General features: G+C 49.7%; 1 protein-coding gene across 1 annotated transcript; it reads right to left on the reverse strand.

Annotated features, from left to right (window-relative positions):
- Positions 1 to 1,878: 1,878 nt before the first annotated feature.
- On the reverse strand, positions 1,879 to 29,468 carry LOC140430519 (tubulin beta-3 chain). Its single transcript, XM_072518038.1, has 4 exons — positions 29,293 to 29,468; positions 24,720 to 24,828; positions 23,445 to 23,555; positions 1,879 to 3,247 (listed from the first exon to the last, which is right to left on the reverse strand). The coding sequence occupies exons 1-4, from the start codon at positions 29,347 to 29,349 to the stop codon at positions 2,172 to 2,174; spliced, it is 1,353 nt and encodes a 450-aa protein (XP_072374139.1). The 5' UTR covers positions 29,350 to 29,468; the 3' UTR covers positions 1,879 to 2,171.
- Between the last annotated feature and the right edge of the window lie 42,621 nt (positions 29,469 to 72,089).

The following is a 72,089-nucleotide window of genomic DNA, read 5'->3' on the forward strand; positions in this document are numbered from 1 at the left end:
AAAAGAATTACTAAGGGCAAGACTTACTGAACAGCCCACCGCATGTTTTTCAGTGGTGGAGCCGGTCCACCAGCTGGATCTTCTGGTCTCGCCGTTGTCAACGGGATTTCCCGTTGGGGAGGGGGGGAGCGATTTACCGGCCTCGACGCGCCCAATTTGGTGCGGTGGTTTCCCGTTGACTGCACCCCTTGTCCGAGGGAAACCCATGTGCCATCAGTGGGACCAGAATATCCCGCCGGCATGAACAGCCAGTTCATTCCACCATAAGTGTGTGTGAAACCGGTGTGGCTCTCACCCTAAAGGCCGGTGAGAAACATCCCGTCAAACTCACTCAAAATGAGAAATATTTTGGTTAAATTGCACCATGTATCCTACTATGTTTATAGATTCTGAAGTTTAAAATATATTTATTTTCTTATTGTTTTGCATGGAGTTGATTTTGCATTACTTTCCTCCTGTGCATTTTTCAACAAAGAGGAAAATGTACATGCATTTATATAGTGCCTTTCATGACTTCAGGATGTCCTAGTGACGAATGTGATATAAGATAGTTAGTTTAAATATATTAGTTACAGTAAGGTAGATGTAGGCCGGTCTAATTCTAGCGAGTTCACAGACAAAGGATTTCAGAAAGCATGGCAAGGAAGGGGGGAGGGGTGTCTAGTTGAGGAGAAAAGGATGCTGGGTAACAAGAGGCCAGGGTTAAGGAATGAGAAGTGAGCCAATTAGGATGTATGGCCAGGTCAGGAGGGGTATAGGATGACCTATGGGAATCGTTTATGTGAAACTTGATGCCATTTGAATGTATTTGTAGAGATTCCTGTGTCTCCAATAGCACTCGATTCTGAAGACCCAGGAGGCAGCTTGTGTTCTGGGTTTTTGTGAAGCGAGTCAGACTTGCAAGTTGGGTAAAAATAAATAATACTATGCCTACAAATCCATCGAACTTTATTGAGGCCAGACTGACAGGTAAAGAATTCAACATTTGTCATTTGGTGCCGAAATCCGGGATTGAACCTTTGTCACGAGTTTTTTGCAGCCAATCAAGTACATTTGAAGTGTATTCTTTGTTGTAAGTTGGAAACACAATAGCTAATTTGTAGAGAGCAAGGTCCCACTGCCAAATGAAATAATGAACAGATAATCTGTTTTTCATGATGTTAGTTGAGGGATTAGTGTTGGCCAGAACATCAAGTTTTTTCAAATAATGCCATGGGATAGTTTACACATAACTCAAGAGGTCAGATGGGACACTAGTTTAATGTCACATCCCAAGGATACTGTCTCTGACAGTACAGCACTTGTTCAGTATTGCACTGAAGTGTCAGTCTGCACTATTTGCTCAAGTCCCTGGCCTGGAGCTTGAACCCACATGGTTCTGACCCAGCGAGATTGGGTCAGATGTTTTTATTTGAAGGGAGGTTACAATGATGGGGGGGGGGGTCTTGAGAAAGAACGGTTTACAAGGTCAGTTACATAATGCAAACCGTACAAACGGTCAATTACAAAGCAAAGACTGTAGACAATTATGGCCATGAGATGAAGATTACAGTTGGACAGAGGATGAAGCAACAACTGAAGAAAGAATGTGGAATAAGTAGAAAATGTGGGAAATAAAGCTTCAAACTTCAAAGTATTGAAACCTTACGGTAATGTTAATGTGGAGCCTACGCAGTAAGCTCCAGGGAGGCTTGAGTTGGCCCTAATAATGTTCTTGTATGTGCAGATATCATTCTTTAGCAGAATACTGATTAAGATATAAACAGTGATGCAGCAGAGATTTTCAGCCAGTCTTTAAACACATGTTTTTTTAAAATCCAGAATAATTTGGAAAATTCTTTAAATCACAAGTTTCCATAAAATGTCAACATCAGAATGTTTCACAGCAATAATTTATTAAATATTCAAAAAATAAATTGGCAGAACAGTAAAAAATAAAATATCAGGAATTCATGTTATTAGAATAAAACTGGGAGTTTTCAATATCTAGAACTTATAAAGAATTGGTTGCTGACCAGTACTGAGTGTAGAGGATAACTGGGTAAGGCTACCAGAAGCAAGAAATCTAGGACTGAGCTAACTCGTAGTAAAGACAAGTAAAAGCATGGGAAGAGAAGATCGAAGACAAACTGTTTTCAAATCATCTCAGTGGGTGATGAGTGATTCAGCTTTCATTTTGGACCCTGTGCTTCAGATTCTTCCTCATCATCCTCATACATCTCTCCTTCTTCTTCTGCTGTGGCATCTTGGTACTGTTGGTATTCAGACACCAGATCATTCATGTTACTCTCTGCTTCAGTAAACTCCATCTCGTCCATACCCTCACCAGTGTACCAGTGCAAGAATGCCTTCCTGCGGAACATAGCTGTGAACTGCTCAGAGATACGTTTGAAAAGCTCCTGGATAGCAGTACTGTTTCCAATGAACGTGGAGGACATCTTAAGTCCACGGGGTGGGATATCACAAACAGCCACTTTAACATTGTTGGGGATCCATTCTACAAAGTAACTGCTGTTCTTGCTCTGGATAGCTAGCATTTGCTCATCTACTTCCTTCATGGACATCTTGCCTCTGAAGACAGTGGCTACTGTCAGGTACCTACCATGACGAGGATCACAAGCAGCCATCATATTTTTGGCATCAAACATCTGTTGGGTAAGTTCTGGGACAGTCAATGCCCTGTACTGTTGGCTTCCTCGGGCTGTGAGTGGAGCAAATCCTGGCATAAAGAAGTGAAGGCGTGGGAAAGGTACCATATTCACTGCAAGCTTCCTCAGATCGGCATTAAGCTGCCCAGGAAACCTCAGCGAAGTGGTGACCCCACTCATGGTAGCAGATACCAAGTGGTTAAGGTCTCCATAGGTGGGTGTTGCCAGTTTGAGGGTCCTGAAGCAGATATCGTAGAGAGCTTCATTATCTATACAGTAAGTTTCGTCTGTGTTTTCTACAAGCTGATGGATGGAGAGGGTGGCATTGTATGGTTCTACCACTGTGTCAGAAACTTTTGGAGAAGGAACAACACTGAAAGTGTTCATGATTCTGTCAGGGTATTCCTCACGGACTTTGCTAATAAGCAGGGTTCCCATGCCAGACCCTGTGCCTCCGCCCAGGGAGTGAGTAAGCTGAAAGCCTTGCAGACAGTCACAATTTTCACATTCCTTCCTCACTACATCAAGGACTGAGTCCACCAGCTCTGCACCTTCTGTGTAGTGACCCTTTGCCCAGTTGTTTCCGGCTCCACTTTGTCCTGTGATTAAAAGGATGTCAAACATATTCATAAATATTAAACAGACGAGTAACAGTGAACATGCAAGGTGTAAATATGAAATGAAATAGCCACTTGTGGAATATTCTGGAATGCATTTCCTGCTAAGGCAAACATCTTAGTGCAGAAAACATTTAATTTGATTTCTCACTCTGGTGGTTATATTTAGTATCAGCACATAGACAACAAAATGTAGCAACTGTCAGTGATCAAAGAGGAGAATATCAAAGTTAGTACCCCATCTTGATTAATAAGGGGATCAGGGGTTATGGGGATACGAAGGAGAATGAGAAACATATCAGCCATGATTGAATGGCGGAGCAGACTCGATGGGCTGAATGGCCTAATTCTGCTCCGATATCTAACGGCCTTAGTTCTTCTACCCTGATGATTCCTTCAATCTATGTTATTCTGCCAAAATCAGAATTTTAGAAATACACTTCAAACTTAAAGATGCATGTTACCAAAGGTGAATTGCACCAGCCCCTGTAATAGTCTGTCTCATGTAAATGTCAACCCCTAATTTTGGCAAATGTCACTCATTTTCCATAGACCTCATGTATAGGTCTGTTGTGTTATGCTGCTTCGTGTAGCATAAGCTGCTTCCTTGATGTATGCTTTGACAAAGGAAGCTCCAGACTGAAATGAGTTCAACTTGTTGATTGAACTATTAACACAGTTCTTTTTTTTTGATAAACAATTTTATTGAGGCATTTTGGCATAACAAACAACAATACCAAACAGTGTGCAAAGAACAATCAACATAGTGCAAAAAAAACCCAGCTCTCCTCCCACAAGGACCCGCCTAACCCCCTAATCTACGTTACCTTAACAACCCCCCCCCCCTTCCCCCGTGACGGTTAATTTTCCGCGAAGAAGTCGATAAATGGTTGCCACCGCCAGCCGAACTTAATTTTCTCCAGACCGAGGAAGCTCGCCATGTCCGATAGCCAGGCCTCCGACTTCAGGGGCTTGGAGTCCCTCCACGCCAGCAGAATTTGGTGCCGGGCTACCAGGGAAGCAAAGGCCAAAACGGCGGCCTCTCTCTCCCCCTGGACTCCCGGGTCCCCCGAAACCCCCAAAATTGCCACCTCTGGACTCATCACCACCCTTGTTTTCAATACCCGGGACATAACGTCCGCGAATCCCTGCCAGTATCTCCTGAATTTTGGACATGTCCACAACATGTGAACATGGTTCGCTGACCCTCCCGCACATCTGGGGCACCTGTCCTCCAGTCCAAAGAATTTACTCATCCGGGCCGCTGTCATGTGGGCTCGATGGACGACCTTGAATTGGATCAGGCTGAGCCTAGCGCATGTTGCGGTCGTGTTTACCCTATTCAACGCCTCTGCCCATAAGCCTTCTTCTACCTCACCTCCGAGCTCCTCTCCCCACTTAAGCTTCAGCTCCTCTGTCTGCATCTCCTCAGTCCCCATAAGTTCGTTATATATATATATATATCCAAGACCCTCCCCATCCCATCCACTGGACACTACCCTGGATCCCCCTAAGTGGCAGGTGTGGGAAGGATGGAATCTGTCTGCGTAGAAAGTCCCGCACCTGCAAGTACCTGAAATCATTCCCTCTTGCCAGCCCATATTTCTCCTCCAGTGCCCTCATGCTCGGGAAGCTCTCGTCTAAGAACAGATACCCCAGCCTCTCAATTCCAGCCCTCCACCATGCTCAGAACCCACCGTCCATCTTCCCCGGGGCAAACTGGTGATTGTCGCAGATAGGAGACCAAAATGATGCTCTCACTTCCCCCACGTGCCTTCTCCATTGGCCCAGATCCAGAGTCACCACCACTATAGGGCTGGTGGAGTACCGTGCCGGCGGGAGCGGCAGGGGTGCCGTAACCAGGGCCGCCAAACCTGCACGAAGCGGCCTCCAACCGCCCCGCACCCACCATCCACTTCCTTATCATAGCTATGTTGGCCGCCCAGTAGTAATTACTAAAGTTTGGCAGCGCCAGCACCCCCCCCCCACCCCGTCAGTTCCTCTCGCGCATCAATCTCCTCACCTGCGGGGACTTTCCCGCCCACACAAATCCCATAATCATTCTGCTGACCTTCTTAAAAAAGGACCGCAGAATGAAAATGGGGAGACACTGGAATACGAACAGGAATCTCGGAGGATCGTCATTTTAACCATCTGCACTCTCCCCACTAGTGTCAGTGGGAGCGCATCCCACCTCCAGAACTCGACCTTCATTTGCTCCACCAACCAAAATAAGTTCAACTTGTGCAACCAACCCCAGTCCCGTGCCACCTGTATCCCCAAGTATCTAAAACTGTCCCCTACTAACCTAAACGGCAGCCCCCTCAGCCGACCCTCCTGGCCCCTCGCCTGGACTACAAACAACTCACTTTTTGCCATGTTCAGTTTATACCCCGAGAACTGGTCGAATTCCCTCAAGATTCCCATGATTTTGTCCATCCCAGCCACTGGATCCGTGATGTACAAGAGCAGGTCATCGGCGTACAACAAAACTCTTTACCAGCCCCTTCCAACCCCTAGAAGCTCTCAGGGCACTTGCCAGCAGTTCAATTGCTAGCGCGAACAGCAGTGGGGAGAGGGGACACCCCTGCCTTGTCCCTCAATACAGTCTAAAATAGTCAGATGTCGTCCTATTCGTCCTTACACTAGCCACCGGAGCCTGGTACAGCAGCCTACCCTAGTCGATAAAGCCCTCCCCAAACCCAAATCATCCCAGCACCTCCCATAAATAGCCCCACTCAACCAGGTCGACCATTGCCACAACTACCTCTACCTCCCTACTCTCCGGGGGCATCATGATCACATTCAGCAGCCTTCTTAGGTTGGCCACCAAGTGCCTGCCCTTGACGAACCTGGTTTGGTCTTCCATAATAATGTCCGGCACGCAGTCCTCAATCCTAGCAGCTAAGAGCTTGGCCAGTAATTTTGCATCTACATTGAGCAGAGAGATCGGCCTCTAGGACCCACATGCCTCTGGGTCTTTGTCCCGTTTCAATATCAGGGAGATGGTGCCCTGTGATGTCGTCGGGGTAAAACCCCTCGGTCTCTTACCTCATTAAAAACCCTAACCAGCACCGGCCCCACGAACACAGAACTTTTTATAGATCTCCACCGGATACCCATCCGGCCCCAGGGCTTTACCCGATTGCATGGCCCTCGAGCCACCAATATTTCTTCGGTCCTAATCGGGGCCCCAAGCCCGTCTACCAACCCCCAACCCACTTTTGGGAAACCCACTTTTGGGAAGGTCAGTCCATCTAGAGAGCGCCTCATTCCCTCTGGCCCCGCGGGGGGTTCCGAGGTATAAAGCTTACTGTAGAAGTCCCTGAACACCTTGTTCAGCCCTGCCAGATCTGCTACCAAGTTCCCCCCCCCCCACCCAGCCCCATCAATTACCTATTTCCCTAGCCGCCTCCCTTTTCCTCAATTGCTGTGCCAGCATTCTACTGGCTTTCTCCCCATGCTCATAGATCGCACCCCTTGCCTTCCTAAGCTGCTCTACCGCCTTACCTGTGGACAACACCCCAAACTCGGTCTGCAGTCTTCGTCGTTCCCTTAAAAGCTCTGCCCTCGGGGTCTCCGCATACCACCTGTCTACATGCAAGATCTCCTTTACCAGTCGGTCCGATTCTGCCCTGTCCGTCCTGTCCCTATGTGCTCGAATCGAGATCAGCTCCCTTCTCCCCACTGCCTTCAGCGCCTCCCAGAGCACCGCAGCTGAGACTTCCCGTGTCATTGACCTGCAGGTAGATTTGCATACATTTCCTCACCCTCACCTACCACCTCGTCTGCCAGCAGACCCACCTCTAACCTCCATTGTGGGCGCTGAAAGCTTTCCTTACAAACCTACAGATCAACCCAATGTAGAGCATGGTCCGAAATAGCGATCGCCGAGTATTCTACTTCCGTCACCCCCGCCAGCAAATTCCTGCTCATGTTGAAAAAATCCATTCGGGATTACACCTTATGAACATGTGAATAGAACGAAAACTCATTCCCCGTCGGTCAACTAGTCCTCCATGGGTCAGGCCCCCCCCATTTGCTCCATGAACCCCCTCAGTTCCTTGGCCATTGCCTGCACCCTACCCGTTTTTGAGCACGACCGGTCCAGGCCAGGGTCGAGGACTGTGTTAAAATCGCCTCCCATAATCAGCCTGTGCGAGTCCAGGTCAGGTATCTTCCCCAGCAGTCTCTTAATAAAATCCACATCGTCCCAATTTGGGGCATATACATTGACCAAAACCAGCCTCATCCCCTCGAGCTTGCCACTCACCATGACAAATCCGCCTCCCCCATCCGAGATTGTGCTACCCACCTCGAATTGCACCCGTTTGTTAACCAAAATCGCGACCCCCCTGGCTTTAGTATCCAGCCCCGAATGGAAACCTGGCTTATCCAGCCCTTCCTTAATCTGACCTGGTCACCTTTTTTCAGATGAGTCTCCTGAAGCATTGTTACGTCCGCCTTCAGCCCCCTCAGATGCGCGAACACACGTGCCCTCTTTACCGGCCCGTTTAACCCCCTAACGTTCCAAGTGATCAGCCTGGTTGGGGGGCTCCGTGCCCCCCACCCTCGCCAATCAGCCATCTCCTTTCTTGGGGCCACCCCTAGCCCCTGTGTCGCGCTTCCCCTGGCAGCCCCCACCCCTGACCTCCTTCATGTTACCAAACCCAAGTCCCTCCCTCGTCAGCAGATCAACTACCCCCCTAGCAACAACACCCTGTAACCTAACCCCTGCCATAAACTAGCTATGTACACCCCGCCCCCATTCCACAACCTGGCTTCCGTAGACCAGCTCACCCAGCTAGCCTGGTGACTCTCGACTCCGGTGCCAACAAGTCTCCCACCTATTGTTCCCTCTGACCCATCCCCCCGCCCATCACCACCACTTCCCAAACCAACCATCCTCGAGCAATTGCTCTGTAAACAAAACAAGGAGCAAGGAAAACCCCAACACTAGTGCAATTCAAGTAATACAAAGTAATAGGCACTTCCAACCACCCCAATCAGAACCCCAAATGCCACCAGCACCCAATACCTTAACTTCCCTCTTTTCCAACGAAAATTCGAAAACAAAAGAAAAAAAAACAAGAAAGAAGAAAAACATGTAAACATCACTTAGTAACTTTAAACTTAAGTCCAAAAGTCCTCAGTTCGGCACCAACCCTTCTCTCTTGGCGAAGTCCATCGCGCCCTTGGGCTCCTCGAAATAATGGTGCTGTCCCTTGTGCGTGACCCAAAGACGCGCCGGGTATAACAGTCCAAACTTCACCTGCTTCTTAAACAGAATCTTTTGACTTGCCTGTAGCCTGCCCTCCTTCTGGCCACCTCCACGCTCAGGTCCTGTTGGATGCGCAAGACACTGGTGTTCCAATTGCAGCTCTGCGTGCGCTTGGCCCACTGTAGCACCCGCTCCTTGTCCAGGAACCTGTGGAACCGGACCACCATCGCTCGGGTGAGGGACGACATCATTCCCCAACAGCTTCTGGAACATGTCTGCCACATACGCGGCGGCATCCACTCCCTCAGCCCCCTCCGGGAGACCATCGATTCTTAAATTCTGCCGCCGGGACCTATTTTCCAGGTCCTCCACCTTTCCCAGAAGCCTTTTTTGTTGGTCTTTCAACCTCCCCATCTCCACCTCCATCACCGTTTGGTGATCCACCTGCTCCTCCAGCGCCTTCTCCAGCTTCTGGATCGTCCGATCCTGGGTTCCAGGCACTAGATTGATTTCTGAATCGGGTCTAAACTGTCCCGTTTCAGCGCAGTCAAGCTCTCTTGAATGACCTTCAGCAGATGCTCCGTTGTTGGCTGGGCTGTCTGCACCGGGGTCCGGACATCGGCCATATTGCCCTCAGCAGCAGCTTCCACACCGCCCTAGTTTGCCCACTTCATCAACTGTTTATGATTCTTTCTGCTTCTTAATTCCATACAACTAAATCGGGCGTCAGTGCCCGAGTGCCTATGCCTTCAGATCCAGCGCTCAAAAGTACAAAAATGTCGGGGGAGAAAGTCCAAAAGTCCAACCGGAGCGAGAGCCACCAAATGTGCGACTTACTCCCTCACAGCCGCCACCGGAAGCCTGATTAACACCGTTCTTAAATGAGTTTGACTCTCTGCTAATCTAGCTGTAGTAACTCAGTCTATCTTTACCAGCCTGCTCTAAGCCACGTGCTGGGTGTGATACTGTTGATCAACCCTGATGTACTCTCTAGATGTCGGTCTGTGGAAAGAGGCAGAGCATGTGTGCCCTGTCCTTTTATATGGGTTGTGAAGTGCTTCCTTGTGGTAATGCCACCTCTAGGTGTCCTGATTACCCATTGGTTGTGTCCTGTTCTAATGACCCATTGGCTGTATGTCTGCATGTCATGACATCTCTGATGTTCCCTCTAGTGGTAGTGTATTTACATTAACCCCTTGTGTATATACAGTGATGCATATCACCACATTCCCCCCTTTTTTCGTGTTACATATTTTCTGTACTTTGTTGAAGAAAATTGAACAAAATAGGTAGATAAGTGATGACATGTACAAGTCATAATGACAGTGATGATTAAACAATACCAAATAATATTAATGAGGCCAAAGTTCAAGAATTTATATGGTCGAGTGGCTTTCTTGTTTTGTTATTGAAGTGTCGATGTTGATATTGTCATTTCCTTGTGAACGCCGTCAGTGTCCCTGTGCTTAAGGAACCAAGAAGTCATCAGGAGGTGTTCAAATGGTCAAATCATTGTCTGATTTGGACTCTTTTTTCGATGCTTGTGGTAGCGATTCTTTTTTATTTTAAAAAAATATATATTTTATTGAAACCTTTTGGTCAACCATCACAGTACACTGTGTATCCTTTACACAATAATATAACAGTATAAATAACAATGACCTGTTTTATAAACAAAGAATAATATATAACAAAAACGAAAACTAAAACTAAATGGCAACTGCCTTGTCTCAGATAAACACTCTCCAAAAATATGATTTAACAATCCAATATACAATTATTTATAGCAACGACCTATACATATTATACATATATATTAACAACCCTGAGAGTCCTTCTGGTTCCTCCCCCCCTCCCCCGATCCTGGGCTGCTGCTGCTGCTGCCTTCTTTTCCATTCCATCTATCTTTCTGTGAGGTATTCGACGAACGGTTGCCACCGCCTGGTGAACCCTTGAGCCGACCCCCTTAGAACAAACTTAATCCGCTCTAGCTTTATAAACCCCGCCATGTCATGTATCCAGGTCTCCACCCCCGGGGGCTTGGCTTCCTTCCACATCAACAGTATCCTGCGCCGGGCTACTAGGGACGCAAAGGCCAAAACATCGGCCTCTCTCGCCTCCTGTACTCCCGGCTCTTGTGCAACCCCAAATATAGCCAACCCCCAGCTTGGTTCGACCTGGACCCCCACTACTTTCGAAAGCACCTTTGTCACCCCCACCCAGAACCCCTGTAGTGCCGGACATGACCAGAACATGTGGGTGTGATTCGCTGGGCTTCTCGAGCATCTCGCACACCTATCCTCTACCCCAAAAAATTTACTGAGCCGTGCTCCAGTCATATGCGCCCTGTGTAACACCTTAAATTGAATCAGGCTTAGCCTGGCATACGAGGACGATGAGTTTACCCTACTTAGGGCATCCGCCCACAGCCCCTCCTCAATCTCCTCCCCCAGCTCTTCTTCCCATTTCCCTTTCAGCTCATCTACCATAATCTCCCCCTCGTCCCTCATTTCCCTATATATATCTGACACCTTACCGTCCCCCACCCATGTCTTTGAGATCACTCTGTCCTGCACCTCATGCGTCGGGAGCTGCGGGAATTCCCTCACCTGTTGCCTCGCAAAAGCCCTCAGTTGCATATACTGGAATGCATTCCCTTGGGGCAACCCATATTTCTCGGTCAGCGCTCCCAGACTTGCGAACTTCCCATCCACAGACAGATCTTTCAGTTGCGTTACTCCTGCTCTTTCCCATATTCCAAATCCCCCATCCATTCTCCCCAGGGCAAACCTATGGTTATTTCTTATCGGGGACCCCACCAAGGCTCCAGTCTTTCCCCTATGCCGTCTCCACTGTCCCCAAATTTTCAAAGTCGCCACCACCACCGGGCTTGTGGTGTATTTCTTCGGTGATAACGGCAATGGGGCCGTCACCATGGCTTGTAGGCTCGTCCCCCTACAGGACGCCCTTTCCAATCTCTTCCACGCCGCTCCCTCCTCTTCTCCCATCCACTTACTCACCATTGAGATATTAGCGGCCCAGTAGTACTCACTTAGGCTCGGTAGTGCCAGCCCCCCCCTATCCCTACTACGCTGTAAGGATCCCTTCCTCACTCTCGGGGTCTTCCCGGCCCACACAACTCATGATACTCTTTTCGATCCTTTTGAAAAAAGCCTTCGTGATCACCACCGGGAGGCACTGAAACACAGAGAAATCTCGGGAGGACTACCATTTTAACCGCCTGCACCCTCCCTGCCAGTGACAGGGATACCATGTTCCATCTCTTGAAGTCCTCCTCCATTTGTTCCACCAATCGCGTTAAATTTAACCTATGCAATGTACCCCAATTCTTGGCTATCTGGATCCCCAAGTAACGAAAGTCCCTTGTTACCTTCCACAGCGGAAAGTCCTCTATTTCTCTGCTCTGCTCCCCTGGATGCACCACAAACAACTCACTTTTCCCCATGTTCAGTTTATATCCTGAGAATTCTCCAAACTCCCGAAGTGTCCGCATTATCTCTGGCATCCCCTCCGCCGGGTCCGCTACACATAACAAATCATCCGCATACAGAGATACCCGCTGTTCTTCTCCTCCTCTAAGTACTCCCCTCCACTTCTTGGAACCCCTCAATGCTATTGCCAGGGGCTCAATCGCCAGTGCAAACAATAATGGGGACAGAGGGCATCCCTGCCTTGTCCCTCTATGGAGCCGAAAGTATGCAGATCCCCGTCCATTCGTGACCACACTCGCCACTGGGGCCCTATACAACAGCTGCACCCATCCAACATATTCATCTCCAAAACCAAATCTCCTCAGCACCTCCCACAGATAATCCCACTCCACTCTATCAAATGCTTTCTCGGCATCCATCGCCACCACTATCTCCGCTTCCCCCTCTGGTGGTGGCATCATCATTACCCCTAGCAGCCTCCGTATATTCGTATTCAGCTGTCTCCCCTTCACAAACCCAGTTTGGTCCTCATGGACCACCCTCGGGACACAATCCTCTATCCTCATTGCCATTACCTTGGCCAGAATCTTAGCGTCTACATTTAGGAGGGAAATAGGTCTATAGGACCCGCATTGCAGCGGGTCCTTTTCTTCTTTAGAAGAAGCGATATCGTTGCCTCAGACATAGTCGGGGGCAGCTGTCCCCTTTCCTTTGCCTCATTAAAGGTCCTCATCAGTAGCGGGGCGAGCAAGTCCACATATTTCCTGTAAAATTCAACTGGGAATCCATCCGGTCCCGGAGCCTTCCCCGCCTGCATGCTCCTAATTCCTTTCACTACTTCCTCTATTTCAATCTGTGCTCCCAGTCCCACCCTTTCCTGCTCCTCCACCTTGGGAAATTCCAGCCGGTCCAGAAAGCCCATCATTCTCTCCCTCCCGTCCGGGGGTTGAGCTTCGTATAATTTTTTATAAAATGCCTTGAACACTCCATTCACTCTCTCCGCTCCCCGCTCCATCTCTCCTTCCTCATCCCTCACTCCCCCTATGTCCCTCGCTGCTCCCCTTTTCCTCAATTGGTGGGCCAGCAACCTGCTCGCCTTCTCCCCATATTTGTACTGTACACCCTGTGCCTTCCTCCACTGTGCCTCTGCAGTACCCGTTATCAGCAAGTCACATTCTACATGTACCTTTGCCTTTCCCTGTACAGTCCCTCCTCCGGTGCCTCCGCATATTGCCTGTCCACCCTCAGAAGTTCTTGCAGCAACCGCTCCCGTTCCCTACTCTCCTGCTTTCCTTTATGTGCCCTTATTGATATCAGCTCCCCTCTAACCACTGCCTTCAGTGCCTCCAAGACCACTCCCACCTGGACCTCCCCATTATCATTGAGTTCCAAGTACTTTTCAATGCACCCCCTCACCCTTAGACACACCCCCTCATCTGCCATTAGTCCCATGTCCATTCTCCAGGGTGGGCGCCCTTCTGTTTCCTCCCCTATCTCCAAGTCCACCCAATGTGGAGCGTGATCCGAAATGGCTATAGCCGTATACTCCGTTCCCCTCACCTTCGGGATCAACGCCCTTCCCAAAACAAAAAAGTCTATGGACGTAGGAGAAAAACGAAAACTCCTTACTCCTAGGTCTGCTAAATCTCCACGGGTCTACTCCTCCCATCTGCTCCATAAAATCTTTAAGCACCTTGGCTGCTGCCGGCCTCCTTCCAGTCCTGGACCTCGACCTGTCCAGCCCTGGTTCCAACACCGTATTGAAATCTCCCCCCATTACCAACTTTCCCACCTCTAGGTCCGGGATGTGTCCTAGCATACGCCTCAAAATTGGCATCATCCCAGTTCGGGGCATATACGTTTACCAAAACCACCGTCTCCCCCTGTAGTTTGCCACTCACCATCACGTATCTGCCCCCGCGTTCCGCCACTATAGTCTTTGCCTCAAACATTACCCGCTTCCCCACTAATATAGCCACCCCCGTTTTTCGCATCTAGCCCCGAATGGAACACCTGCGCCACCCAACCTTTGCGTAGTCTCACCTGGTCTATCAGTTTCAAGTGCGTTTCCTGTAACATAACCACGTCTGCCTTAAGTTTCTTAAGGTGTGCGAGTACCCGTGCCCTCTTTATCGGCCCGTTCAGCCCTCTCACGTTCCACGTGATCAGCTGGGTTGGGGGGCTTTTTACCCCTCCCCCTTGTCGATTAGCCATCCCCTTTTTCCAGCTCCTCACCCGGTTCCCACGCAGCTGTGTCCCCCCAGGCGGTGCCCCCCCGCCCATCCCACCCCATACCAGCTCCCCCCTCTCCCCAGCAGCCCAATAATTCCCCCCCCCCCCGCTAGATCCCCCACTAGCGTTGTTACACCCCCCATGTTGCTCCAAGAAGTCAGCAAACTCTGGCCGACCTCGGCTTCCCCCCGTGACCTCGGCTCGCACCGTGCGACGCCCCCTCCTTCCTGCTTCCCTATTCCCGCCATGATTATCATGGCGCGGGAACCAAGCCCGCGCTTCCCCCTTGGCCCCGCCCCCAATGGCCAACGCCCCATCTCCTCCACCTCCTTTCCTCCCCCCACCACCTCCTGTGAAAGAGAAAAGTTACCACATCGCAGGATTAATAACATAAAACTCCTCTTTCCCCCCTTTTTACCCTCCTCTTCGCCCCCCCATACTCGCCCCACCACTTTGTTTCAAACGTTCTTTTTTTAATAACCCGCTCATTCCAATTTTTCTTCCACGATAAAAGTCCACGCCTCATCCACCGTCTCAAAGTAGTGGTGCCTCCCTTGATATGTGACCCACAGTCTTGCCGGTTGCAGCATTCCGAATTTTATCTTCTTTTTGTGAAGCACCGCCTTGGCCCGATTAAAGCTCGCCCTCCTTCTCGCCACCTCCGCACTCCAGTCTTGGTATACGCGGATCACCGCGTTCTCCCACATACTGCTCCGAGTTTTCTTTGCCCATCTAAGGACCATCTCTCTATCCTTAAAACGGAGGAATCTCACCACTATGGCTCTAGGAATTTCTCCTGCTCTCGGTCCTCGCGCCATCACTCAGTATGCTCCCTCCACCTCCAGCGGACCCGCCGGGGCCTCCGCTCCCATTAACGAGTGCAGCATCGTGCTCACATATGCCCCGACGTCCGCTCCCTCCGCACCTTCAGGAAGACCAAGAATCCTTAGGTTGTTCCTCCTCGCGTTGTTCTCCAGCACCTCCAGCCTTTCCACACATCGTTTATGGTGTGCCTCGTGCATCTCCGTCTTCACCACCAGGCCCTGTATGTCGTCCTCATTCTCGGCAGCCTTTGCCTTCACGACCCGAAGCTCCCGCTCCTGGGTCTTTTGCTCCTCCTTTGGCCCTTCGATCGCCTGTAATATCGGGGCCAACAGCTCCTTCTACATTTCCTTTTTGAGTTCTTCCACGCAGCGTTTCAAAAACTCGTGTTGTTCAGGGCCCCATATTAAACTGCCACCTTCCGACGCCATCTTGGTTTTTGCTTGCCTTCCTTGCTGCTGCTCTAAAGGATCCATCGCAATCCGGCCACCTTCCTCTCCTTTTTTCATCCGTATCCAGGGGGGATTCCCTTCTGGTTCACCGCACAGTACTTTTAGCCGTTAAAATTGCCGTTGGGGCTCTTAAGAGCCCAAAAGTCCGTTCCACCGGGAGCTGCCGAAGCGTGCGACTCAGCTGGTCATCGCCGCACCCGGAAGTCCCGTGGTAGCGATTCTTGATGTCATCTTTCCTGTCTGACCTGGACTGGTGTCTGTGTTTGTGGTATTGATGCCGTATGTCAGCTGCCTTGAAAGCTGTTCTGCTTGTTTGTAGTGTAGCAAATGTGAATTTGTAAGATGCATTATCATGCCATGGTATGTCTGCACACTTGCCATTGTCTTGAGCTGTGCTGTCAGTGTCCTGCATTTGCAGAGTTGTACCAGTCGTTGTTGGTTTTGTCGTGCTTGTTGTTGACGTTGGTGCCTTTGGTACACTTCTTGTTGTTGCCTTTGTTGTTGTTTTTGTAGGTTTTGTTGTTGTGTTTGTTGCGCTCAATGACCACTCCGAGTGGAGAATTCGGGTCCTTCACAAAGTTACTTGTGTCAGTGTCCTTTGTGGCATCTGCTGTTTCATTAAACGTTTCGTCTTTGATTCCTCGGTGCTCCCCATCTGGAGTCATGTCCGGTTCACTTGAATCATCTTTGGCTTGTTGCTGTTCCCCGTCTGGAGTCCGTTCTGGGTCACCTGAATCATCTTTGGTTTCTTGATGTTCCTCGTCTGGAGTCAAAATGTTCAAGATTTCATTTTCTTGTGGAGAGGCTCGAGTGGATGAGGTTTCAATTGACGTGGTCGCTCTGGACTCACTAGTATTGTCGCTTGGATTGTCGAGTGCCCCTGTGCATACGAGCTGAGATCTGTCAGTCTCGCTGTGATGTTGCACATCTTGTATGGGAAGTGTGATGCCTTCGTCACTTGTCTCACATAGTGGGTAGACTTGCAGTGTCTTCTTGTTGGTTAGATGAGCTGGGTAGACTGTCAGAGTCTTCTTCTGGTGGCTCAAGTAATCTGGGAAGACTGTCATAGTCTTTCTGTTGTTCACTTGAGCGTGACAGACCTGCATCGTCTGCTTCACGGTCTTGTTCATGCATGGACTGCGCTTTGGAGTCTTGAGTTGCTCCCATTGTGGAGTCTCTCAACGAGCTTGCTGTGGAGGCTTGTATCGCTCTCTCTGGAGTCTGGCATCGTTCCCTGTGTGGAGTCGTGCAGTGGTCTCGTGTGGAGTCGATCTGTGCGCTCTCAATGGAGTCAGGCAGTGGTCTCGCTGTGGAGTCTTTCATCACTTTGTGTGTGGAGTCGAGGATCCTTCGTGGTGCGTGTGGCATCAGGCCGCTCTCTGTGGGCATTTGACACGTTGCTGTCATCCAATGTATCGACGATCTGCCATGGCATCATGGTATTTGATTCATCTACCATGAGTAGAGTCGTGTTGAGCTTTGCAACCATGTTGCTGATGCTGTGATCAGCATATCCGAATAACTCAGCCATGTCGGAGTAGTATTCTTTGATAAACCAATACCTTCTTTTGTTTCGGTGTTGTCATTGCGCTCGGAGTCCAAGGAAGAAATCATCGTCTGAGTAGCAGTCTTCAAGGTCCAAATCATCTCCTTGGGCGGTGCTAACTGCTTGTTGCAGGGTTCTGCGGAGGTTGATTTCAACTACTGGTAGAAATTCAGGCATCGTTCTGTCTTTCAAGGTGAAAGAATTGTGTTTTGCAGCTTTAAAACTCTTTTTTAATTTTCGGACATTTCCCCTTTAAGTGGCCGTGGTCCGGGGCCTCTTGCGTCATGACGCTCGTGACGTAAAGCGTAGGAATGGATTGCGCATGCACAAATCGCTTTTCCTTTACTGTGCGCTCTTTTTGCAACTGCGCATGCGTGGCTTCTCGCGCATGCGCAAAACACTGTTTTACCGGTTTGCGTCGTCCAGGAAACTGCACATGTGCGGACTGCGTCGTCCAGGAACTGCGCATGTGCGGACTGGGCCGGCTGGATAAGCGCAAGATGGCTGCCAATCAAAATTGCCGTTTGCTTCTGTTGCAACCCTACCTCTGCCTTGTGGTGCGTATTGGCACCAGTTGTACCAATTTCTTGTGTTTACCTCGCAGCAGCTTTCAAATTTGTTCAGGACTGTCTGGAATTGCGTTCTGTCCTGCCCTTTGGAGTATTTAAAGGAGCGGAAGATCTCTGTTGCATGTCCACCCGCAATGGTGAGGAGAAGAGCAATCTTCTCAGCATCGGCCATGCCAGTTAGGTCAGATGCTTCCATGTAAAGCTGAAATCCTTGCTTGAATGCATGCCAGTTAGCACTGAGATTGCCGTGGTACCTGAGTGGATTAGGAACCAGAATCTCGATCATCGTGCCTGGGTTCGGTTGCTGGTTGTCACAGATCTTGCTGAGTTGAACTAAATAGACTGACCAGGCACTCCTGGTATCATGTTGTGTTATGCTGCTTCGTGTAGCATAAGCTGCTTCATTGATGTATGCTTTGACAAAGGAAACTCCAGACTATGAAATGAATTCAATTTGTTTATTGAACTATTAACAGTTCTTAAATGAGTTTGACTCTCTGCTAATCTAGCTGTAGTAACTCAGTCTATCTTTACCAGCCTGCTCTAATCCACATGCTGGGTGTGATGCTGTTGATCAACCCTGATGTACTCTCTAGATGTCTGTCTGTTTCCTGTCCTTTTATATGGGTTGTGAAGTGCCTCCTTGTGGTAATGCCACCTCTGGGTGTCCTGATTACCCATTGGTTGTGCTCTGTTCTAATAACCCATTGGCTGTATGTCTGTATGTCATGACATCTCTGGTGTTCCCTCCAGTGGTTACTTAGTGGTAGTGTATTTACATTAACCCCTTGTGTATATACAGTGATGCATATCACCACAATGTCGACTTTATTTTTTGCCAAAAAATTCAAACTCTTTGTTCCCACTCACCGCTGAAGTCAAACTCACTCTGGTGCAAACCTAGTCATTCTTGGAAAATCATAGAGTAGCGAAGCAGTGAAAGTGGCTGTTCAGCTTCTTATGTCTGCGCACATCAGTACCTAACATCAAGGCTGCCTCCTCACTGGTGTGGACTGCCTTCCCACAAATCTCACCCTCTAATACCATAATAAAATGGTAACAATGTCAAGAAAGAACAGTAGAATGAATTTACTGTACACAAACTAATGTCTGCCCCCATGGAGGTTATTTATTATTTATAAATAAAAAATCAATAATAAAAATACTTTTTGCTCCTTTTGCACTACTTTTGTGGGCGGGATCGGCAGGAGCATTCTTCGCCTTGGCAACTCTGATAGCGAGGTGATGGGGAGAGAATGGATTTAAACCCCTTGAAAGTGTTATTCGTGTAACAGTCGACTTTTTGGCTGAAAATGTAGTCTTAGAACTACGACTTACATGAGTATATACAGTAAGATCTGCAAGGTGGTCAATCTCTTGTGGTGTTGCACATGGGAAGTCAAAATCAAATGGAGTTTACTACAGTAAACAACACGTTAAGTCAGGTGACCTAAAAAGGCATAGTGAAAAGCTAGAAACAGTGGGGTCCAAAGAGATGTGGGGTTTCCAGGGAAATAGATCATTACATTGTCGTAAACAGGTATGGAAAATAATCACAAAGGCTAATGGAATTCTAGCCTTTGTATCTAGAGAACTAGAATACCTGTGGGTGGAAATCATGTTTCTGCTAAACAGCCCTGGTTAGACCACATCTGGACTACTTTGCTGACCTCGAAGTATTCTTGGGAAAAATTGGAGAGAGCAAAGCGCAAGCCTACCAAAGTGATACCTGGACACCAAGGGTTAAATTATAGGATAAGTTTACAAACTCGGGCTGAATTCCCTGGAAGGTTAAGATGTTATCTGATCTAAATTGAAGATATTAAGGGGATCTGATAGCATAGATGGAAAGAAATGATTTCCACTGATTGGGGAGAATAAATCTCACGGAAGAGTCTAAAAATTAGAGTGAAATAGGAAACACAAAAGGAAGTTGGTAGTTTAGGAATCTTTTCTGCAAATGGCATTGAATGCTAGGTCAATTGTCAATTTTAAAACTGAGATTGATTGATCTTTTGTTGAACAAAGGTATTAAGGGAATATGGAGCAACGGCAAGTATGTGGAGTTAGATTACAAATTAGCTATGCTCTTGTTGGATGGAAGAACAGACTTAAGGAACTAATTTGGCCTACGCATGTTCCAATTGCTGGACAAGAAATATATGTAGCCAGACATAATTAGGTTCTGATTTTAAAGTCATAGGTTAGGTCTTTTTTCTCCTCTACGGTAAATTCCCACACTTATATTTATAATGGAAAATTATCTACAGAAATATATCATTCTGGGTTTTCAACTCACCAATCATGTTGGTGCAGCATATTTCCAACTGAGAGAATGTAATTTCAGATTGACCAATATAGGCAGTTTCCATTAAAGATAGCTGTATCTCCATTTATAGAAGTAAATAAGTGACAAAGGGACACAGAGGCACGACAGTCGGCAGCGGCGCACTCACACCCATGGATTTCCTGACAGCGTGGGGGTGCCCACAATGGAAAACACCTTTGGCCCGTTGCCGATGGGGGTACGCCGCACCAGAAAATGGGTGCAGCGGGGTGGAGAATCCCGTCCAACATTAAAAAAAAAAAACATTTGGAGTACCCAATTAATTTTTTCCAATTAAGGGGCAATTTAGTGTGGCCAATCCATCTACCCTGCACATGTTTGGATTGTGGGGGCGAAACCCACGCCAACACGAGAAAAATGTCCAAACTCCACACAGATAGTGACCCATGGCCAGGATCGAACCTGGGGCCTCGGCGCTGTAAGGCAGCAGTGCTAACCGCTGCGCCACCGTGTTGCCCCAAACATTTTTCATATATTGTCAGGAAAACAAGAATGTTTCAAGGGATTTATATTTGTATTGGGGTATAGTTTTAAATTGTTTTCATTTAATGTTTTGTACCTGGAAGGGTAAAACCCATAGTTAGATTCATGCTGGACAAAGGTGTTTGTATGTGTGGGGGTTGGTTAAATTCCAACTGTGTTTCTATTGAGCTTAGAAAGAGCTATGTATGAAAAGTAGTCTAGCCGATAGGTGGGCGTTGCTTAGCAACTTGGGGCCTTGAAAGGTTGAGAAGCTTTTAAGTTTTAATTTAGCTAACTTGATTGTGGTTGAAGATAGGTAGTGAGAGAGAAAGCAGCTTTCATAGTTCTGTTTGAAGCAGTTGGTTTTGAAGGCGAGAGAGGGATCATCACTCTCAGCTTTGCTGGAAGAAAAGCCATTCTATTGAGTAATGGTTAAGAAAATAAGTTCAGAGATCTGAGGAACAGAATGTTAAGGAAACTAAAGAAATGGATAGAGGTTTCCAAGATGTACTAGAGGAAAGAACTGTTCAGTAAATACAGATAGAGCTGAGAAGAAGGCTGAGACGCCAGAAAGATATCTGAAGTGATTTTCATTTCTGTGAGATTGTACTGTAACCTGCGGAAAGTGAGTTGAAATAACTATGGAAACCGGTGGTTGGATCTTGGAGTTTGTGTAAAAGTAGTTAAAGCAAAGGAAACCTGAAAGGAGGAGTGGAAAACCTGGTACTGGGATCCTTGTTAAAAGTGGAGCTGAAGTCTTGTTTGACAGTATAGTTGGAAAACTGAAAATGGATTTTTAATGCAAACTGCTGATGGAAAACATTGTTTTGAAATAAGGTTCTGAAATGCGTTTTATTTCTGGGAGTGGAGTTTGAAAACTTCACATGACAATCATCTGGAGGAATTTGGAGGAGAAATCCACTGACATTTACTTGAGGTTCAGAGTAGAGTGTTTTTGACCACAGCCATCTTGTGCATTTAAAGGATGTTGTGTTACTGATACTGCTGTACCTTAAGATATATTTAGTAATCCATGTTAATCTTAAAATCTGTGAGTATATTTTAAGCTAAGGGGGGGGGGGGGAGTAAAGGTGTACTGTACCATAATACAATTCTTTCATGTTTAATAATTTTTTTTCCTTGTTGTTAAAATTAATTAGTGGTCCCGTGCCTCTGTTCCTCCACGTTTTATGAAGAAAAGTGAAAGTTATGCAGTGGCATTTTCCATTGGTGGGATTGTCCGTTCCACTGGCAGCGCACCTATGCCCACAGGTTTCCGACGGCGTGGGGTGGTGATAATGGGAAACCCCATTGGCCGGCTGTGGGAACAGAGAATCCCGTTGCCGGCGGGGGCGCGTGGCGCTGGAAAACACGGCTGGTGGACCGCAGAATCCCACCCATGGTCTTTTAAGCCAGGGTTCCATTCTGGAATCTTCCCATCCAATTAGAACATCAACTGGGATTGTAACAATATTAGTAATCAATTTGCCATGTCATTGCACTTAGGGAGTCACATCTGAATGGGCCAAGGATGAGGAAGATGAAGAGAAAGGAAAATAGGGGTTATAGCCTGAACAGGCTGCGAATATTTGAACGGAGGAGAAAACCAGCAAAACTTTAGGTGAAAGCTTAGGTTTGAGGCCCAAATGTACCAGACATTGAGAATAGGCAACAACAGGTTGCAGTGTGATAAGACTATTTCTGTGTAAGAATGCTATGGTTGATATGGAGAGCAACAATAGCTTGAATGGGACTGGTGCTCCAGTGGCTGAGTATGAGCCAGAGATGGATAAGCCATGAATGTAACATTTGGTAGACAAAATCCTAACATAGAAATTGAAGCAGAGCTCCTGAATGTATGTAAATTATTTAAAGATGGGCGGCAGTGGTTAGCACTGCTGCCTCACGGCACCGAGGACCCGGGTTCAATTCCGGCCCCAGGTCTCAGCCCATGTGGAGTTTGCGCATTCTCAGTTTCTGCATGGATCTCACCCTCACAACCCAAAGATGTGCAGGGTAGGTGGATTGACCACGACAAATTGCTGGGTAATTGGAAAAATAATTGGTCACTAAATTTCTTTTTAAAAATGTTTTCAAAATGATGTGAAGATCACATTAATCCTTCAAATTAAGTTCAAAATTAATTCACCATAGTGTGTTGGGTGGGGGATGTGGTGATGGTGGGGGGAGGGGGAGAGTGGGGATGTGCTCAGACAAAAGAAACAATGTGACAATTGAGCTGGTATTGATAGGTTGCTGCCGAGAGACCCATAACTGCATAATGAGTGCCAAATTTACAAAGTTGAATTCCAATATATATGCGGACAGAGGAAATTATAATTTAAAAAAAGTAGACACGAAAGTGGGTAGAAATTTGTCCAGACTAATCTTTTCACTCATTGACAACACTGTTCAAACAGCGCATTCCCCCAACAGCAAGGCTCCAGGCTCGCCCAAAACTGGGCCATCCAACTTCATTTCAACAACTTAGGTTCAATAATTTCCAACGGCAAATTACTCATTGCAGAGCATGAATTTCTGTCCACTTATCTCACCAACACCAGCTGGCAGGTAATTGCCAGGGGCAGGGCGGGGCAGGGCAGAGCAGGTGAGGGCAATCACAACTCTCAGGAGTGCTGTGAAGCCAGGAGGAGCACTCTTTACTCACCTGGCTCCACAATCTTTGTTTTCATTAAACAACATTTCAGGAGGGAATCCCAACCCTGAAAACCTGAGCTGATAAGGTTCAATGCCTGTTCCCTGGGGAGTTCAAATTATCTGAGGTGATCTGAAACTGGTGCTAAGCCTCTCATCAGCAAGTGCAAGGGGCATAATTTCCTTTTTGAGTGACGTCTAGAAGCCTGAAAATCCTCCCAGGCCAATATGGTGCTGAGCATATTTCAGACACCTTTGGAGAGATGGGTCATGTCTGCCCTGGTTTTCCATCTGGGATACAGGACAATAATGGCTGATTTCTAACACCAAGTGTGCAATCAAAATTAATTAACTGTCAGTAATTTTGGAAAATATTAGTTTTATCGTTTCTCATTTTTTCTGGTTTGTGGCTATTACATACCAAAGATAAAATTGTCTGGTCTGAAAAGATGTCCAAAGGGGCCTGATCGGACACTGTCCATTGTGCCAGGTTCCAGATCTACTAAAATGGCTCTGGGTACATATTTAAGAGCTGCAAAGAGAACAAAATCAGACAGTCAGTAAATCTGTTTTTTACCTTTTGTGTAGGGGAAATTTAGACCAATTAAGGAGTTATTCCAAACATATACATTCCCACATCAGAAAGCTTTGACCCGCATAGCCAAGATACCATCCCTATTCTCGCCCAAGAGGATATCCTGTTACAACAACCCATATTCCTATTCTACGTGTGGGATGTTGTAAGAGTACAACTGCTATGTTAGCGCCAAATGTGAGATATTACCTTTTTTTATTATTGAGAAACTGAGGGGAATAGCCAAGGACATTAGAAAGATTTAAACAAATTAAATCAAGGAGTAGTGATTAGACAGTGCCAAGCTTCTGCTTCAAATGCTTTAAAATTTTGTCATGAGGAAACAAAAGTTAACTTTTACTGAGGATCTTTTAGGATCTACATTAACTCGGAAATGGATATTTGCATAGTTTTGATATTTCATCCATTCCCACATGTTTTGGAGGTGCACTAAATTGGACAGCTTCTGGAAGGCGCTGTTCGAGAGTCTGTAGGGGGTTGTGGGGGTGAAGCTGACATCAGACCCTATGGTGGCGATTTTTGGGGTTGGGGAGGTGCCGGAGAGGATGTTGCGACCTTCACGACTCTGATTGCCCGGCGACGGATTCTCTTGCATTGAAAGTCGGCAGTGGCACTGGGAGTCGCGGCGCGATTGGGGGACTTAGGAGTTCCTCTGGTTGGAGGAAATTAAGTTTGCCCTCAGGGGGTTGGAGGAGGGGTTTGTAGTATGGTGGAGGCTGTTTCTGTCCATGTTTGAGGATTTGTTTGTCGCAGGGAGTGTTGGGGATTAAAAGGGAGAAAAATTGTTCAAACTGCATGGAATATGTTTTGTTGGTGCTATGTGGATGTGTTTTGAGGGTGTTTGGAATTAAATATATTTTAAAACGTTTTGCTATTTCATGCACTTTATTATTTAAAATTCAATTAAGTGTTTGGCCCAAATGTTTGCAACTCCAACAAACTTGATCAATCCTGGAATACTACATAATTTGTAACCTTTTCAGAATTCGGTATAGATATATCGGACTTTATTATTTAAGGTACTTCATTCCGACTTGTAGTTTCCCTTTGACATCACAGTTCCCAATGAACCTTGACATTATGTAGCTCTGCATTACTTACAAGATGCTTCATTGTAGTAGACACTAATTCTCTCCAGCTGCAGGTCTGAGTCACCCACATAATTTCCACTGGGGTCAATTCCATGCTCATCACTGATGACTTCCCAAAACTGAGAAGAAAAGGAGGAAGATAAAGATTCCAGCCAGATTAATTAGCATTAAGCCAGATGCAGTGTGCATATATATGGAAGAAAGGGAAAATAACTGATCTAATCAATGTATGGATTTCAGTGTGTGTTTAATAATTCTAATGTGACAAAATGATGGATAGCACAGGGCTAAATCGCTCGCTTTGAAAGCAGACCAAGGCAGGCCAGCAGCACGGTTTGATTCCCGTAACAGCCTCCCCGAACGGGTGCCGGAATGTGGCGACTAGGGGCTTCAAACTTCATTTGAAGCCTACTTGTGACAATAAGTGATTTTCATTCATTTCATTATTTTCATTGGTCAATAGCACGGTACACCACTCATGCTGGCTTCAACCCAGGCAAATATATATGAGATCTAACTGTTTTTGTTTGGCTCCATGTCCTTACTTGTGACTATTTTAATGTGGTCAAGTCTTTCATTTAATAAAAATTCCATTTTTGTTTTGCCCTAGCCAAGCTCCAAAAGGATTCCTGCAATTCATTTTGATCTCAATTGGAATGCCAAAATCTTTTTTTCCCCCTCTATCCCCAAATAAAACTGGCACCTGATTTCCAAAGATACAAAAAATTGTTTTTATGGATTAAAAAGATCTAAAGTACTCTTGGTCTCTAGTGCTGATGATTGCCTGAAGAAAGTATCTGTCTGCTGGCAGGTAGTAATTATCATATCATCAGAAATAGCAGGGGTGGGGACGGCAAGTAAAAAATAATTACATCGCGTTTCACACTATGATTTATGTGTTCTTCAGGTTCAAAACGAAACAGAAAATTCTCAGTGGATAACTTCTTTTAACTATCAATCGCATTTGCTGCTTGTGCCAGGTTGCTTCTACTATTTTTTTTTGCAAACTAAATATATTTTCTAAACATAAGTCACTTGGAAAATCTATAAAATATCTAATATTAAATTGTATTGGAAACTTGTGGCATTCTCAAAATGTTTTTTTGAAACTATTTGGAGGTGACAAAAACTAGTACAATTTCAATAAAAGCAATAGAAACGTTTCTCCTTAACAATAAAATCAGTAGCATGATTACAAACCCAAGACAAAGGAAGCAATTGTATATCCATTAGCAGAAGTACTTCATTATTGTATTTTAAAAGCTACATGCAAACCAATTGCTAACACCAACCCTATAAAAGAGGGTCAGTAACACAGCTAGATTTACCAAATGAATTGTATTTTCTGGGTTTTTCATGAATACAGCATGTGAAGCTATTTTTCCAAGGAAAAACAGTGCAGCAATGTATACAGTTTCACCTGCATTGTTATTTTACACATTTTCTGAAAAAGGGATCATTCTTTGCAAAGTGTTTAAATTTGATCTGCAAGAGGTCCTTATGGTTCCTCCAGCAGCTGACCATGGTACTGAAAGTGCCAGCATTATCTTATGGTATATTTTAATCCCAGCTAATCTTTTGAGATTGATTTGGTTGCTTGAGTGCACAAAGTAGCTTTAATGTCATTCTGCATCTCCTGAGGGTATAGTTAATTGAGTAGAAGCCCTCAGCTGTCCAATAAATCTGAATTTCCCACTGTCTCATTCATCAGAAGCTCACCTACTTTTCAGCACCAGCTGGTATGACGGACCAATTTAATTTCTTTCTTTCCACCTTCCAGAAAGTAAATTGGATGCACTCTATTTTCTCCCAGTTCTATCATTTAGCTCAAACCCATATGCCTCTGAATCTTTAACATATTCATATTTAATCTTTCTAAAAGATATCAGGTGCAGCTTTAAAATTACTTTGACTGATAAAATTCTGGCATATATTACATGCTTTCTAAAGGAAATATATAGCAATGATATAGGTTAAAGTACATTGTTCATCAAGCAACAAATCTAGCTAAACTGACCAGATAAAAGCCTCCTCTTTCTGCTGGCTGGAGGTTGATATGGGTCCAGTACCTAGTAGGCCTGAGCCCATCAAACACAGCTTCACATGATCCAACTTGTACCAGATTCCCAGAGCTTATTGGCATGTCTGATTTCAGAAGTGAAAAATCACACATGGATATTAAGGACAGGAGAGATTTGACCCAAAATAATAGATTGTAACTTTTTTAAAATTCGTTCATTTATTGACCATTCTGAGGGCATTTAAGAGTCAACCACATTGCTGTGGATCTGGAGTCACACGTAGGCCAGACCAGGTAAGGATGACCAATTTCCTTTAGTGAACCAGATGGGTTTTTATGACAATTGACAATGGGTTCAAGGTCACCGTTAGACATTTAATTCCAGATTGTCATTGAATTTGATATCTGGCATGATGGGATTCAAACCTGAGTCACTGGAGCATGACTCTGGATTCCTAGTCCAGCAATAATACCACTGTGCCACTGCCCTCCCCTAACAACTGGCATGTGAATACCTAACATGTGAATACCCGATGCAGTTGCATGATTGCAAAAAACAATACAAATTTTACATTTGGAAATTCATAACAAGTCTATCTGAACCCAAGAATTACAACCCTGGATGTTAACCTATTAGTTCTGTTATTTGAGATATGGATCACTTATTTCGCAATTTGGGTTGTTATTTCACATTTCCAATTTTGCAAATTTTCCTTTCAATTCTGCATTTAACATTTTATTATTTATTCTGTGAAGACGTGCAAAAGTGAAATTTATACTGATTAATTGTGCCATACTGCAGTTTAATAGGCCAGACGTCATCCACATACACTGCCTGGAACAGCAGCCACAATGACATGGCAGGTGTATATTTCATTTGTAAAATACATTTTGGAAGTTGAGGGAGGTGCAGGAGGACGTAACTATCCATTTTTTATTCGCTGACAAAAATCAATGTATCGATTTGTTCGTCCAATCTCACCCGAGGTTTAGAAAGAATGTCCTCTGGCTTTGTTTGGCCCATTTTGGTTGAGTAAGATCTAATTCCACTCGGTCTAAATGATAAAAGCCTCATCAGAAAGATTTGACTTTTGCTTGGCTGCAACGATGGAAAATAACGCGTTGACGGAGCGATGCCGTGGTTTAAAGGCAGTAAGTAGCCCTGGATCCATCAAAACCTGCCACGCCCGTGTTTAACCCCCAATTCTTCTTAATGGCGTGGCTGGTGAAGAAGCCCCGGGCATTGTGATCACACTCACGTAATCGTCGGAGCCTCTCTGCCGATACCCAGAAAGGGATTTAAATACAAATAACCTTGTCCCAGTCCCTACGGATTGGACCAGTCGACAGATGCTACATTTAAGACTGTTCCGATATTTTCAACCCCCCTCCATCTCCGTCTTGTTTCGTCGTCTAGCCACGTGCGTTATGTTGGCAATAACCTCGGTGCCAAATTTAACCAATCCTAATAACCATTCAACACTGGAACAAAGAGCCCAGACCGTCTAACGTGACCATCGGTGCAATGTGATTTTCCTGGGCGCATGAGTTCAGCCTCCATTCACATTTCAAACTCCTCTCTTGTGTTTATTCTGATCCCCTGTTTTGCACAGACTGGTTGGATTTGACTAACGGGGACAGGAGAGATTCTCCTTACACAGATTAGAGCTGCCCTGTCTGGTTAGCCGCAATTTAAATGCACAGCGCGGGGGGGGGGGGGGGGGGGGGGGGGTTTGCACAGAGTGACAATGTTTCAATTGAAACCATTTTGTACATTGCCCCAGCGGTATTGTCCTTCGACCGAATGGGAAGAATTTTGTACATTACCCCTTCGGCCGAATGCTATCGTTAAGCATTTGCTTGGAAATTATTTTTTAAAAGATATGTTAACATGTCGTCGACGTGAATGGAGACGGAAGATGACAATGACCCAAGCTGAATATTCACCTCGGATTTCGGACTGTTTTATCTTCAGATGCCGACTCTTGCAGGGGAGGCTCTTCTGTCTCCTTGTTCTGGAAACGGGGGCTGGAGGGGTGATTTCGGCCCGATCCAGGGTTTGCTCGGGGTGGTGCTGTGGACGGTGCGGCAGAGCTGGGCTAATCCCTTTCTCCCCTGGTATCTGCAGTGCCGGGCGTGGCTGTCTGCAGAGCCCCCCCCCCCCTTCCCACACACACACGTCTCGGTGCAAAGCTGCCCACACAGGCGCTCATTCCACAGCAAACCTTCCATAAATGAGGTGAAAAACGTGACAAAAGAACGACGAGGTTTTAAATATAAGGCAATGACTGGAGATGGAATTACAAATCACCTCCATTTACTGACTGAATAGAAGGAATGGGAGGAGAAACGCACAATTCCAACACTGAATCAGAAGCTTATATATATGAGAGAGAGAGAGAACAATGCCCTTTATTTATCACTAACAACCTTTTGAATCCTGGCTTTTATTTCACAAAATAGTCTATAAACATTTAAGCCCATTTTTTCTTCTTCAGCACACTCCATCCACAGGACCACTGGTCAGAGTCACACAAATGCTTGGATAGCAACTAAAATTTACCTTGGCACCAATCTGGTTGCCACATTGGCCGGCCTGGATGTGGACAATCTCTCTCATCCTCTCGCTGCTTTGCCTCTCGAGTGTGGGGCCGCCTCGCTCTGTTTCAGCTGCCGCTCCTGGCTGGGGAAGGAAGGCGGGGGCACGGCGCTGTCTGCGCTTTTATACAGCCCGGCGCACCAGCTGATCAGTGCCGCCAGCCAGCACGGGCGGGATTCCAGGCGAGGTTTACGTCAGTGTCCCGGGAGGCCAGGCTCGGCAGCCAATCAGGATCTCCGGACCACTGCACCATCCCCTGCAACGCCAGGATGGCCGCCCACCGAATGCATCGCCCCTGCTGCAGATGCTGCTGCCCAGGCGATTGTGCTCGCCATGTTGCAAGCGAAAGGGCAAAGCGAAAGGCAGGATGGCCAACTGCGAATTTACCATCCACTCAAATGTGACGCAATTTGTCAGAAAATACCAGGATTACAAAATTCTGCTACCCGTTGGGTATTTTTAAAAAAAGACGCATGTAATGCATTACTGGAAACAGTTTCTGGAAAAAAAAAACAATGGAAATGCAGACACCAAAGCAAAAGTGGGTGCTGGACATCTGAATTTTAAAAATAAATGACATCTGAATTTTAAAAATAAATTCAGATTTTTTTTCCAATTAAGGGGCAGTTTAGCGTGGCCAATCCACCTACCCTGCACATTTTTGGGTTGTGGGGGGAAACCCTTCGCAGACACGGGGAGAACGTGCAAACTCCACATGGACAGTGATCCGGGGCCAGGATCGAACCTGGGACTTCGGCGCCATGAGGCAGCAGTGCTAACCCACTGTGCCACCGTGCTGCCCCGCTGGATATATAATAATAATAACCTTTTATTGTCACAAGTATGGAGTTTCTGTGAAAAGCCCCTAGTCGCCACATTCCAGTACCTGTTTGGGTAAGCTAGTACAGGAATTGAACCTGTTGGCCTTGTTCAAACCATCACAAACCAGCTGTCTAGCCCTGAGCTAACCAGCTCCTTCTGAACTAAAGTTGGAAAATGTTAGAAATATACCCAGCAGGGTGGGCAACATGTGAGAAAGAAACAGAGTTAAATCCTGGCTTGATTTAAATCCAGGTGCGACTTAACAGGAAAATTTCCAAATGTAATTTTGGCCGCATTTGGCGGGGTGTTTCTCGACGGCCGTGTCGCAAGATTGCGGCCCGTATTCAACAGCACTTAGTGCCAAAAATGAGCCCCCACGAGGTTCTCACCATTACCGACTCCCTCGCCATCCACTTCACCTGAATTGCACCTCAGCTTCTTGCTGCTAACAAGGGGGAACTGCTTTTAAACTTTCCCTCACCACTCACTCTCAGTCAACACACAAGCATGGCAGTGCACAGACCTGCTATTCGCTTTGAAAATGCTTACCTGGCCAGGCCTCTCAATGCTGTGGAGGAGAGGCGGGCCACCCTGTTCACCAAAGGGGTCGGAGGACCAGTGGCAGGGTTAACAACACCGCCTGGGAGGCTGTCAGTGTGGGCAGCGTGACCAGGAGGACCGCCATCCAATGTAGGAAGAAGACCAACGACCTCCACTGAGCTGCAAGGGTAAATTAGCACTTCTCTCCTGGCATCAGTTCCACACCCCTCAACTTCCGAACCCCCCCCCCCCCCCCTCCCCCCAATCACTGGCTGACACCTCACACAAATCCCACATCTGCTCTTCATGCTTGTTCCTCAGCACCCACTGGCACCCAACAGCACAAACACTTCATGTACAGGTGTGGTGCCCCCACATGCCACCTGCTATAGACACCCTCAACCCATGAAGCATGTGGCTCACAATGTCCTCTCTTTATCCCCGCAGGAGAAGATAGTTCATAATAAGTGGGAAAGGGCCAATATGTGGGGCGGGATGCCAGAGGTCCGAGTTCTCACCCCCTATGAGGAATGGGCCCTGGAAGTCTGAGGAGAGAGCAGTCACTGACAGTGAGATTGGCCTGCATCACAGAGGTGAGGATCTACTGTCCCTTTACCCAGATGACCTGCCTCGTGAGTTGTTCATGTCAGACAAAATGATCCTTCCCTCTCACTAACCACATGTCTATTGTCTTGTAGGATCTCCATCTGATGGGGCTGGACCATCCTTAGTCGTTAACCCCCCTGTCACCCAAGAGGCCACCTCAGAGGAGAGCCCTGAGGAAACCATCATCGAGGTGTCACAGCTACCACCTCCACATTCCACCAGCACAGAGCCGCACACCTCGGTGGGCGACATCAGTGGACAGGTGTCAGGGGCACAATCTGGTGAGCACCACACAGTTGCTGTTGCACATCAGGTGGAGGCAGGCACATCCGAGGACACCATCCACTTCACCTCAATTGCACTTCAGCTTCTTGCTGCTAACAAGGGGGAACTGCTGGAGGTCTGCTGGATCCCAGGACTCAGCTGGGTCCCAGTCAGCTGCTGAGCCTCTGGACAAGGTTCTCCCAGAGCTGATGCAGATGAAAGGACATAGCCATATCATTCAGGAGGTGAAAGAGACATTCCATCAACTGGAAACTGAATGGAGGAGTCCCAATGTCTTTGGACGCAGGAAATTATGCCGGCAATGCATGGCACACAGGCCAACACTGCTAGGATGGCGACCGCAGTGGAGAACCTGGAGCACGACGTCCACATCTTGAGTGAACCCAAACCATGGCTCAGTCTGTGACTACCATGACCGAGCCTCGACATCATGTCCCAGTCAATGAGGGACATATCCCAGACCCAGGTAGATATTGCAGAGGCACTGCAGAGCGTGGCCCAATCACTGAGAACCATCGCTGAAGGTGTCAACACCATAGTACAGAAAATGGGGAGCCTCCAAGACTGACAGTGCCAGATGACTCGGAGGCCTCTGGAGCTCACTCCAGCTACCCCTCCATCCCATTGAGTCCACAGGGCACTGATGGGCACCATCAGGAAGGGGGATATCCTCGAGGCCAACATAGGGCCTGCGACCAAAGAGACGATGGCGGTCTCCAGTTCTACCGAATCACCCACTCTTGACACCAGCAGATCTCAAGGGCAGCAGGCAGAACAGGGTGGCACGGCGACACCAGTTACACCGATAAGTAGGCTGGAGCCCTTCCGGGTCCAGAGGACCTCCACCAAGGGCATCAAAGATCACAAGGCACAGAAACTTCCACCTTTTAAATGCCCACCTCGATGTAGCAGTAGACCACGAAAGAAAAGTGAGGAGCACTGAGTGGGCACTGGTGGGTCACTATCTGTAACTAGGGGAAATAGAAATCTGTCAGAGTAAAATGTTCACTATTAAAACATCACACCTCATACATGTGAAGCCTCTGTCACGTTAATCTTCACAGCGGGCCTGCCTGCACCCAACCACCTGCTGCCCTCTGCTCCACCCACACCCCTTACGCCACCCCCCCTCCCCCCCCCCCCCCCCCCGCCCCCACGGACACATTATTCCAAGATAAAAAGCCCCCGATGCAGGCCCCATTCAGGGGATGAGTGTGAGTGGGCTGTCAGCAGAAAGGCAGGAGTCAGACTTTTACAGGAAATGAGGCGCGCCAGAGCTTTCCTCATAAGTTTTTCCTGCCTTGTATAGTGATCTGCTGACACAGACCCATCACCCTGAAGTAATGTTACACAGCCCCTTGGAGGATGGAACAGGGTGGTTGGGGAGGAGGCGGTGCGATGGGGAGGCAAAGGATAGGGGGGCGAGGTTGAGGGGAGGGGTTGGAGTGATTGAGGGAAGGAGAATGAGAGAAATGGGGGAGGAGTGGATTGGGGGAAGGAGGGAATGGGGAGGGGCGGATTGATGGAATGGGGGATGGGTGGAAGGTGGGAAATATTGGGGGATGGGGAGGAATGTTGAGCTGATGGACGCAGCCTCGTCCTATGAGAATCTGCTGATGATGAGGGCCTCCCTGTTCTTCAGGCATGTTGGATCCTTGACCGCCAGCCCACCATCCTTTGGCTCCTCCGGCGTGTTCGATAACCCCTCCTGGTCTGCGTCCTGGTCAGATGAGGCCGCATGTCCCTCCTCCTCCATCATGCAGCTCCGCTGCTGTGCCAGCTTGTGGAGGACACAGCAGCCCACCACAAAGCAGGAGACCCTCTAGTGGGTGTACTGTAGGGCACCAGGCATTGGAACCACATTTTCAGCAGTGCAGTGCACTGGTCAATGACAGCATGGGTGGCAATGCGGGCCTCGTTATAATGGGTCTCCGCCTCGGTCTCAGGCCTCCTCACCAGCGTCATCAGCTATGACCTAAGTGAAATGAAATGAAATGAAAATCGCTTATTGTCACAAGTAGGCTTCAATGAAGTTACTGTGAAAAGCCCCTAGTCGCCACATTCCGGCGCCTGTTCGGGGAGGCTGTTACAGGAATTGAACCGTGCTGCTGGCCTGCCTTGGTCTGCTTTCAAAGCCAGCGATTTAGCCCTGTGCTAAACAGCCCCTATCCCTTGGGTATCCCTTGTCCCCCACGAGCCAACCTGTCATCCTGGGGTGATCCTCAAAGATACCTGGGACCTCCGACTGGCACAGGATATTTTTTTTAATTTGTTCATGGGATATGGGTGTAGCTGGCTGGGCCAGCATTTATTGCCCATCCTTAACTGCCCTTGCACTGAGTGACTTGCTAGGCTGTTTCAGAGGGCATGTAAGAGTCAACCACATTGCTGTGGGTCTGGAATTATATAAAGGCCAGAGGGTAAGAATGGCAGACTCCCTTCCCTATAGGACCTTAGCGAACCAGATGGGTCTTTGCAACAATTGACAATTGATGGTCATCATCAGACATTTAATTCCAGATTTTTTTTAAAATTCAAATGTCACCATCTGCCGTGGGTAGATTTGAACCCAGTGCCACAGAGGATTACCCTGGGTCTCTGGATTACTAGTCCAGTGACAATACCACTGTGTCACTGCCTGACATGCATGCGTTCTGTGTAGCGGGCACACATATGTATGATACGGAGGCAGTGGTCGTGCACGCTCTGAACATTCAGGGAGTAGAATCCCTTTGTGATAATGAAGGGCACTCCCTGATGCCCCAATGCGCGCTAGACAACATGTATGCCATCAATTGCCCCCTGAACTTGGGGCATCCCGGCGATGGCAGCAAATCTTGCAGCCCAGCCATCTTAGTGGGCCTGGTCCAGTTGGAAGGTGATATAGTTGGAATGTCTGGGCATACAGAGCATCCGTCACCTCCCGGATGCACCTGTGGGGCTGTAGATTGCGAAATGCCACACAGGACCCCGCTCAAGCCACGGAATGACCCGGTGGCATAAAGGTTGAGAGCTGTGGTGCCATTCATGGCCACCTGGAGCAGGTGTTCTACTCCTCCACATGGTGCGAAGTCCACGAGGACATGGCACAGGTGCTGCACTGTCTCTCTTCTGAAATGCTGCCTTCTGCAGCACATGTGTCCAACAGCACATTGAATGACCAACGTTGCCTGTACACTTTGAGCCATCGCTGGCCTCCCATTCAGGGTCCCTCCTCAGCCTGATGGGTGGCCGGGTCTTCAGGGTGTGTGACGGCCTCCTGCACATGTGGTGCCGCCTCCACCATGTGCCGTCGCTGCTGCCTTCTGCGTCACCCACACCAGCAAACATTGTTATATCTGTAACGAATTGGAGAAGGAGAGAGACTGACAATCAGTTAGGGCTTCCACCCAGGACCCTCAAACCCCCAAGCCTCCCCATCCTTGCGTTCCCACCTTCTCTCAGAGTGCCATCCAGTGAGCCAGTTGTGCTGGCAAACCTTGCTCTTCACACTCACCCCAGCCACATAAGGAGATCCTAGACTCCAGACCCCAGATTCCCCCTGGAATATTAGGGAGGCCGTGCTCAGGCACCCTCCCCTAATCCACACACTTACCCTTTGGTTGTGAGAAGATCCCCAGTACTGAAGGCCTGCTCTTTACTCTTTGATTATTGGCAGCTGCCTCTATGGTGCTGACACTCCTAGAGTTCAGGTACACTGTTCAGGCATCAAAGGTTGCTGGACATGAATGCACTAATCATCCTCTGAGTCATGGCACGTGTGCCCTCAAGGAGGCACTTGAGAGTTGAGGAGCATGAAGTGCTCTCAAGGCTAACAAGACTAATTCCTCATTTGAAATAGCCTTCAGCTGTGAAGCTAGGGGCTGCTCACAGTCAAAGGGCGTGAAATTGAATTTCAGGATAGAAGCCGCAACAGGACTCTGTCCTGTAAGTGTTTGGTAGGACAGGCAGCCTGCAGTTGTGGTTGCCCCTGTTATGGGTCTCCACTTGGCCTGAAGGCCTCTCACACGCAAAGCGCCCCCCCCCCCAAGCTCCCGGAGCATTGGGGCAGAAGCGCCGGAGCACCTGAGCTACATGCCAGAAAATGGAAATGGCTACTCGCCCCCTCACTTCACCTCAGCAGCCATTGATGTTTTGAAAAGGAGTACAAAACAACATCCGCGTGATTTCTTGCTGTGGCGTTGGGTGATTCCCAGGAGGCTGCTGCATTCGACTTCAATCTCGCTAATGTGATTGAAATGAATGCAAATGAGGGTTACTGATATTCTCGCCATCTTTGGGCGAGATCTTGAACTTGCCATTGGGAGCGAGGCAGGTGAATTGCAAACTGGTTCACGCCCAGCCTAAATCTCGATTTTGGCCTTTCCTGCTATTCAGCCAGCATTCCTCAATCCGCACCGGGCGCAATGCGGTGGTTAAATCACACCCAATATTTCAGGTCTGTGATCTTATCAGAAATTGATGATAGGGTGGAGGGCAGGGGAGATGAAATGACAAAACGTTTCATGGTAAAAGGTCAAAGGGAGGAATAATGGGCAAGTAAATAAACAAACTATGTGTCTAGAGGACGTGTGAATAAGATAGCTACTGCTGGAAAGGAATAAGTGATGAATGGAAAAAACGAGAACTAAACAAAAGGAAGGCAGGGGTAATGATCTCACATTGCTGAACTCAGTGTTGATTCCGAAAGATTGGAAAGTGGCCAGTCAGAAGATGAGCTTATGTTGAGCTTCTTTGGAACATTGCAGCAGGTCAGGGGCAGAAACACCAGAGTAAGAACAGGATGGGAAGTTAAAATAACAGAAAGCTTATTGCGGTCGTGCTTAAGGACTGAACTGAAGTGTCCTGCAACGCAGTCTCCCAGTTTGTGTTTGGTCTCCTCACTGTAAGAGGCGAGCACGTGGTGAGCAGCTAAATTGAGAGGAGTACCAGTAAATTGTTGTTTCATCTGCAAGAAGCGTTTAGGATCTTGGATGGTGAGAAGGGAGGAGGTAAGAACAGGCGTTATATCTCCTGCATTTTCATGGAAAGGTGCTGTGTGTAGGGGTGATTGAAGAGTGAACCAGGGTATTGTGGAGGCAATGGCCCCTTCTAAATGCTGCAAGGAGAGGGTAGGTGACGTTATGGTTGGTAGTGGCATAACGCAGGAGGTGGTGGAAATGGTGGAGGCAACTGGTGGAACCTGGATGATAGTCACACCCAGTACAATGCAGAGCTTTCTATCGGAGAATCAAGCTGTTGTGCAGAAAAGAAAGCAGGCGAAGTCTGCTTGTGTGAGACCCCATATGTTATACCCTAAATTCGAAGAAAGGTCCTCCAAACAAAGCCACAGTTCCTAAGTGGTACTTATTGATTGGATAATGTTAAAACCCATGGGATGCTGTTTTGGGGATGGTGCATTCTCGGAATTTAGGAAAGTAGATAGATTTAAATGGGTGGGGGGTAATTTAAACATACTGTCTGGGTAGCCATTATTGTAGTTAATTGTAAATGTTGTTCTTTATTGTTCCCTTTCTTGTGTGTTTTATAGTTTAATAAACATTTTGTTATTTGAATAATTTACAACAAGACTGATTCCTTTTCTCAGTGGGTTTCATCGCTTTTCTCATATTTTTTCCAAATCGTAAAAGTAAATGGCTAAGAACCAGCATTCCAAATTTCCCTTGTGGGATTTGGGATGCCCTTGCATTGAACTTCAGCAGGGTCCATAAGAGTTATAATCTTCCAAAATCCCATATATTCTGGAAAGGTTCAGTGGATTTGAAAATAGCTAATGTAACATCTTAATTCAAGAAAGGAGGGAGGCAGAAAGCAGGAAACTATAGGCCAGTTAGTTTAACATCTGTCACACGGAAAGTACTAGAATCCATTAAGAAGGAGGTTTTAGTAGGGTACTGAGAAAACTATGATGTGATCAGGCACAGCCTTTGTGAAAGGGAGATTGTGTTTAATTAATCTATTAGAGTTTTTATAACAAAGTAACATTCATGGTGAGTGGGGAACCAGTAGATGTGGTGTACTTGGATTCCAAAAAGTATTTGATAAGGTACCACGTCAAAACTACCAAAGATAAGAGCATATGGTGGAGGGGGTAACTTATTGGCATCAATGAAGGATTAGTTGGCTAAAAGGAAGTGGCGAATAAGGATAAATGATCATTTTCAGATTAGTAATCTGTAACTAGTGGAATGCCTCAAGGACCAGTACTGGGGCCTCCACTATTTACAATCTATATCAATGATTTGGATGAAGGGACCGAATGCATGAGAGCTGTTTGCCGATGACACTCAGATAGTTTGGAATTACAATGTGATATAGACAGGTTATATGTTAGGGCAAAATGCTGGTAGGTGGAGTATAGCATGGCTAATGAAATGAAATTAAATGAAATGAAAATCGCTTATTGTCACAAGTACGCTTCAAATGAAGTTCCTGTGAAAAGCCCCTAGTCGCCACATTCCGGCGCCTGTTCGGGGAGACTGGTACGGGAATTGAACCACACTGCTGGCCTGCCTTGATCTGCTTTAAAAGCCAGCTATTTAGCCCTGTACTAAACCAGCTTTAATTGTTTAATGGACCACACTTATTGTTTGATAGACTGCATATATGTATATATATATATATAAAGGGGATACAGGTGGCACTGTGGAGTTGGAGGAGAAATCATTGTAGAACACAATAAAATTGGAGTTCAAGAAGCCGAGACTTGCTTTCTAGTTCTAATTACAGAGATACCATTGGAGCTCAACAATGCTGGCACAGGTTGCTTCCTGCTAGCAAGTAAAAAGAATTACAAACAAATTTCTTTGGACGAGAGAATGCAACCTGAATTCTAACCTAGAAGAGTGATTTAGATAAACTTGGAAAACAAATGGATGAATCCAAGTGTAGAATGTCGAGGTATGGCTACTGTTATGGGCCAGGGTTTAGCTGCTTTGGCTGACTTCAGCTGCAACACATTGAAAAACGGAACCAAAAAGACAGACACGCCCAAGCTTTTCTCAAAGTGAAACTAAAAAGCAGAACCAGAGCTCAGCTCCACCCACACTCTGACATCACTGCAGTAACATGAGCAGCTAACCATTTCTGAAAGCGACGTTCTCATGACACCTCCCCCCAAGAAAAAAATAAACCATCAACTTCAAGATGGTTTCATTTTTAACCTTTTCACTATCCTTTAAGAAATGCACACAGTAAATATACTTTATCATTTCAAAAAAACAACACACGCAAACAGGTATAATAATATAGTCCATTTTTTTTCATTCTTCTTCCTTCAACTGAAATCCTTCATGATTGACATTCTCTTTGAACAAGAAGGTCTCTGCACGATCTGTCCATTTCTCTATGCTGCAGCATTTCTCTTTAAAGTCAGATACTTTAGTTCAATCTGATCACAGAGCCCCTTGTAATTCTCCAACACAGGAGCATTGGTTATCACAGCTTTCAGGCAGTCAAATGCCTGTTGAAAGTCCGCTGTGCATTGAAATTTTCGATGTTTCTTCAGCAAGTCCATCAGTGGAGCAATTACGCTACAAAACGTTTGCACAAATGTTCGATCAAATCCACTCATGCCAAGAAATCACATTATTTCTCTTCGTATCGAGGGTATCGAAAACTCCTCAAGGAAAGTGATTAGGGCTTTTCCAAATTCACTTTTGGCTAGGTTTATCACCAAATCCGCCTCCTGAAGTCGATCGAATAACTCCATCAGATGTTTTAACTGTTCTTTCCATGTCTGGCTGAAAATTACCAGATCGTCGATGTGTACTGCACAATTGGGTAATCCTGAAACGACTTTGCTAGTTAACCGTTGAAATGTGGCTGGGACGTTTTTCATGCCAAATGGCGTAACTTTGAATTGGCATATACCATCTGGAGTCACAAAAGCTGAAATCTCCTTCGCCCTTTCGGATAAAGGTACCTGCCAGTAACCTTTAAGTAAATCCAGTTTAGAAATAAAAGCTGATTGCATTAATCTTCCAAACATGGGATAGGATAGGAGTCCGTTCTTGTAACTGCATTAACCTTTCTATAGTCCACACACAACCGTTGGGTACCATCTGGTTTAGGTACCATCAGTGTGGGTGAGCTCCATTGGCTGCAACCCACTTCAATTATGCCATTTTTAAGCATACTCTCAATCTCTTTGTTAACCTGTGCCAATTTTAAAGGGTTAAGTCTATATGAATGTTGTTTGATTGGAACAGCTTTTCCCACATCTACATCACGTATAGCTACTATAGTACTTCCCAATTTATCTCCACAAACCTGCCCATGTGATATCAATAACTTTTCAGCTCAGTTTGTTTTTCCTCTGGAAGATAACTCAACAATTTATCCCAATTTTTAAGAACATCCTCGTTTTCCAATTTAATTTGAGGTATGTCAAATTTACAGTTATCTGGATTTGGTTCGTCACTTCGAGTTAGAATCATTAAAACCTCCTCCTTTTTCTCTCCTTCCCTTTCAAAGTACGTTTTAAGCATATTCACATGACACACTCGGTGAGTCTTCCTTCTATCTGGTGTTTTTACCACATAATTCACCTCACTTAATTTCCTTTCAATCTGATAAGGTCCACAAAACCTAGCTTTTAAAGGCTCACCTACCACTGGTAACAACACAAAAACTTTATCTCCACTGGCAAAACTACGAACTTTGGATTTCTTGTCAGTGACCCGTTTCATCACATTTTGTGCAACTTTCAAATGTTGTCTAGCCAATTCACCTGCTATTAAGGGCGCTGGTTTTATCACTGCTTGAGGTTTCCCTATCACTTGACATGTGTGACATGATTGCCAAAATTCAACTCCATCTTTATGTAGTTCAGGCCAATAAAAATGTTTCTGGATTTTAGCTTACGTTTTCCTTATTCCCAAATGACCTCCCACTGGTACCTCATGTGCAACTCGCAACACCTCCTTTCTATATCCTACCGGCAATACTATTTGATGAGCTTCTGCCCACTTTTCATCCACCTGCATATGTAAAGGTCTCCATTTTCTCATCAAGACATTACTTTTACGGTAATAACACTCTGGTATACACTCAGATTCCTCTTCCGTGTATGCTTTCTGATACATCCGTTTTATTTCTACATCTTTCTGTTGTAAATCCACCAATTTTCCTGAACTAAAAATATTCGCCCCATCCTCCACCTGTTCTTGTTCCTTTTCAACCATCTGATCAAAAATTGTTTCTGATAATTGCACTTCAACTTCATCTTCACTCTTTGATTTCTCCTCTTGTCTTAACCTGTGACTTTGCGACCTTGTTACTACACAATCCGGAAAATTCCCAGGATATTCGTCCTTCAACACTTCAGTTGTCTGATTTTCCACTGGCTTATCAACCACAGTAGGCATCACTCCCACCTGCGATCCAGCTATATCATTACCCAAGATAAACTGTATTCCTGGACAAGATAGTTTCTCTATTACTCCTACTATCACTTCACCACTCTTTACTGGACTTTCCAACCTTACCTTATATAATGGAATGCTACTCCTCTCACCCTGAATTCCACATATGACCACCTTTTCTGGCAAGATTCTTCCCAAAAGACATTACTCCTCATCTCTTACCATTAAAGATTGACCAACTCGGGTATCTCTTAAAATTGTGACTTCTTTACCTGCTCCTCCTGGTGCACATGAGTAAACTTTACCCACACAAGTAAATTCTTTAAAGAGATCTGGCACCTTCTTATCAATAACATCTTGAACAGTCTGTACAATCTTTTGCACCTCCTTCACTTCACTTGGGCTTTCCTTTACCACTTTAACAAACCCCACTGTCTTATCCTGTTTTACCACATCAGCCTTCCCAGTGCTTTTCTTCAACCACTAACACTGTGACTTTACATGGCCTAATTTATTACAGTGAAAACATTTGAAACTTTTCATGTCTCTTCCACCCTCCTGGATTTATTTTTTAATCTGAGGTACACTCTCTTTATTATCTCCCATCAGATCACCTTTACTTTTACCACTTGAGTATTTCTCATGTCCCCAGTTTCTATCCCTCACAGGCTGAAACTGATGTTGGAAACCAAGCTTTGATTTATGAATTAATTCATAATCATCTGCCATTTCTGCTGCTAATCTCGCAGTTTTAACCCTCTGCTCTTCCACATGAGTTCTCACTACATCAGGAATTGACTTTTTAAACTCCTCCAAAAGTATAATTTCTCTGAGAACTTCATACGTTTGGTCTACTTTCAAAGCCCTTATCCACCTATCAAAATTACTCTGAGCCTTTCAAACTCCATGTATGTTTGACCAAATTCTTTCCTTAAATTTCTAAACCTTTGGCTGTAAGCTTCAGGCACTAGTTCATATGCACCTAAGATGGATTTTTTCACCTCCTCATTCGTCCCAGATACCTCCTCCGGTAGTGATGCAAACACTTCACTAGCCCTACCTACTAGCTTTGTTTGAATCAGTAATACCCACATGTCCTGTGGCCATTTCATTTGTTTAGCTACCTTCTCTTCTTTTTAAATTTTTAATTTTTTTATTTAAAATTTTTTAAAAAAATTTAAAACAAATTTGTAACATTTACAGAGAAAAAAAGGCCCTATGCAAAGAGCCTTAACATAGTGAAAACGAACAGTGGGAAAGAATAAACATGTTAACAAGGCACTTCCCCTATCAGCTCTGTTTGCTCATGCCCCACATGTTCAACTAAACTAATGTGGCTCTAACCGCCCCCCCCCCCCCCCCCCCACCCTCCCCGGGTGCTTCTGCTGTCGGTTTCATGCGCTGCTCCCTGCAAGCGACTTTCTCCCCCGGGGGATCCCTGGTGCCCCCCCCCCCCACACTTCGGTCTTCTCTGCTCTCCTTCCCGGCTGCCCCCCGACCCCCCCCCCCCCCCCGCCCCCCGAGGCATGACCTGCCAGGTCAGCCCTGCGCTTGGCCCTAGCCTGCGCCCTCTCCTACTCTCCCTGGTGCCCCCTGACCTACGCTAGCTACGCTGACCCCTGCCCTTGGCTCCTGACTGTCTCCCGCCCGAGTGCTCGGGCCCTCCCCCCACACATCAAGGACCCATTAACCTGATTGTATCTCCCCATGCCATTTCAAGTCCCTTAACCAGCCCTTAACCAGCCCCTAGCCCATCCCCCTATCAGAGGCCCCGATCTCCCGCCAAAAGATACCAAGTGCAGGTCCCCCTTTGCAGGGCCCCTCCCCCCCCCCCACCCCCCCTCGTTGCAATCTCCCAAAAACACCCTACACAATGCGCCCTCCAGCCCCCGCTCTCTGTCCCAGCTGAAAACAATCTTAGATAAAACATTACAGTACAGGATAATTTAACAAACCGCCGCCACACAAAAGCTCTGAGAGCCCAGAGTCCTTCAGTTCAAGTCCAGCTTCTTCTTTTAATAAAAGTCCAGTCCTAGTCAGAGCAAGTTAGGTTAACAGACCGCCGCCACTGTACAGCACTGAAAAAACTAAGTGCCCATTAGTTCAAGTCCAGCTTCTTATCTTTGATGAAAGTCCAAACCTGTTCTGGTGTCTGAAGTAGTGATGGAGTTCCTCAAACGTAACCCAAAGCTTCGCAGGATACAGCATTCCGAACCGAACCTCCTTTTTGTAGAGGGCTGCCTTTACCTTGATGAATCCTGCACGCCTCTTGGCCAGCTCCGTTCCCAAGTCCTGGTGGATGCGCACCTCGCAGTTCTCCCATCTGCTGCTCCTCTCTGTCTTGGCCCATCGCAGCACACGTTCCCTGTCAACAAGCCGGTGAAAGCGGACCACCAAGGCCCTCGGTCGGTCGCCCGTCCTGGGCTTCTTGCGGGGGCTCTATGCACCCCATCCAACTCCAGGGGTCGAGGGAAGGCCTCCGGTCCCATTAGCGCCTCGAGCATACCCATCACGTATGCACCCGCATCCGATCCCTCGCAGCCCTCGGGGAGGCCAACGATCCTCAAGTTCTGCCTCCTGGTTCTGTTCCCCAGCTCTTCAAGCTGCTCCTACATCCTCCTCTGGCGGGAGTTCAGCTCCTCCACCTCGTGCTCCAGCTCCGTTACCGTGTCCGCCTGGCTGGAGAGCTTCACCTCGACCTCCCTGAGCACCTTCTCTTGGACCGCTGCGCCTCGACCATTCGGTCCATCACCGCCCTCATCGGGTCCAACGTGTCCCTCTTCAGTTCGGCGAAGCAATTCTTGAAGAACTCCATCTGTTGCTCCCTTGGCCAGTGAGCCTCCGCTCCCTTGTCCCTGCCGTCCGCCATGCTTCGCCGCCCGGTCTGGGGTCCCCGCTGCTCCCGCTTCGATCTTTGCCGCTCCACTCAACCACTTCTGGTCCAGCTGTCCATACCCCGGGGGGGAAAGCCTCTTCCCTATCATCTCCTCCACCGATTCAGGTCGCCAGGTCCCGAAAAAATCCTTTGGAACAGCTCCGTTTGCCCATCATGGGCAGGAGCGATCCGACCTGCGACCTGCTTCCTCGAGGGCGCCACCGGAAGCGTTTAGCTACCTTCTCAAATGAAATGAAAAAGGCTTCTACATCTTTATCGTCAAACCTTGGCAATGCTTGGACATATTTAAATAGATCCCCACCACGCCTTCGACTATGACGCTCTTTCTCACTATCCTCATCACTATCCTCGAACTGTACGTTTCCCTTTACTTCTGCCAATTTTAACTGACTGTCATGTTTCATGGCCATTTTCTGAAGTTCAAACTCTCTCTCTTTATCTTTTTCCCTGATCTGTATCTCCCTTTCTTTTCCTTTTTGTTCTGCTAGGGCTATTCTTTCTTTGTTACTTTCCTCTCTCTCCTTTTTGTTTTCTCTCATTGCATATTCAAGCTGCTTTAATTCTTTTTCATGTTCAAGTTGCTTAATCTGCAACTGGTCTTTGCCACTTTTAATGAGTCAGATTGTATCTCAGGCAACTTTAAATGCTTAGCCACCGCCATAATTACCGCATCTTTTCGCATTTTGTCAGGTAATGTTAACTGCAATGTTTTTGCCAAATCTAACAGTCTGCTTTTAGTCTCTGTCCGTAAGGTACTCCGTGTGACCGTCTCCACCCCCAAAAACATCTGAGCCTCTGAAAGAGCCATTGTCCACAACACACTCCCCACTTAAGCTAAAATACCACACCTGAAAAGCAACCACAATATGCTCACCCCTCACTGTCTTTAAGTTCACTAAGCCAATCCAATTGCTAGACTTTTATCCCCCACGAGCCCCCAATTGTTATGGGCCACGGTTTAGAGAATCCCAAAGTGTATCATGGAGTTCATCTGACCCACAACTTTTAATAGATTGTGGTATGGGGAGCACATGGCTCACTCTACAGGAATGGTACAGCAGAAATGGGCCAGTATTTTTTAAAACAAAACAATGTTTACTCTCTGAACTCAAGTTAACCTTTTTAAAACAAACAGTGAATATCTTAGCAACCATTAATTCAAAGATAACCTCCAAAGAATACAACACTAAGTAACCTGTATGCTGTCCTTTTACACCCAAAAGACTTAACAAATCTTTAAACAGAAGCACATCAGAGTTTACATTCAAAACTGAAAACATTTATAATTCTGAATTCACCAAATGGTTAAGAGATAGTCCTTCATGGCAGAGAGCTCAACAATACAGCTGCTTTTTCTGACTTCAGCTGCAACACATTGAAAAACGAAACCAAAAAGACAGACACACCCAAGCTTTTCTCAAAGCGAAACTAAAAAGCAGAACCAGAGCTCAGCTCCACCCACACTCTGACACCACTGCAGTAACATGAGCAGCTAACCATTTCTTAAAGCGACATTCTCATGACACTACCAACCATTGATTGATGAGTGTCACCCTATGACCAATGGCAGAATGAGGTTATCATGTGGATACAGGTTATGTCCTGACCCAAGACAAAGTAAGGAATAGCCTTGGCACTTTTGTGACGGTACAAAAGCAAAGTAATATGTAAGGTATTGTCTGAATTGGAGCCGGAGCATTCCAACTCTGAAGAAGGTTTGGATACATTATTAACTTTCATGGATAAGATTTATGAAAAGGATGATTTATTAAGTGCTTATGAGGCTTGCTCAGATTTTGACAAATTTAGAAAGGATACCTCCGTAGAAGAGCACATAATGGAATTTAGCAGACTGTATACATGGCTACAAAAATTCCATCTAGAAATCCGTCAATCAGCACTGATGTCCAAGTTATTGGACTGTGCTGAAGTTACAAATATGGATAGGCTTCTTGTTTTGAAGGAAGTTAGATTTGCAGAAGGACATACCCTGCTAGAACAAATGTGAGATGCTCTAAAAAGGTTCCTGGGCAAACATTTCTTCCCGACAGCCTTCATGACTCAAATGGGCCGATGGGCAATAAGACAGACTATGGAAGACACAATGTTAATGTGATGGCGAGGTGGTCAAGAAACGGGTCACAAGTGTTAATACGAAAGAAGATTTATAACTAAAGTTAATGAGGCCGGAAACACCTTTAACAATTATGAGAGGAAACGGTGGCATGGTGGCACAGCGGTTAGCACTGCTGCCTCACGGAGGCGAGGAGCCAGGTTCGATCCTGACCCTGGGTCACAGTCCGTGTGGAGTTTGTACATTCTCCCCGTGTCTGCGTGGATCCCACCCCCACACTCAAAGCTGTGCAAGGTGGATTGGCCACGCGAAATTGCCCCTAAATTGGGAAAAAAAATGTTTTTAAAAATTCTGACGGAAATTTCAACAGAAAAAAGAACCCCAGAAATGTCCAAGGTGGGGTCAATCGGTGTTTCAGGTGTGATTCAAAATTCCGTTATGCAAGGAACTGTCATTTATAAATGCCGTTCTGAACTCTTGAGCCCTCGACACCAGCTCCCTCTCACCCCCACACCTACACAGGGCACCACTCCGCACAACCGCCACACAGAAAATGCTGGTTTGGCACCTTGACAGTGCCATCCTGGCACCCTGGCAGTGTCCCACCAACCAGCAGTACCACCTGGGAACCTTGGTAGTGCAAGGTTGGCACCTAGATGGCACTGCCAGGTTTCCAGGCTAGCGATGCCAGGGTGCCCAACTGGCACCAGCAGTGCCAGGGTACCACCCTGCCCAGAGGGCATGCACCTGGGGCCTCCAATCCCCGTGGGAGACCCCCACAAGTGCTCTTCTGTCTGGTACCCGTTTGTGGAGGCCAGTACTGAATGGGGCTCGCCCGAGGTGAAGGAGATAGATCCCATCGCCTTGGTTAACATAGAACATACAGTGCAGAAGGAGGCCATTTGGCCCACCGAGTCTGCACCAAACTACTTAAGCCCTCACCTCTACCCTATTCCCCTAACCCAAAAAACCCTCTTAACGTTTTTGGACGCTAAGGGCAATTTAGCATGTTCAAACCACCTAACCTGCACGTCTTTGGACTGTGGGAGGAAACCGGAGCACCCGGAGGAAACCCACGCAAACACTGGGAGAATGTGCAGACTCTGCACACACAGTGACCCAGCAGGGAATCTAACCTGGGACCCTGGAGCTGTGAAGCCACAATGCTAACCACTATGCTACGGTGCTGCCCTGGTTACCTCAGGGAACTGCATATTAGAGTGAGAATAACTGTCTCGCTGTAATATGCAGATTTGCTAGAAAGTGACTTCACATCACGACATCTCACGAGATCGCATTAGATCTCATGATGCATTGCGAGCCTGGTAGATCCCGGGAACGGGCTCTCCCATCATTTACCAGCCACGTTGCTCCATGGCGCGTTGCTTTTCAGGTGCAGCATAGCCGGGGGATCGCACTCGCTGTCTAAACTGTTTCCAAATTCTAAGGGAGGAGACCACCACTGATTTGAGGAAAATCTAACAGGGCAAAAAGGCAACGGTGCAATAATTATTGCAAGAAGCGTAGATGGAGTGCAGGAGTGTGTTTCCATTTATCCACATATGGAGCCCGGGATCGTTAAACTACAACAATATTTTTTGAATATTGGAGCAGAACACCAGGGATTCTAGGAGTTCTACCCACCAAAGTAAAAGAGGATATCAGTTTGAGAATCTTGATAATCAGGAAACATTCGCTCTTGCCTCAGCTCAATTTGTAAGCCGAAAGAAGCCAAAGGTGTGAAGCAACTTCATTATGTCCTCTATGGAGGGGGCTGGATTCGTAATATAAAGAAGTAGGTCATCTGCATAAAGGGACACCCAATGCTCCACCCCTCATTGACTAATTTCAGCAAAGCGTTTGATAAGGTTCCCCACGGTAGGCTATTGCAGAAAATACGGAGGCTGGGGATTGAGGGTGATTTAGAGATGTGGATCAGAAATTGGCTAGCTGAAAGAAGACAGAGGGTGGTGGTTGATGGGAAATGTTCAGAATGGAGTTCTGTCACAAGTGGAGTACCACAAGGATCTGTTCTGGGGCCGTTGCTGTTTGTCATTTTTATCAATGACCTAGAGGAAGGCGCAGAAGGGTGGGTGAGTAAATTTGCAGACGATACTAAAGTCGGTGGTGTTGTCGATAGTGAGGAAGGAAGTAGCAGGTTACAGAGGGATATAGATAAGCTGCAGTGCTGGGCTGAGAGGTGGCAAATGGAGTTTAATGTAGAGAAGTGTGAGGTGATTCACTTTGGAAGGAAAAACAGGAATGTGGAATATGTGGCTAATGGAAAAGTTCTTGAAAGTGTGGATGAGCAGAGGGATCTAGGTGTCCATGTACATAGATCCCTGAAAGTTGCCACCCAGGTTGATAGGGTGGTGAAGAAGGCCTATGGAGTGTTGGCCTTTATTGGTAGAGGGATTGAGTTCCGGAGTCAGGAGGTCATGTTGCAGCTGTACAGAACTCTGGTACGGCCGCATTTGGAGTATTGCGTACAGTTCTGGTCACCGCATTATAGGAAGGACGTGGAGGCTTTGGAACGGGTGCAGAGGAGATTTACCAGGATGTTGCCTGGTATGGAGGGAAAATCTTATGAGGAAAGGCTGATGGACTTGAGGTTGTTTTCGTTGGAGAGAAGAAGGTTAAGAGGAGACTTAATAGAGGCATACAAAATGATCAGAGGGTTAGATAGGGTGGACAGTGAGAGCCTTCTCCCGCGGATGGAAATGGCTAGCACGAGGGGACATAGCCTTAAACTGAGGGGTAATAGATATAGGACAGAGGTCAGGGGTAGGTTCTTTACGCAAAGAGTAGTGAGGCCGTGGAATGCCCTACCTGCTACAGTAGTGAACTCGCCAACATTAAGGGCATTTAAAAGTTTATTGGATAAACATATGGATGATAATGGTATAGTGTAGGTTAGATGGCTTTTGTTTCGGTGCAACATCGTGGGCCGAAGGGCCTGTACTGCGCTGTATTGTTCTATGTTCTATGTTCTAATCCTCCTCCACTTACTACAGGACCTCAGCACTATAATGAGTGGTTCTATTGCCAGAGCAAACAGGAGTGGAGACAATGGACAGCCCTGCCTCGTGCCCCTATTAAAGGGAAAATAATAAGATTTAAGGCGTTCGTACGAACACTGGCAGTGGGGGCCTTATACAACAGACAAATCCAAGAAATAAACTTGTAACCAAATCCAAACCACCCGAGAATCTCAAATAAATACTCCCACTCCACTCTATTAAATGCCTTTTCAGCATCAAGAGATGGTATTACCTCAGGTCCGGGCATCGAGGAGGGGAAAAGGACAACTTTCAACAGGCGATGCATATTGGCCGACAATTGCTGGCCCTTCAGGAAGCCCGTCTGATCCTCCGAGATTATATTTGGGTCCAATCGAAGTGGCATCACTTTGGCGAGTAGCTTGATGCCTGGGTTCAGAAGCAAAATAGGACACTATGAACCACACTCTGATGGGCCGTCATCTCTCTTGAGAAATAGAGAGAAAGAGGCTTGAGTGAAGCTCGGGGTCAGCGACCCCAGGATAGGGAATCATTGAACATGTCCAGGATTAAAGGCACAAGCTGCCCTGAGGACTTCTTATAGAATTCAATCGGGAAGCTATGCAAACCAGAGGCTCGCCAGATTGCATCAATCCAATACATTAAAAATTTCACCAGGGTGTAATGAGAATTCCAATTCACTGCTCCCATCCACCTCAACCATTGGTATGGGCAAATCATCCAGAAAGTCAGGCATGACCAATCCATCCGCAAGAGGAATCGATCTATAAAGAACAGGGTAAAAAGATTCAAAAGCCGCATTAATCTGAGGAGGAGCGGAAATGAGATTGCCGCTTGAATTGTAATATCCCGGGAGGCCAGCTGCCGTTTAAGCTGGTGAGCCAAAAGATGACTGGCCTTCTCCCCATATTCATAAAATGTGCCCCTTGAGTGTCATAACTGACTTACCGCCCTGTTAGTTGACAATAGTTTGAACTGTGTTTGCAGTTTTTTCCTTCTTTACAGTAATTCTGGGGTAGGATCAAGTGGGTACTGGTGATCCACCTCAAGAATTGAGTACACCAGACTCTGCTTGTTGTCCTCAGAAAATGCAGGCTGGAGGAGATAATTTACCCCGTGAGGACCCGCTTAAGAGCCTCCTATAACGTGGAAGGTGAGATAACATGGGTAACATGGCTTTTATGGTATATGCGCTGTGTACATGTACAAGGGCTGCACACTGTGGTCATCAGTCATTTTGTGAATGGACAGCCTTTTCCCCTAATCGCCACCCTTTGGTTTACTGTGGTTATTAAATACAGCTGGCACAGCAGACTGCCACAGAATGACGATAACACAGCAGCTGCCAGGATACTAAGGCATTGACTTGCACGATTCGCTGCTGTGGTAATACAATAGCTGAATTTTGAGGGAGTGAAATTAATTACAGTTCTGGTGTAGAGGTGCCATGCTGTGCCTGCAAAGCAATGTGTGTGCAGTCAATGACACCTCCTGCAACCCTAATAAAGGCGTGTGCTTGCTTAGTCTGCTTTACTCAAGCAAGGGAGGCTGAAATGCAGTTAGTTGTCAATGAATAAAGAGCTTGAGCGACATCTGTTATGCAGCAGTGGATGGCAAACTACAAGTTGTTGCAAAGTTTTCCAGCTTTATCCTGGAAGTTCATCACCACGGTCATCATCGCAGATATTGGCAATGCAGTCCTCACCTGCTCTGATGTTGCAGTTGTAGCTGCAGCTGATGATAGATATCAGGACGCTCATACTGGAGTACAGATTGTTGTGTTATGCTTCTTCATGTAGCATAAGCTGCTTCCTTGATGCATGCTCTGACAGGTTCAGACTTGGAGATAGGTTAAACACATTTATTGAACAGTTAACAATTCTCCTACTTGAGTTTGACTCTCCTGCTAATCTTGCTATAGTAACTCAATCTAACTAACCAGTCTGCTCTGTACCATTCGGTGGGCGTGAAGCTTCCGATCTGCCCCGTCCTTCTCTCTTGGTGTCGCCTGTGGAAAAGAGAACGAGCATGTGTGCCCTGTCCTTTTATATGGGTAGCCCCCTTGTGGTAGTCCTACCACACTACCAGACTACCACACCTCTGGGTGTCTTGACTGCCCATTGGCAGTGTCCTATCTTACTGACCTATTGGTTGAATGTCTGTGTGTCATGATGCCTCTGGTGCTCCCTCTAATGTGTACTTAGTCCTAGTGTATCTACATTATGGTGAAACAGTTGAGGAACAGTGGAGAACCTTCCAAGCGATTTTTCACAGTGCCCAGCGAAGGTTTATACCAACAAAAAGGAAGGACGGTAAAAAGAGGGACAATCGACCGTGGATATCTAAGGAAATAAGGGAGAGTATCAAATTGAAGGAAAAAACATACAAAGTAGCAAAGATCAGTGGGAGACTAGAGGACTGGGAAATCTTTAGGGGGCAACAGAAAGCTACTAAAAAAGCTATAAAGAAGAGTAAGATAGATTATGAGAGTAAACTTGCTCAGAATATAAAAACAGATAGTAAAAGTTTCTACAAATACATAAAACAAAAAAGAGTGGCTAAGGTAAATATTGGTCCTTTAGAGGATGAGAAGGGAGATTTAATAATGGGAGATGAGGAAATGGCTGAGGAACTGAACAGGTTTTTTGGGTCGGTCTTCACAGTGGAAGAGACAAATAACATGCCAGTGACTGATGGAAATGAGGCTATGACAGGCGAGGACCTTGAGAGGATTGATATCACCAAGGAGGTAGTGATGGGCAAGCTAATGGGGCTAAAGGTAGACAAGTCTCCTGGCCCTGATGGAATGCATCCCAGAGTGCTAAAAGAGATGGCTAGGGAAATTGCAAATGCACTAGTGATAATTTACCAAAATTCACTAGACTCTGGGGTGGTCCCGGCGGATTGGAAATTAGCAAACGTGACACCACTGTTTAAAAAAGGAGGTAGGCAGAAAGTGGGTAATTATAGGCCAGTGAGCTTAACTTCGGTAGTAGGGAAGATGCTGGAATCTATCATCAAGGAAGAAATAGCGAGGCATCTGGATGGAAATTGTCCCATTGGACAGACGCAGCATGGGTTCATAAAGGGCAGGTCGTGCCTAACTAATTTAGTGGAATTTTTTGAGGATATTAACAGTGCGGTAGATAACGGGGAGCCAATGGATGTGGTATATCTGGATTTCCAGAAAGCCTTTGACAAGGTGCCACACAAAAGGTTGTTGCATAAGATAAAGATGCATGGCATTAAGGGGAAAGTACGAGCATGGATAGAGGATTGGTTAATTAATAGAAAGCAAAGAGTGGGGATTAATGGGTGTTTCTCTGGTAGGCAATCAGTAGCTAGTGGTGTCCCTCAGGGATCAGTGTTGGGCCCACAACTGTTCACAATTTACATAGATGATTTGGAGTTGGGGACCAAGGGCAATGTGTCCAAGTTTGCAGACGACACTAAGATAAGTGGTAAAGCAAAAAGTGCAGAGGATACTGGAAGTCTGCAGAGGGATTTGGACAGGCTAAGTGAATGGGCTAGGGTCTGGCAGATGGAATACAATGTTGACAAATGTGAGGTTATCCATTTTGGTAAGAATAACGGCAAAAGGGATTATTATTTAAATGATAAAATATTAAAACATGCTGCTGTGTAGAGAGACCTGGGTGTGCTCGTGCACGAGTCGCAGAAAGTTGGTTTTCAGGTGCAACAGGTGATTAAGAAGGCAAATGGAATTTTGTCCTTCATTGCTAGAGGGATGGAGTTTAAGACTAGGGAGGTTATGCTGCAATTGTATTAGGAGTGGCCAGATGGCCTACTCCTGCTCCTAGTTCTTATGTTATGTTCTTATGTTATGTTACATTAACCACTTGTGTATTTACAATGATGCATATCACCACACAGATGTTGCGCGCATTGTTCCTTGCTGAGGTTCAGGTAGGAGAATTGTACACTCTGAGTGAATATGGCCTCCTGCTCAGAGCCCTTCTTCCTTCACCTGCACTTTTCTCTCCACTCTTCTCTTCCAGCAGCTTGCCCTGTTCTGCATGGCTTTTGTCTATCCTACTAATGCATCCATAGCTGGGAACAAGTGGCTTGTGCAGAAACCTCAAAGTCAGCAAAATTACTTGAACACGTGCCAGATTTTTGCAACTTTAAAACAACTTTGGAAGGCTCCAGAAATACTTGCAGAATTAAAGCAATAGTCAGAAGAAATCAATCAGCAACCAAGCTGTTGTAGTTGATATCCTTCCCTTGCTGAACATGTGCGAGGTTAAGAGAACTGTTGAGTTCCAGAGTGGCAGCACAGACAGTAAGACAGCGATGAAGAATGATCCCCAGTCTGCATACTTCTACTGTCCAATTCACTGTGCCCTCACAAATGAAATCACCAATATGATATCTGGTGGACATGTTTTGGATATCAAACAACACCCATAAGGCCCAAAGCAAAAGACTTGGTGCAAATGGTGGACTCTAAACGGGGGCAACATGGTAGCACAAGTGGCTAGCACTGTGGCTTCACAGCACCAGGGTCCCAAGTTTGATTCCCTGTTGGGTCACTGTCTGTGCGGAGTCTGCACATTCTCCCCGTGTCTGCGTGGGTTTCCTCCAGGTGCTCCGGTTTCCTTCCACAGTCCAAAGACGTGCAGGTTAGATGGATTGGCCATGTTAAATTCTCTTAGTGTCCAAAAAAGATTAGGAGGAGTTATTGGGTTATGGGGATAGGGTGGAAGTGACGGTTTAAGTGGGTCGGTGCAGACTCGATGGGCTGAATGGCCTCCTTTTGCACTGTATGTTCTATGTTCCATTCATCTAACACTGTGGCCTGAATTTTTCACTCTATGGCCATGTGCACTTGGTGGGCCTGAAAGCAGGCGGGAACCGCCCTTCTAGGTGTGATCAGCCCCAGAGCGCGATTTCATGCTCGTGGTCAATTAACGGCCAGCCAGTGTGAAACGGTCGCTCTGAAAGGCTAAGCTCTACCGGGGAGGGTGGGCACCGAGAGGATGATGGTGTAGGCAAGTGTTTCCAATGAGCTCCCTGAAAGCTGACAGCTGTCTCAGGGAGTTGCGGTATTGTTCCAGTGACATTTTCACCAGAAAAATGCTGCAAACTCTCTCTGCCATGCAGAATCAAGCAACTGGCATCATAAACCTCAACCCTCAAGCATTTTAGTTTATTTCAGACCGAACATTTAATCCTGTCCTCGATCGGGAATGGCGAGAAAATGTGAACACGTCTGGCTAATTGGACCGTGCGCCAAGCATCAAACTGCACATTAAATTAGGGCCAACCGCATACTTAATGAGCTTAATTGCTCTTTAAATTGTTGGTGGGCATGCTTCCAACTCTTGCATGCGTCTGCTAACCAAAATATTGCATGAGGGTGCCACGACGTTGGGACACATGCCCAACATCTTCTTACGTGATTTCACACAAGTTGGGGTTGGGCGCACGCCTGCTCAAGCTTTGTAAAACTTTAGCCTGTGTTTGAGCTGTTGTCATTTTGGTCTTGCCAATAGAAGCATTCTTTATGTGTGACAGGATGAAAAGTTTATAGTGGGAAACATGAATTGACAAAAGCGTAAGAAGCATAGAAAAGGTGATAAGTTTGGATTTGGATGTGGGTTTATTGTCATGTGTACCGAGGTACAGTGAAAAGTATTGTTCTGTGTATAGTCCAGACAGATCGTTCCATACATGAAAAACATAGGACATACGATAAACAGACAATGTAAATGCATATTCACAGGCAGTGGGTGAAGCATACGGAGTGTAGTACTGCTCAGTAGAGAGGATGTGTGGAGAGATCAGTTCAGTCCATAAGAGGGTCATTCAGGAGTTTGGTAACAGCAGGGAAGAAGCTATTTTTGAATCTATGCGTGTTCTCAGACTTTTGTATCTCCTGACTGAGGAAGAGATTGGAAGAGTGAATAAGCCGGGTGGGAGGGGTCTTTGATTATGCTGCACACTTTCCCAAGGCAGTGGGAGGTGTCTACAGTCAATGGAGGGTCCACGTGATGGACTGGGCTGTGTTCACGACTCTGTAGTTTCTTACGGTGTTGGGCCGAGCAGTTGCCTTGCCAGGCTGTGATGCAGCCAGATAGGATGCTTTCTGTGGTGCATCTGTAAAAATTAGTAAGAGTCAATGTGGACATGCCGAATTTCCTTAGTTTCTTGAGGAAGTATAGGTGCTGTTGTGCTTTCTTGGTCGTAGCATCGATGTGGCTGGGCCAGGATAGATTGTTGGTGGTGTGCACACCTAGAAATTTGAAGCTATCAACCATCTCCACCTTGGCACCATTGATGCAGACAGAGGTACGCACGATGCTTTGCTTCCTGAAGTCGATGAGCAGCCCTTTAGTTTTGCTGACGTTGAGGGAGAGATTGTTGTCATTACGCATGCCACTAAGTTCTCTAACTCCCACCTGTACAGTCTCATCGTTGTTCGAGATCCATACCACTACGGTCGTGTCATCAGCAAACTTGTAGATGGAGTGGAGTCAAATTTTGCCACACAGGAGGTGTTGTTGTTTGTCCTGTATTAGTAAGTATCAGACTATAAGGGCATTAGAGTTGAGCCTGGTTTTGTTGTCCATTGACTGTCACACATGCCAACTGCAGTCTGCTTACAATGTCACAGCCGGTTAGACGCATAAGCCCATGCTTTTGCTCCAGGGTCAAGTGCACAGAGACAGGAGAATTCCCACCTCCACATACTATCATGTGTATTTCCTTTGTTCCCATTTTTAAAAATTCATTGTTATTATTTTGGTCTGTGGACCCATAATCGTGATATGCCTTTAAGCAGAAGACTCAAAGTTGAAGAAGCCTGCTTGTCAGGACATTGTGTTCCCAGGCTTTGTATTTTGGAAGGGAGAAGCAAGGCTCTTTGACACCGAGTGGATCTTAGGAACCAGCTTTGGAGAGAGTCAGTCTACTTGGTTAACTGGCAGCTGGTGGGTTGCCCAGGGAATAGTGTTCTGCCTGACAATGGCCAGTAATTGGTTCCTGCGTGATGCGTTCTCAGAGAACTTGGGAAGAAGTGTTTCGACCTCGGAAGTGGAAGGAACGGTGTTTCTCCCTCTCTCTCTCCCTCTCCTACTTGCTGAAATGAAAGACTGCTCTTTGGTTCTGATAGCAGTGAGTGCCTGACACATCCTTCACTGTGAACCTGAAATGATGCTGAGTCTGCAGAGAAAATAGACAACCTTACCAGAGAAAAGCATCTCAAGCCTGGAATAACTAAGTACCAAAACAAAAGCCTGACGTTCAGAGTCATTGACCAGCGCATTAGAGATCCTTATCCTTTTTATTTTCAGGAATATTTTCTTTCCCTTTCCACCACCCTTTCCCTCGGTGTTGTTTGGCTGCTTGTGCGTGTAGAGAGTGAGGGAGTTACGAATGGGGAGTTGGGAAAGGGGTAGTAGATAGCCGGTTACATTTTCTGTCCGTTTAATTGTAATACCGTTCGTAATGAAAGGTTACTTGTGCTTTAATGTTACATACCTGTGACTGTAGTTTATTGGGCTAAACTAAGGACCTTGCATATTTTAAATAAAATCTAACTTCACCTGTGTTGTGACTCCAGGTCATGTGGGACTGGCGCAAGGTATCGTGACAGTACCTGACCTATGCAAATAGCTGCCCTGATGTCAGATTCTCGATAGGGAGTGAGGGGGGGGGGGGCTGAAGCAACCCCAGAAGAACTAAGGTGGCGTCTGGGTGCAGCGGTGAGCTGATAGGTAGGCCTGCCTAGATGTCCACAGTTTAAAAGGTCACACCAACCATCACCCCTCATTTCCCTCAATCCCCACAAACTATCCAGTCCCCTCCCATGCCAACCCACGGTCTCTCATGCCCCCATGCCAATCTATGCCCCTCCACTCACCCCCCATGGCCCTTCCTAGTCCCCATGCCCCTCCAACTGCTCCCTTCATGATAGTCCCAATGACAACAGTGGCAACTCATACTAACTCATTCTCCCCACCCTTTGTCCTTACAACTACCATGCCAACTCAGCACGTGTCCACCATGGGCACACCTCAGGACGCCTGCAGAAATATAGCTTTATAAAATAAAGTTCCGTGTCTATTGCAGCCTTCACTATATCGAGAGAAAAAATATTCTCAATCATACAAATCGATTTACTTCATTTACATTCCTTCAACTAAATATAGCCTTATAACAACAGACATTTCATCAAAGTACAATTTTATTAAGTTAATTGGAAATAAAGTGCACAATTTAGCAAATATTACCAGTGGAATTATGTAATACTAGATATCTGGCTGGTAGATACAATCCATTTCTTAGATAATTATTTTTTTAAAAAGAACAAAATAGGTTTGTCTTTTTCCATTATCCCTGAATGCTGCTGGATCTTTGAACAACGTGACTGCCTTCAGTCTCGCTGGGAATTGAATTTAATCAGGTTAGTCAAAGCCACACTGTCTCATTAAAAGATGGCCCGTAGTAATGTTTGTGTTAGAAGGGAAGGAATGCCACGAGCATCATTTTTGACAATATTACATGGTTTAGAGTAGACTTGCATTTCAACTGTTTAGTTTTTACATAATTTGTTTGAGAACCAAAAGCCTGTTAAACATTTGCTCATGAATACTTATATGAATGGTTATGATGAGGACGTGAGTGGAAGGCGAGGAGTTTTGTGTGATGCCTGGACCAGTCAGGCTAAAAGACCTGTGTTGTACATTCTTTGGATGCAATATAAAACACTTTTAATAGACTCGATAATATATTATTTTAACCTATTTAGTCTCTAACCATTAGTAATATACATCCGAAACCTGGGCAAAATTCTCCGTTATCGGCGGAAAGTCCGCCGATCGTCGCAAAAAACGTCGCAAATCCGACTTGCGTCACGTCGGAAAAATGGGTCGAAAGTCTCCGGCCCGAAATGGGCTAGCAGCGACGTAACGGGATCTGCGCTTGCGCAGTGGTTCACGCCGTGCAGCGTCATACGAGCCGCACGGCGTGACGGCTCATAAGGCCGTGCTGCTCCCCCCCACCCGACCGGAACACCCGACCGCAACACCCGACTGGATGGCTGGCCGCCGCTCAGCCCCGAGGTTCGAGTCACGGGATGTGGAGGCCCTGACACCACGGACAGGCACCCAGTGCCACAAGAAGGTGAACGACCTCATCAGAGCAGGCAGGGTGAGCCTCCCCCATATCCACCCATCCCCCATATCCCCCCGCCCCCATATCCCCCTCCCCCATATCCCCCCCTCCCCCATATCCCCCCTTCCCCCATATCCCCCTCCCCATATCCCCTTACCCATATCCCCCCTCCCCCATATCCCCCTCCCCATATCTCCCCTCCCCCATATCCCCCATATCCCCCCTCCCCATATCCCCCCTCCCCCATATCCCCCCTCCCCATATCCCCCTTTCCCCCATATCCCCCCTCCTCCATATCCCCCCTTCCCCATATCCCCCCTCCCCCATATCCCCCATATCCCCCATATCCCCCCTCCCCCATATCCCCCTCCCCATATCCCCCATATCCCCCCTCCCCCATATCCCCCCTCCCCCATATCCCCCCTCCCCCATATCCCCCCTCCCCCATATCCCCCATATCCCCCCCAAAAAAACTCCCCTCCCCCATATCCCCCCTTCCCCCATATCCCCCTCCTCCATATCCCCCCTTCCCCATATCCCCCCTCCCCCATATCCCCCATATCCCCCCTCCCCCATATCCCCCATATCCCCCCTCCCCATATCCCCCATATCCCCCCTCCCCCATAATCCCCCATATCCCCCCTCCCCATATCCCCCATATCCCCAAGTGAATCCAGCCCTAACCTTAACCTCTGCAATGCACGCGCAACCGATGGCGGGCATTCATATACCTGCCTCACAGTGTTGCCTTTTACCCCTGCCACCCCACCCCCCCCCACAGGATAAGCGCGCACACAACAATAGGGAGCATGTGAGGACTGGAGGAGGCCCCGCTGATGAGAGGCCACTGACCGAACACGAGGAAAGGGTCCTGGAACTGGCTGGCGGACCTGAGGACAGGGAGGTTGCTGATGCAGAGGTCGGGGGCGTAGTAGCAAGTGAGCCACTGACAGCCCTCCCCATATCCCCCCTCCCCTATATCCCCCTCCCCCATATCACCTGATCACTGCCTGATGTCTAACCATGGATGCTTCATTGTGTATCGCAGGACCAAACGTCCAGGCACCCATCCCCGCAGATGCAGACCGCCCGCAGGATGCCCCTCGGAGGCCACGGGAGACGGAGAGACACGAACCCTCCAGCATGCGATGCCCGCAGGATGCCCCTCGGCGGCCACGGGAGACGGAGAGACCCGGACCCTCCAGCATGCGACGCCCGCAGGATGCCCCTCGCACACCACGGGAGACGGAGAGACCCACACCCTCCAGCATGCGACGCCCGCAGGATGCCCCTCGCACACCACGGGAGACGGAGAGACCCGCACCCTCCAGCATGCGACGCCCGCAGGATGCCCCTTGCACACCACGGGAGACGGAGAGACCCGCACCCTCCAGCATGCGACGCCCGCAGGATGCCCCTCGGAGGCCACGGGAGACGGAGAGACCTGGAGCAACAGGGAGACGACACCCCCGTCACGTGCGGGAGCGACCACCCAGCGACGAGGGGGGCAGCCACAGGCCCCCGTCAGATCCGAGCCAGGACACCACTACCCAGGACACCACTACCCAGGACACCACTACCCAGGACACCACTACCCAGGACACCACTTCCCAGGACACCACTACCCGGGACACCACTACCCGGGACACCACTACCCGGGACAGCACTGCCCAGGACACCCCTACCCAGGAAGACGAAATACCGGACAGTGACTCAGAGTGGATGGGTGGAGACGAACCCCCACGCCAAAGTGCCATGGACTCAGAGTGGGACGAAGAGCACGACACAACGCCACTGCTGTCACCAACACCCTCCACCATCGCAGAAACACTCACCTCGGTTGGGCACTTTAGTGATGAGGCGTCTGGTACACTCACTGGTGCGCACAACACAGCTGTCCCGGTACAGCAGGTGGAGGTAGGAGCAGCAGAGGGGCCGGGCGGTCGGAGGGCAGCCCAGCCCAAGCGAACATCTGCCGCCCAGATGGATCCCGGGTTCCTGGAGTTACTACACCCACACATTGATCCGATGCAACCACCGACCCGGAGACGAGCGAAGAGGGTGACGGGCGGCTTGCGGCGGCTGCAGTCGCAGGTGGAGGAGTCCACCCGCGTCCAGGAGCTGGGAGTGGTGCCGGTCATGCGTGCCACCCAAGCTGACACCGCACGGGTGGCGTCCGCGGTGGAGGCAATGGGTGCGATGGTGTCAGACATGGGGAACGGTTTGCGAGGCCTGGGGCTTTCCATGCAGGCGGCGTCTGTGGCCCAGGAAATGGCTGCCCTCTCACAGGAGGCCATGAGCCAGTGCCAGCGCCAGATGGCAGAGGCGCTCAACGCCATAGCCCAGTCTCTGCAGGCCATGGCCCAGTCTCAGCAGGCCATGGCCCAGTCTCTGCAGGCCATCGCTGAGGGCATCGGCGCCAGTGGCCATGTGCGAGCCGGCGTCGCACTGTCACAGACAGGGTTTGCCAACCCCCTGGGCTCCATGGCTGCAAACCTGCAGACCCCTGTCGATACCAGCACGGGCCTCCAGGACTGGCAGCGCCAGATGTCGGGGGGGGCGTCGGATGGCCAGTCCGTTCGCATCCCCCACCCATGTAGAGGCCTGGGGGCCATCGGGCACCCCGAGGGAGGAGGAGGTGATGTGGTCCGTCCCGGCTCCCCCTGTAGGGGAGGTCCCGGTACACCGCGACACCTCGGACTCCCCCCCTTCCGTCCCAGGTGCATCGGGTGGGCAACGGGCAGGACAGGCTGGCAGCTCGCCATCCCAGTCGCCCGGGCCGCAGCCTGGCCCATCTAGGCCAGGACGCCCCAGGAAACGGCCGCCAAAGGGATCCAGTGTCAGAGGGCAGGAATCACAGGAGTCCACCTCCAGTTCTGCTGTACCGTCTGGGGAACCACGTAGACGTAGTCAAAGGGCCTGTAAGGCCAAACAATTAGACACTGAGTAAGTTGGCACGGGTGCAGGGCACAGATGAGTTTTAGGGGCTAGGGCACGTGCATGAACTCCTTTGGTTATTAAAGTCAATGTTACACCGACAGAAGCTGCCTTTGTGCTCTGTCCAAAGCGTGCGGGGGTGTCATGTACGTTGAGCGCAAGTGTGTGTGTGAGGGGTGGTCTTACCTCAGCCCCAGGTGAGTCTGCCCCCTTCCCCCTGGGCCGCCATCAACATCCCCCGGGCAGAGGACGGGACCGTGCGCTGCAGTGTCACAGCCGCATGCAAGGATGGTCCGGGTGGATGGTGGTACTGTGGCCATGGGTCAGACATAGTCCAACGATGTAGAGCCAGGAGCTCACCGCAGGGCGGGTTGTCATCATCCTCCATGGCCTGCAATAGACACGCGTCCACCCGCAACTGTGTGAGCCCGGCCCGTTGTGCCGCAGGTGGATCGGCAATGGGGGGGGGTGGTGTGCATGCGGGTGGGGTGGGTGGGGTTGGGGAGGGGGGTGAGGGTGCTGGGTGGGTGGATGGGTGGGGGGTGTGGGTGGTCGGCTGTTGCCATGGTGTGCGGTCTGTGGCCATACTACCCGATTCCCACGCCCATCTAGTCAGTGAAGCGGGCGGCTATCAGTCTGTCCCGTGCCCGCTGGGCCAGCCGGTAACGGTGGACAGCCACCCGCCTGTGTCTACCCCGTCTGCCCTGACCATTACCCCCATCCCCCTCATCTGGGGAGGACTGCGCCTCTTCCTGCTGCTCCTCCAGTCCGCCCTCCTCTGCCTGCGGCACATCGCCCCTCTGCTGGGCTATGTTGTGCAGGACGCAGCACACCACAATGATGCGGCCGACCCTATCTGACCGATACTGGAGGGCACTCCCAGAGAGGTCCAGGCACCTGAAACGCATCTTCAGCACGCCAAAGCACCTCTCTATCACTCCCCTTGTCGCTACATGGGCATCATTGTAGCGCTTCTCCGCCTCATTGCGTGGCCTCCGTATAGGCGTCATCAGCCACGATCGCAATGGGTAGCCCCTGTCGCCCAGCAACCAGCCCCTCAGCCGGGGATGGCGTCCCTCGTACATGCCGGGGATGGATGACCGCGACAACACGTATGAGTCGTGTACACTGCCTGGGTAACGGGCGCAGACGTGCAGGATCATCATGCGGTGGTCGCAGACCACCTGTATGTTCATCGAATAGGTCCCCTTCCTATTGGTGAACACGGCCCTGTTATCTGCAGGTGGCCGCACGGCGACGTGCATCCCAGCGATCGCGCCCTGGACCATGGGGAACCCGGCCACGGCAGAGAAGCCCACGGCCCGGGCATCTTGGCTGGCCCGGTCCACGGGGAAGGGGATGTAGCGGTGTGCCATGGCATATAGGGCATCTGTCACTGCCCGGATGCACCGATGTCTGCGATATGCCGGACAGGTCCCCACTCGGTGCCTGGAATGACCCCGTTGCATAAAAGTTCAGGGCCACCGTAACCTTGACGGACACGGGGAGAGGGTGTCCCCCGCCAGTGCCACGCGGTGACAGGTGTGCCCGCAGGTGGCAGATGTGTGCCACGGTTTCCCGCCTCATCCGGAGTCTCCTCCTGCATTCCCGGTCCGTGAGGTCCTGGTATGACTGCCGGGGCCGGTACACACGGGGCGCCCTCGTATGCCTCCGTTGCCGTGGGGCCGCGACGTCCTCCTCCCCCTCCTCGTCCTGTCGGTCAGGTGTCCCTCCAGCCTGGGCGGCTGCCGCCTGTCCCTCTGCGGCACCCTGCGTCGCCTCTCTGGCACGCTCCTCCTCCTCCTCCTCCTCATCCAGGGCAACATAGACATGAGCGGCTGCCGCCACGGCGGCCAACATCGCTGGATGATCGGAAAACATGACGGCCTGGTGGGGGGGAGGGGAACGACGACATGTCATCATTGCCCATATCCCCTCCTCCCCCCAGCCAGGTGGCATGGACCGCATGGGTCCAACTGTTGGAGGCTGGCACCTGGCCAGGTGGACCAACTCACTTGCCCTCGCATCCCCCTCCCTGGCACGGACCCCCCCCAACCTTCACCCCGGCACGGACGCCCCCCCCCCCCCCAACCTCCACCCCGGCACGGACCCCCCCCAACCTCCACCCCGGCACGGACCCCCCCCCAACTTCCACCCCGGCACAGACCCCCCCCCCAACTTCCACCCCGGCATGGACCCCCCATTCCCCTCCCCGGCACGGACCCTCCCCCCCAACCTCCACCCCGGCACGGACCACCCATCCCCCTCCCCGGCACGGACCCCCTCCCAACCTCCACCCCGGCACGGACCCCCCTGAACCTCCACCCCGGCACGGATCCCCCATCCTCCTCCCCGGCACGGACCCCCCCCCCCCAACCTCCACCCCGGCATGGACCCCCCCCCCCAACCTCCGCCCCGGCACGGACCCCCCCCCAACCTCCACCCTGGCACGGACCCCCCCCATCTCCACCCCGGCACCGACCCCCCCCCAACCCCCACCCCGGCACGGACCCCCCATCCCCCTCCCCGGCACAGACCCCCCCCCGCAACCTCCACCGCGGCACGGACCCCCCATCCCCCTCCCCGGCACGGACCCCCCCCCCCAACCTCCACCCCGGCACGGACCCCCCCCCCCCAACCTCCACCCCGGCACGGACCCCCCCCAACTTCCACCCCGGCACAGACCCCCCCCCAACTTCCACCCCGGCATGGACCCCCCATTCCCCTCCCCGGCACGGACCCTCCCCCCCAACCTCCACCCCGGCACGGACCACCCATCCCCCTCCCCGGCACGGACCCCCTCCCAACCTCCACCCCGGCACGGACCCCCCCCAACCTCCACCCCGGCACGGATCCCCCATCCTCTTCCCCGGCACGGACCCCCCCCCCAACCTCCACCCCGGCATGGACCCCCCCCCCAACCTCCGCCCCGGCACGGACCCCCCCCCAACCTCCACCCTGGCACGGACCCCCCCCATCTCCACCCCGGCACGGGCCCCCCCCAACCCCCACCCCGGCACGGACCCCCCATCCCCCTCCCCAGCACAGACCCCCCCCCGCAACCTCCACCGCGGCACGGACCCCCCATCCCCATCCCCGGCACGGACCCACCCCCCCAACCTCCACCCCTGCACGGACCCCCCCCAACCTCCACCCCGGCACGGACCCCCCATCCCCCTCCCCGGCACAGACCCCCCCCGCAACCTCCACCGCGGCACGGACCCCCCATCCCCATCCCCGGCACGGACCCACCCCCCCAACCTCCACCCCTGCACGGACCCCCCATTCCCCTCTCCGGCACGGACCCTCCCCCCCAACCTCCACCCCGGCACGGACCACCCGTCCCCCTCCCCGGCACGGACCCCCTCCCAACCTCCACCCCGGCACGGACCCCCCCCCAACCTCCACCCCGGCACGGATCCCCCATCCTCCTCCCCGGCACGGACACCCCTCCCAACCTCCACCCCGGCATGGACCCCCCCCCAACCTCCGCCCCGGCACGGACCCCCCCCAACCTCCACCCTGGCACAGACCCCCCCCATCTCCACCCCGGCACGGACCCCCCCCCCAACCCCCACCCCGGCACGGACCCCCCATCCCCCTCCCCGGCACAGACCCCCCCCCGCAACCTCCACCGCGGCACGGACCCCCCATCCCCATCCCCGGCACGGACCCACCCCCCCAACCTCCACCCCTGCACGGACCCCCCATCCCCCTCCCCAGCACGGACCCCCCCCTAACCTCCACCCCGGCACGGACCCCCCATCCCCCTCCCCGGCACGGACCCCCCCCCCCCCAACCTCTACCCCGGCACGGACCCCCCCCCCCAACCTCCACCCCGGCACGGACCCCCCCAACCTCCACCCCGGCACGGACCCCCCCTCCCAACCTCCACCCCGGCACGGACCCCCCCCCAGGCACGGACCCCCCCCCAACCTCCACCCCGGCACGGACCCCCCGTCCCCCTCCCCGACACGGACCCCCCCCCACAACCTCCACCCCGGCACGGACCCCCCCTCCCCCTCCCAGGCACAGACCAACCCCCACCTCCACCCCCGGCATGGACCCCCCCATCCCCCTCCCCGGCACGAACCCCCCACCCCAACCTCCACCCCGGCACGGACCCCCCATCCTCCTCCCCGGCACGGACACCCCCCCACCTCCAACCCGGCACGGACCCCCCATCCCCCTCCCCGGCATGGACTCCCCCCCCAACCTCCACCCCGGCACGGACCCCCCACCCCCCTCCCCGGCACGGACCCCCCCCAACCTCCACCCCGGCACGGACCCCCCCCCCAACCTCCACCCCGGCACGGACCCCCCGTCCCCCTCCCCGACACGGACCCCCCCCCACAACCTCCACCCCGGCACGGACCCCCCCCTCCCCCTCCCAGGCACAGACCAACCCCCACCTCCACCCCCGGCACGGACCCCCCATCCCCCTCCCCGGCACGAACCCCCCACCCCAACCTCCACCCCGGCACGGACCCCCCATCCTCCTCCCCGGCACGGACCCCCCCCACCTCCAACCCGGCACGGACCCCCCATCCCCCTCCCCGGCATGGACTCCCCCCCCAACCTCCACCCCGGCACGGACCCCCCATCCCCCTCCCCGGCACGGACCCCCCCCCAACCTCCACCCCGGCACGGATCCCCCCCCAACCTCCACCCCGGCACGGACCCCCTCCCGGCACTCCCCCGGAGCCCAGCCTACTCTAACCACCACCACCACCCCCCCCCCCCCCCCCCTCCCCCCCGCCGCACACACACACACCACACACACAACCCGAGACACACCTCTCCTCACGCATTCAGACTGCGGCCACGAAATTGCCTGCCCAGAGCCAATCCCCCAGGCCGTTACTCACCTCCACGCTGGTCGGCGTGAGCCTGGAGCACCGGGTCACGCCGATGAAAAGGAGGTTTAATTTACGTCGACGTGAACGGTCATCACGTCGACGGGACTTCGGCCCATCCGGAAGGGAGAATATCGGCAGGCCGAAAATCGGCTGCCTTGCGCAGACCCGTGACATTCTCCGACGGCAGCGGCGACATTAACGCCCCGCCGACTCTTCTCCCTTCGGAGACTTCGGGGGCGGGATTCACGGCGGCCAACGGCCATTCTCCGACCCTCTGGGGGGTCGGAGAATGGCGCCCCTGATGTTTTCATGTAACCAAAGATTGATGTAATGTGGATGCTTTCTATGCATTGATATCCAGGCTGATAAGCTGATGTAAAACACGTTTGGCGGGATTCCGTTCCTGAGACTAGAGTTGACGCCAGGGCAGGATTCGTGGAATTTCACGACAGCAAAACTGGCGCCAAACCTGGACCAATTCAGCTACCGTGGAGGGGCTAGCACCGTCGCCACGTGGAACACAACCGATTCTAATGAAAAATGATGCTGGATTCACTGGATCCGTGAATGATACTCAGGAGGCTGACAAGCTGCAGCCGCACATACACATTACACTCCCCACACGCACTCATCCCAGCCAACAAGATGGCACTGGTTGTTCTGGAGCGTGCCCATACATCTGATGGGTCAGCTGGGCCAAGAGGGCAGCTGGGGGAGAAGGGGGGGGGGTGGCCTGGGGAGGACATCTATACGACCTGTGGCCCTAAGTGCACAGTGAGCTGTCAGCGGCGTGTGCAGTTGCATGGCTGCCTTTCCGGCTGCGGCAATGGTGTTCCGTGCCGGTCCACCCCGATCTCACAGCCCACCTCCTGGCCACACCCCGCTGCTCCCCCCCCCCCCCACCCCCCCGGTCCTGGCTGAAGCATCCCAGCCAGTGGCAGAACTATCGGCAAACTATGGTGATGTTGGACACTTACCGTACCTCCTTTCTCTCTCTCAGCAGCCATGCTGCCGGTTTCACAATTTTTAAAAGCGCAAGTGAACCGCACCATTGGGAATTCGGCCCATCTGAGGCGGGGAATCGCGGAGGCCCCTGAGAATACCGGGTCAGGCCCGCTAATGATATGCAAATGGTGTTTACTGTACGTGCGGAGTGGAATGCATTGACTCCGCAGTCGAGGTACTGGAAATTTGCAATCTGGCGACAAACCGGCGTCCGCCGCAATTCTGCCATTGGAATCTACTCTCTGCCAAATCACGTTTCCCAATGTCGGCATCAGCCAATGGAGAATTCCACCCAGGGTGTTGACACTGAGACAGAATTGGTGGACTTCTATGACAGCAAAATTGGTTCCGGAGCAATTGAAGATCCGTTAATGGGTGAGCACCAGCCACGCGTAGAACAAGAACGATTCCAATGAAAAATGTGTCGGATTCGCCGCGGTCGGGATTGACACTCGAGAAGCTGACAAGCTGCAGCTGGACATTAACACTCTACTCCCCACACACACTCATCCCAGCCAGCAAGATGGCACTTGTTGTGCTGGAGCACGCCCATCCTGTTGATCGGTCGGCTGGGGTCAGAGGGTACCTCGCAGTGGTGGCCTGGGGGGACACCCATATGACCTGTGGCAGTCAGTGGCGTGCACAGCTGCATGGTTGCCTTGCAGGCTGTGGCAATGGTGCTATGTGCCTATCCAACCTGACACCAGGGTAGGAGGGTGAGCTGTGAGGAGGATGCAGAGATTCTTCAATGTGATTTGGACAAGTTGAATGAATAGACAAATGAATGGCAAATGCAGTATAATTTGGAGAAATGCAAGGTTATCCACTTTGGTATCAAAAACAAGAAGGCCAGACTACTTTCTGAATGACCATAAATTAGGAGAGGGGAATGTGCAACGAGACCTGGGTGTCCTTGTACACCAGTCACTGAAGATAATCATGCAGGTGCAGCAGTCGGTAAACAAGGCAAATGGTACGTTGGCCTTCATCACAAGAGGATTCAGTACTAGAGCAGGGATGTCTTGCTGCAATTTTACAGGGCCTTGGTGAGGTCATACCTGGAATATCGTGTGAAGTTTTGGCCTCCTTGGGCGGGATTCTTCGGTCCTGGGGATAAATGTTGACGGCGTCGTAAATGCCGGAGCGTTTTTCGACGGCATCATCTGGCCCCTAGGAGCAGCGGCCCTGCACCGCCCAGCGGGCCAGCATGGCACTGGAGCGCTTCACGCAGCTCCAGCTGCTGATACGGGCACCAGCACTCCGGTGCGGGTCTGTGCATGCGCGCCATGGCTGGCGCGAGTTCGCACATGGGCACCACGGCCGGCACGAGCTCGCGCATGCGCGTGGGTTGCCTTCTCCGTGCCGGCCCCCGGGCAACATGGCGGGGCAGTACAGGGGCCCGGCGTGGAGGGACATAGGCTCCCTTCCGGGATAAGCCCACCCGCCGATCGGTCGGCCCCGATCGCGGGCCAGGCCACCGTGGAGGCGCCCCCGGCAGTCGGATCGCCCCTCCCCCACACCAGGACGGCCCCCGCAGCATGAACGCCGAGGTCCCGCCGGGTAGGACCACATGCAAACGGCGCCGGCGGGACTCGACCGAACTCGGCGGGCATTCGGCCCGTCGAGCGCGGAGAATCGCTGGGGGAGGGGGGGGCGCATTGAGCGGCCCCCGACCGGCGGCGGGCACCATTGGCGCCCCCCCCCTCTCCCCCCTCCGATTCTCCGACCCGGCACGGGGTCGGAGAATCCCGCCCCTTATCTGAGGAAGGATGTTCCTGCACTAGAGGGAGAGCAGCGAAGGTTTACCAGACTGATTCCTGGGATGGCAGGACTGTCATACGAGGAGAGATTGAATCGGTTAGGATTGTATCTGCTGGAGTTCAGAAGAATGAGGGGGGATCTCAAAGAAACTTAAAAAATTCTAACAGGACTAGAGAGGGTAGATGCAGGAAGGATGTTCCTGATGGTGGGTGTGTCCCGAACCAAGGTGTCCAGAACCGGGGGTCACAGTCTGTTGATGGCGGTTTGCAGGAGGCGGAGCATCGCAATCGGCGCCTGCCTCGGATCCGGCGTCGGAGTCCATTCTCTGTCCAATTGCCAATCCTGATTTTGGCGTCGGGCTGCAGAGAATCCCACTCTGTGTGTTTTCAAGAAGCAGTTAGATATAGCACTTTGGGCGAAGGGGATTAAAGGATACGGGGGAAATGTTGGATTAGGCTATTGAGTTGGATGATCAGCCATGTTCATAATGAATGGCAGAGCGGGCTTGAAGGGCCGAATGGCCTGGTCCTGGTCCTATTTTCTATATTTCTATGTTATATAAAATGTACCCGTTGTTACCAAATACATCTACAATACCTGAACTCTGTAAGACTGCCCATGTTCTCCAAACAACGTCCAAATTGAGTAACCAGCCGCAGTCACCACCCCACACAAAGATGATACACAAATCTCCATCTGTGGGCTGGATTCACCGTTCTTGAGGTTAAGTGTTGACGCCAGTGGAGAAACTGTGGCGTTGATGGAAAAAACGGTGCTGAGCCCTCACCCATCCTGCGACCAGTGAGGTGCTGGCAGCCGCGCCGAGTAAAACATCATGACCAAAACGGCTGTAGAGTGGTCGCGACGTAAAACATGGCGCTGGCCATGCACGGACTCGACCTGCCAAATACTGCCCCCGCCCACCCCACACCAGAAAGTGTCCAACATCGCCATATGTTGCTGAAAGTTATGTTCTGCCAGGGCCGAGAGGGGTTGGGGGGAGTAGAGGACGGTGGCCAGGAGGTGTGCCGTGGGGTGGGGGTGGACAGGCACAGAGCACCATACCATTCCGTGACCGGCAAGGCAGCAATGCGGCTACGCACACTGCTGACTGCCCACTGTCCCCAGGACACTCCCCCTGGGTGCCCTCTGGCCCCAGCCGACCCATCAGTGGGATTGGTGTGCTCCAGCACAACCAGTGGCATCTTGTTGGGATGGTGTGTGGGGGGAGTGTAATGTGTATATGCGACTGCAGCTTGTCAGCCTCCTGAGTGTCAATCATGGACCAGCGAATCCCACACCGTTTTTCATTGGAATCAATTGTGTACCACATGGCGCCAGTGCTAGCCCCTCCACGGTCGCTGAATCGATCCAGGTGAGGTGCCAATTTTCCTGTCGTAGAAGTCCACGAATCCTGTCCCACGAGTATACGCAGGACTGGATTCTCCGAGTTCCAGGCTATGTCTGGAGGATGTGGGAAAAATCGGCGCTGCCCCAGCATTGATCCTCTAACCGGTGAGGGGCTAGCAGCCGCCCCGCTTAAAACGCACAGCCTTCCCGACATAAACGCCTGGAGAATTGCCAGATCCGTGGTCATGCATGCGCACGGCAACGACCTGCAGCAGTCGTGCTGTACAACATGGCGACAGCCGTGCGCGGAACCAACCTGCCAGATAGTGTCCCCCTGGGCATCCCCTCTCTACCCACGGGCCAACCCCCACCAGTCCCCCCAGTCCTCGTTGAAGCCCCCTGGTCAGCAGCATAGCTCCTGCCTGACTGTTGGCGGCGCTGGACACAGTGCGCAGCCACCATGTCGGGTTCCCGACTGCTGAGGCCACACGGCCCCCGCGCGGTCGGGAACTTGGCCTATCAGGGGCGGAGCAAGAGGGGATGGCCTTCAGGTAACGTCCTGAGGCCGTCCCAATGGCGTACAGCGCGCTCATCGACGCCATTTTGGAGGGGGCGGAACATCCAAAAACAGATGCTGCCCCGATTCCATTGTAAAAAGGGATTCTCCGCCCGCTCACCGATTACGAAATCGGTTTCGGGGAACAGAGAATCCCGCCCTTAGTCTCAGGAATGGAGAATCCCACCCAGTACTTTTCCTGCTGCTATTAGACCCTTGAATGACCCGCCTATCTGTTCAATTGATCTTTTTATGCATTTTCCTTTTTACAGTTGTAATTATTTTTTGTATGTTATATTTATGTATATATGTATGGAGTGATCTGTCAGGTCTGTATGCAGAAAAACACTTTTCCCAGTACCTTGATACATGTGACAGATTTTATCAATGAACAATAAACATGCTAGATGGTAACTGCCCCTCCTGGCTTCCCAAGGTCTGAGGAATTACACCTTTGTTGTTCTTTGTTTATGCCTTCTGTGTATTCGGCTGTCTGCCCCCATCAACTTCCTTTTAAAAAAAAAATATTTTTAAAATTAAAGTTTTGCAAAGTTTTTCATAATAAATAGTAATAATCCTAACACAGCAAAATAGAGTGAACATTAACATAGTGCAAAAAGAGAATATACAATAGCAATTGACTAGATGTGACCCCACGCGCCTCAGTCTTCCGACACCCTCCCAACGGAGCACTCACCCCCACTCCCCTACGGGTCGCTGCTGCTGCTGACGTTTTAATTTTCCCTGAGAAGCCATCGGACGGTATTATGCCCCCGCTCAACAGCAGCAGCTCTGTACACTTGGCAAAATTATTTACACACATATGTAGGCATCTGTTCGTGGTGTTGTCGTCCCTTGCTTCTCCCAGACACAGTTCACTGCCGTTGTCGTCTCGTTCTGCTTCTGCGCACTTCCGCTTCTTCGGCCCTCCCGTCTTCCCTGTTTTCTCTGTTCCTGTGGACGTTAAGTTTGTTAACGTTTCCCTGCCTCCCCCTCCCCCTCCCTGGCTCTCCTCTATTGTTCCGTCTCTTCCCTCTACCCCACCTCTCCCCGCTCCTGCCCCCCCCCCCTGTGGCTCTCCTTTCCTTCCTCTTAGATTTAGCTGTCTCCCCCCCTCCTCTCCCGGTCTATCTCTCCCTCTCATGCTTTGGCTACTCTCCCCTGTTTCTTGGCTACCTGGCTATTCTTCTGCTGTGTTCATTGGCCACAAACAGGTCCCAGAACAATTGGGTGAATGGCTCCCACGTTCTGTGGAAGCCGTCGTCTGACCCTCGGATGGCGAATTTGATTTTCTCCATTTGGAGAGATTCTGAGAGGTCGGACAGCCAGTCTGCAGCTTTGGGTGGTGCTGCTGACCGCCAGCTGAACAGGATTCTACGGCGGGTGAGGGTGGGCGAGGCTCCACCCTCACCCCCACCACCTTGGACATTGCCTTGAAGAAGGCTGTCCAGTACTCCACAAGTCTGGGGCAGGACCAGAACATGTGGGTGTGGTTGGCTGGGCCTCCTTGGCACCGCTCACATCTGTCCTCCACCTCCGGGAAGAAC

Source organism: Scyliorhinus torazame, chromosome 10 (genome assembly GCF_047496885.1).
Source record: "Scyliorhinus torazame isolate Kashiwa2021f chromosome 10, sScyTor2.1, whole genome shotgun sequence".
Lineage (NCBI taxonomy): Eukaryota > Metazoa > Chordata > Chondrichthyes > Carcharhiniformes > Scyliorhinidae > Scyliorhinus > Scyliorhinus torazame.

Excerpts from the sequence above, each read along its gene's own strand:
- LOC140430519 (XM_072518038.1), bottom strand. The coding sequence starts at position 29,349 with ATGAGAGAGATTGTCCACATCCAGGCCGGCCAATGTGGCAACCAGATT. Across the intron at positions 24,829-29,292 it reads GCAACCAGATTGGTGCCAAG|TTTTGGGAAGTCATCAGTGA; the intron begins GTAAATTTTAGT and ends TTTTCTTCTCAG. Across the intron at positions 3,248-23,444 it reads ACCAGACAATTTTATCTTTG|GACAAAGTGGAGCCGGAAAC; the intron begins GTATGTAATAGC and ends TTTTAATCACAG.